Source organism: Aegilops tauschii, chromosome 6 (genome assembly GCF_002575655.3).
Source record: "Aegilops tauschii subsp. strangulata cultivar AL8/78 chromosome 6, Aet v6.0, whole genome shotgun sequence".
Lineage (NCBI taxonomy): Eukaryota > Viridiplantae > Streptophyta > Magnoliopsida > Poales > Poaceae > Aegilops > Aegilops tauschii.
In genome coordinates, this window is record NC_053040.3 from 194,670,684 (window position 1) to 194,742,772 (window position 72,089).

Below are 72,089 nucleotides of genomic sequence, written 5' to 3' on the forward strand. Positions count from 1 at the left end.
CTCGATAATATCGTAGCGGTTCTTAGGCGAAGCCCTGCGTCGGTAGAACATCATCATTGTCACCACGCCGTCGTGCTGACGAAACTCTCCCTCAACACTTGGCTGGATCGGAGTTCGAGGGACGTCATCGAGCTGAACGTGTGCTGAACTCGGAGGTGCCGTGCGTTCGGTACTTGATCGGTCGGATCGTGAAGACGTACGACTACATCAACCGCGTTGTGTTAACGCTTCCGCTTTCGGTCTACGAGGGTACGTGGACAACACTCTCCCCTCTCGTTGCTATGCATCACCATGTTCTTGCGTGTGCGTAGGAATATTTTTGAAATTACTACGTTCCCCAACAGTGGCATCCGAGCCTGGTTTTATGCGTTGATGTTATATGCACGAGTAGAACACAAGTGAGTTGTGGGCGATATAAGTCATACTGCTTACCAGCATGTCATATTTTGGTTCAGCGGTATTGTGAGATGAAGCGGCCCGGACCGACATTACGCGTACGCTTACGCGAGACTGGTTTCACCGTTGCGAGCACTCGTTGCTTAAAGGTGACTGGCGGGTGTCTGTCTCTCTCACTTTAGTTGAACCGAGTGTGGCTACGCCCGGTCCTTGCGAAGGTTAAAACAGCACCAACTTGACAAACTATCGTTGTGGTTTTGATGCGTAGGTAAGAACGGTTCTTGCTAAGCCCGTAGCAGCCATGTAAAACTTGCAACAACGAAGTAGAGGATGTCTAACTTGTTTTTGCAGGGCATGTTGTGATGTGATATGGTCAAGACATGATGCTATATTTTATTGTATGAGATGATCATGTTTTGTAACCGAGTTATCGGCAACTGGCAGGAGCCATATGGTTGTCGCTTTATTGTATGCAATGCAATCGCCATGTAATTGTTTTACTTTATCACTAAGCGGTAGCGATAGTCATAAAAGCAATAGTTGGCGAGACGACAACGATGCTACGATGGAGATCAAGGTGTCGCGCCGGTGATGATGGTGAACATAACGGTGCTTCGGAGATGGAGATCACAAGCACAAGATGATGATGGCCATATCATATCACTTATATTGATTGTGTGTGATGTTTATCTTTTATGCATCTTATCTTGCTTTGATTGACGGTAGCATTATAAGATGATCTCTCACTAAAATTTCAAGATAAAATTGTTCTCCCTGAGTATGCACCGTTGCCAAAGTTCGTCGTGCCCAGACACCACGTGATGATCGGGTGTGATAAGCTCTACGTCCATCTACAACGGGTGCAAGCCAGTTTTGCACACGCAGAATACTCAGGTTAAACTTTACGAGCCTAGCATATGCAGATATGGCCTCGGAACACTGAGACCGAAAGGTCGAGCGTGAATCATATAGTAGATATGATCAACATAGTGATGTTCACCATTGAAAACTACTCCATTTCACGTGATGATCGGTTATGGTTTAGTTGATTTGGATCACGTGATCACTTAGATGATTAGAGGGATGTCTGTCTAAGTGGGAGTTCTTAAGTAATATGATTAATAGAACTTAAATTTATCATGAACTTAGTACCTGATAGTATCTTGCTTGTCTATGTTAATTGTAGATAGATGGCCCATGCCGTTGTTCCGTTGAATTTTAATGCGTTCCTTGAGAAAGCAAAGTTGAAAGATGATGGTAGCAATTACATGGACTGGGTCCGTAACTTGAGGATTATCCTCATTGCTGCACAGAAGAATTACGTCCTGGAAGCACCGCTGGGTGCCAGGCCTGCTGCAAGAGCAACACCAGAAGTTGTGAACGTCTGGCAGAGCAAAGCTGATGACTACTCGATAGTTCAGTGTGCCATGCTTTACGGCTTAGAACCGGGTCTTCAACGACGTTTTGAACGTCATGGAGCATATGAGATGTTCCAGGAGTTGAAGTTAATATTTCAAGCAAATGCCCGGATTGAGAGATATGAAGTCTCCAATAAGTTCTACAGCTGCAAGATGGAAGAGAATAGTTCTGTCAGTGAGCATATACTCAAAATGTCTGGGTATAGCAATCACTTGATTCAACTGGGAGTTAATCTTCTGGATGATAGCGTCATTGACAGAATTCTTCAATCACTGCCACCAAGCTACAAGAGCTTCGTGATGAACTATAACATGCAAGGGATGAATAAGACAATTCGCGAGCTCTTCGCAATGCTAAAGGCAGCGGAGGTAGAAATCAAAAAGGAGCATCAAGTGTTGATGGTCAATAAGACCACTAGTTTCAAGAAAAAGGGCAAAGGGAAGAAGAAGGGGAACTTCAAGAAGAACAGCAAGCAAGTTGCTGTTCAGGAGAAGAAACCCAAATCTGGACCTAAGCCTGAGACTGAGTGCTTCTACTGCAAGCAGACTGGTCACTGGAAGCGGAACTGCCCCAAGTATTTGGCGGATAAGAAGGATGGCAAGGTGAACAAAGGTATATGTGATATACATGTTATTGATGTGTACCTTACCAGAGCTCGCAGTAGCACCTGGGTATTTGATACTGGTTCTGTTGATAATATTTGCAACTCGAAACAGGGACTACGGATTAAGCGAACACTGGCCAAGGACGAGGTGACGATGCGCGTGGGAAACGGTTCCAAAGTCGATGTGATCGCCGTCGGCACGCTACCTCTACATCTACCTTCGGGATTAGTATTAGACCTAAATAATTGTTATTTGGTGCCAGCGTTGAGCATGAACATTATATCTGGATCTTGTTTAATGCGAGACGGTTATTCATTTAAATCAGAGAATAATGGTTGCTCTATTTATATGAGTAATATCCTTTATGATCATGCACCCTTGAAGAGTGGTCTATTTTTAATGAATCTCGGTAGTAGTGACACACATATTCATAATGTCGAAGCCAAAAGATGCAGAGTTGATAATGATAGTGCAACTTATTTGTGGCACTGCCGTTTAGGTCATATCGGTGTAAAGCACATGAAGAAACTCCATAATGATGGACTTTTGGAATCACTTGGTACTTGCGAACCGTGTCTCATGGGCAGGATGACTAAAACACCGTTCTCCGGAACTATGGAGAGAGCAACTAATTTGTAGGTAATGATACATATAGATATATGTGGTCCGATGAATATTGAGGCTCGTCGCGGATATCGTTATTTTCTCACCTTCACAGATGATTTGAGCAGATATGGGTATATCTACTTAATGAAACATAAGTCTGAAACATTTGAAAAGTTCAAAGAATTTCAGAGCGAAGTTGAAAATCATTGTAACAAGAAAATAAAGTTTCTATGATCAGATCGTGGAGGAGAATATTTGAGTTACGAGTTTGGCCTACATTTGAAACAATGCGGAATAGTTTCACAACTCACGCCACCCGGAACACCACAACGTAATGGTGTGTCCGAACGTCGTAATCGTACTTTACTAGATATGGTGCGATCTATGATGTCTCTTACTGATTTACCGCTATCGTTTTGGGGTTATGCTTTAGAGACGGTTGCATTCACTCTAAATAGGGCACCATCGATATCCGTTGAGACGACGCCATATGAACTATGGTTTGGCAAGAAACCAAAGTTGTCGTTTCTTAAAGTTTGGGGTTGCGATGCTTATGTGAAGAAACTTCAACCTGATAAGCTCGAACCTAAATCGGAGAAATGTGTCTTCATAGGATACCCAAAGGAAACTGTTGAGTACACCTTCTATCACAAATCCAAAGGCAAGACATTCCTTGCTATGAATGGATCCTTTCTAGAGAAGGAGTTTCTCTCGAAAGAAGTGAGTGGGAGGAAAGTAGAACTTGATGAGGTAACTGTACCTGCTCCCTTATTGGAAAGTAGATCATCACAGAAACCAGTTTCTGCGACACCTACACCAATTAGTGAGGAAGTTAATGATAATAATCATGAAACTTCAGATCAAGTTATTACTGAACCTCGTAGGTCAACCAGATTAAGATCCACACCAGAGTGCTACGGTAATCCTGTTCTGGAGGTTATGTTACTAGACCATGACGAACCTACGAACTATGAAGAAGCGATGGTGAGCCCAGATTCCGCAAAATGGCTTGAGGCCATGAAATCCGAGATGGGATCCATGTATGAGAACAAAGTATGGACTTTGGTTGACTTGCCCGATGATCGGCAAGCAATTGAAAATAAATGGATCTTCAAGAAGAAGACTGACGCTGACGGTAATGTTACTATCTATAAAGCTCGACTTGTTGCGAAAGGTTTTCGACAAGTTCAAGGGATTGACTACGATGAGACCTTCTCACCCGTAGCGATGCTTAAGCCTGTCCGAATCATGTTAGCAATTGCCGCATTTTATGATTATGAAATTTGGCAAATGGATGTCAAAACTGCATTCCTGAATGGATTTCTGGAAGAAGAGTTGTATATGATGCAACCGGAAGGTTTTGTCGATCCAAAGGGAGCTAAGAAAGTGTGCAAGCTCCAGCGATCCATTTATGGACTGGTGCAAGCCTCTCGGAGTTGGAATAAACGCTTTGATAGTGTGATCAAAGCATTTGGTTTTATACAGACTTTTGGAGAAGCCTGTATTTACAAGAAAGTGAGTGGGAGCTCAGTAGCATTTCTGATATTATATGTGGATGACATATTGCTAATTGGAAATGATATAGAATTTCTGGATAGCATAAAGGGATACTTGAATAAGAGTTTTTGAATGAAAGACCTCGGTGAAGCTGCATATATATTGGGCATCAAGATCTATAGAGATAGATCAAGACGCTTAATTGGACTTTCACAAAGCACATACCTTGACAAAGTTTTGAAGATGTTCAAAATGGATCAAGCAAAGAAAGGGTTCTTGCCTGTATTACAAGGTGTGAGATTGAGTAAGACTCAATGCCCGACCACTGCAGAAGATAGAGAGAAGATGAAAGATGTTTCCTATGCTTCAGCCATAGGCTCTATCATGTATGCAATGTTGTGTACCAGACTTGATGTGTGCCTTGCTATAAGTTTAGCAGGGATGTACCAAAGTAATCCAGGAGTGGATCACTGGACAGCGGTCAAGAACATCCTGAAATACCTGAAAAGGACTAAGGATATGTTTCTCATTTATGGAGGTGAAAAAGAGCTCATCGTAAATGGTTACGTTGATGCAAGCTTTGACACTGATCCGGACGATTCTAAATCGCAAACCGGATACGTGTTTACATTGAACGGTGGAGCTGTCAGTTGGTGCAGTTCTAAGCAAAGTGTCGTGGCAGGATCTACGTGTGAAGCGGAGTACATAGCTGCTTCGGAAGCAGCAAATGAAGGAGTCTGGATGAAGGAGTTCATATCCGATCTAGGTGTCATACCTAGTGCATCGGGTCCAATGAAAATCTTTTGTGACAATACTGGTGCAATTGCCTTAGCAAAGGAATGCAGATTTCACAAAAGAACCAAGCACATCAAAAGACGCTTAATTCCATCCGGGATTTAGTCCAGGTGGGAGACATAGAAATGTGCAAGATACATACGGATCTGAATGTTGCAGACCCGTTGACTAAGCCTCTTCCACGAGCAAAACATGATCAGCACCAATACTCCATGGGTGTAAGAATCATTATTGTGTAGTCTAGATTATTGACTCTAGTGCAAGTGGGAGACTGAAGGAAATATGCCCTAGAGGAAATAATAAAGTTATTATTTATTTCCTTATATCATGATAAATGTTTATTATTCATGCTAGAATTGTATTAACCGGAAACATAATACTTGTGTGAATACATAGACAAACAGAGTGTCACTAGTGTGCCTCTACTTGACTAGCTCGTTGATCAAAGATGGTTATGTTTCTTAGCCATAGACATGAGTTGTCATTTGATTAACGGGATCACATCATTAGGAGAATGATGTGATTGACTTGACCCATTCCGTTAGCTTAGCACTTGATCGTTTAGTATGTTGCTATTGCTTTCTTCATAACTTATACATGTTCCTATGACTATGAGATTATGCAACTCCCGTTTACCGGAGGAACACTTTGTGTGCTACCAAACGTCACAACGTAACTGGGTGATTATAAAGGTGCTCTACAGGTGTCTCCAAAGGTACTTGTTGGGTTGGCGTATTTCGAGATTAGGATTTGTCACTCCGATTGTCGGAGAGGTATCTCTGGGCCCACTCACTAATACACATCACTATAAGCCTTGCAAGCATTGTAACTAATGAGTTAGTTATGGGATGATGTATTACGGAACAAGTAAAGAGACTTGCCGGTAACGAGATTGAACTAGGTATCGAGATACCGACGATCGAATCTCGGGCAAGTAACATACCGATGACAAAGGGAACAACGTATGTTGTTATGCGGTCTGACCGATAAAGATCTTCGTAGAATATGTGGGAGCCAATATGAGCATCCAGGTTCCGCTATTGGTTATTGACCGGAGAGGTGTCTCGGTCATGTCTACATAGTTCTCGAACCCGTAGGGTCCGCACGCTTAACGTTACGATGAGAGTTATATTATGAGTTTATATGTTTTGATGTACCGAAGGTTGTTCGGAGTCCCGGATGTGATCACGGAGATGACGAGGAGTCTCAAAATAGTTGAGACATAAAGATTGATATATTGGAAGCCTATGTTTGGATATCGGAAGTGTTCCGGGTGAAATCGGGATTTTTCCGGAGTACCCGGAGGTTACCGGAACCCCCCGGTAACTTAATGGGCCTTAGTGGGCCTAGGTGGAAGAGAGGAGAGGAGGCTAGGGCAGGACCGCCCGCCCCTCCCCCCCAGTCTGAATAGGACATGGAGAGGGGGGCGGCGCCGCCCCTTTCCTTCCTCCCCTCCACCTCTTCCCCCTCTCTCTCCTAGTCCAACATGGAAAAGGGGGGGAGTCCTACTCCCGGTAGGAGTAGGACTCCTCCTGGCGCGCCTCTCCCCTTGGCCGGCCGAACCCCCCTTGCTCCTTTATATACAGGGGCAGGGGGGCACCTCTAGACACACAATTGATCATTGATCTCTTAGCCGTGTGCGGTGCCCCCTCCACCATATTACACCTCGATAATATCGTAGCGGTTCTTAGGCGAAGCCCTGCGTCGGTAGAACATCATCATTTTCACCACGCCGTCGTGCTGACGAAACTCTCCCTCAACACTCGGCTGGATCGGAGTTCGAGGGACGTCATCGAGCTGAACGTGTGCTGAACTCGGAGGTGCCGTGCGTTCGGTACTTGATCGGTCGGATCCTGAAGACGTACGACTACATCAACCGCGTTGTGTTAACGCTTCCGCTTTAGGTCTATGAGGGTACGTCGACAACACTCTCCCCTCTCGTTGCTATGCATCACCATGTTCTTGCGTGTGCGTAGGAATATTTTTGAAATTACTACGTTCCCCAACACAGCGGTGCTCCAATGGAGTTCGGCGAGCATAGAGTGGAGACCCACGCGAGGGAGACGGATCTCTCGGTGGTGTACACCATCGACCCGACCGTGGTGGACGACTACATCAATAGTGTTGAGCAGTTGCTTGCTCGAGACAAGTACAAGGTGGTCGGCATCGACCTCTAGTACACCACCGGTCGTCCCGGCATAGATCAGAAGGTTGCCGTCGCCCAGTTGTGCATGCACTATCATGTCCTCATCTACCACTACTGCATGGCCACAGAGCCTTGCGACCATTTCAACAGGTTTGTCAACAGCACCGACTAGAAGTTTGCCACGGTGGAAACCAAAGACGATTTAAATGCGCTCAGTGTTACGGGCTTGGCCTGCAAGAACCTTGTCGAAATCCGTGACCACTACAGGGTCTGGAGCAGCATGAAGAAGGACTCCCTGGTTGAACTCGCGTCGGCCATCATCGACCCCTACTACGAAAAGATGAAACAGGATGCCCAGAGAACAAGTCCTCTATCCTGGCACAGGGCCTGGATACGGCAACTGGATGAACCTCACCTCAGGTTCATGGCCAAGAGCGTGTACACATGCTACGAGATGCACAGGTGGATCGTTGACATGAGGAAGTGCCTCGTTACCCAAATCGACGAGCCCGGATCGAGCCACAAGCAGAGCAAGCGTCACAAGAAGTAGATGATGATCAGATGATCGTTTATGCTAGTAAATCATGCATGTAATATATAGTTTACTTTATTGGTGTGTGGAAATGTCATGTGTGTAGTAGCCACCTATGTAAGTGGATGTTTAATTTTGTTATGAAAGCATGTCCTTATAAGTGTGTGTGTGTGTCTATATATATATATATATATATATATATATATGTTCTTGTTCTATATGCAATCCCATCACACAACACACACGTCTTATTAGCCGCAACCATCTGTGTTATTATCGGTCTTCACACACATTTCAGATTACAGACCTGTTTGCCGCGTATCACACACATCTTTTTAAGTTGAACCATTTCTGTTCTCATGTCTCAATGCAAACAATTCATCCGAGTGAACCGCATGCCGTATATCGCACACACCTTCATCTGGCTGACTGTTTCTTTTTTGTTGCCTAATCACATACAGTTCATCTGAGTGAAGCTATGCTGTATATCACACACACCTCCATCTGGCTGCCCATTTCATTTGTTCCTCCTCATCACAAACAGTTAACTGAACTGAACCGTATGCCCTGCATCGCACATGCAACTAAAATCTGAACCGTGTTTGATGGCTCCGCCATCGCAAACGTTTTGTACCCCTTTTGACGGGTTTTTTACACTACCATTTGCGATTATGGCATCGCACACAGTTTCGTCGAAGGGTCTCTGATCGTAGTGTCGCGTTAGCAGCATCCTGCAGTAGTGGGTGCAGGTGTCTGCATTGTATAATTTTGCGGCAAAAGTATAACCACGCTCGATCCTCAAGTGAACTCTCTTTACCTCCATAGTTTCCATAGGACTGAAACCAATCTTATCCAAGACAAAAAATTCTTGCATGGTAGGGGATACGCTAGTAGAATAGTAAAAACTTAAAATTATAAGTTGAAGAAAAAGAAGCAGAAGTCAGCTTAATTACGAAAAAAGACTTGTCGTTGTGACTTACTATATCCACTTCGAAGGTCTCTTCCAGTTTGATGCTGAAGCGCCTACCATCAACTAGGAAATTTCTGTCACACATGCCATGCTCGTCTTTGCAGTATTCGCACATACCGAAATCCTTTTCGTCGTCAGACATTTCCTATGTTCATAGTTGCAACATTAATTGAAAACAGATCGAAGGCCACTACCAAGAAACTCAACACACAAATCCGGGGCACTTGATATTTCGTACATATTCTAGCACAAGTCATGCTTAAATTCATGGAAAACTACGGCATGACCTTTGCTAAAATAGGACATATCGAGCACCTGAAATTTGCCGGAACGGAAATGAATCAACACTTCGGCAAAACATAGGCCACTCGGATTTTCCCTGCGATACAAAGATGTTCATACACATACAACGATGCTTAATCTTGCAATTCCATCCCGATATGTTGGTGTACAAAAGTAGGGGCCTTCTGTACCCCTTTACTTGTGCACGGGCTGTTGTAGCCACACCTGCGGCCACGCTTGGCGGGGCAGAGGAAGCAAAGATGCAAGACTACTAGGGCAGCACTCAAGCCAGATGCATGAAGAACAAAGGAGCAAGATGGGTCTCCCCCAGCAACACCCTTGCCAGGGCGGCCAGCGTAGCCCCGGCAAGAGCCTTGCCGGGGCAAATTGCCCAACACCAGCAAGGCCGCCACTGTTGAGCCTAAGAGTTCTGACACCATCGACAACATTAGGAACCAAGGCTCGAGTGGCGCCTCCATGGTGGCATGCAGATCTTTGTGAAGACCGAAGGCCTGCAAGACTGGATGAGAACCAGAAGACGAAAGCCCCCCAGCAAGACCCTTGCCTGGGATGCCCACGAGACCCTTGCCGGGGACGCCCACAAGACCCCGACAAGAACCTTGGCGGGGACATCTGCAGGGCCACGACCAGGCCCGCACCTACCAAGGTTTCGCTGCCTCGCACCCGTTCTGACCTGGCGGCTAGCCCGTCAACTAGGCGAGCGCCTACGTGGTAGCATGCAGCTTCTAGGCCAACTAGCCAAGCACTTGCATGGTGGCATGCAGATCTTCGTGAAGACCCTGCCACCGCACCAGCTCCGCAGCCAGCCAGCCAGCATGGCGGACAGGATGAGCTTCTTTACTGTCCCCGATAAAGCAAGAGGGAATGTCGGCAACGCATTAAATGTGTTTGTCCTACAGTGCCACGCGATAGACTTGTACACTGTAGATGCTTTCCACCTCCTGTGTGCCACTGTGGCGACCCCTTTGACGTATAAAAGGAGGCTCGAGGCATACTGGGGAAGGATTCGGACTTTTTGGGCTAGGCATGCACCGCAGCTAGTTCAAGAGCTCAAGAACATGAAATATACACCAAAGCAGGACTAGGGTATTACGCATCGTTTGCGGCCCGAACCTGGATAAAATTCCCCCGCGTTGATCTTCTAGACCCGCTCTTTGCACAGCCCCGCGCCCCGCCAACCGTAGTAGGGATTCTCTGTGATCCCATAGGTGTCGTTCTTCAAACCCGACATTTTTGGTGCGCCATGTAGGGGGCACAAGCTGTGAAAATCCGGTTTCGAAGTTAACTTATCGATCCCGTCATCGCGATGGCTCGAGAGAAGTGAGCGACGTTGATCAGCCACGCTCTGGTGCCATCAGCTAGGCGAGGCGGTGCTGTCCGCAGCCGCAACAACCATCCGCATGGCGACAAAAAAGCTAAGTCATGCGAAACTTTGAGCAATTTTCCTTTTTTATAAGGTTATTTTCCTCGAAAGATCTTGCTCCTTGTATGGAAAACCTGCACGCAATGGAACCCTTCCGCCATCGGCAATGCCATTGTTCTGTTTCGATTCCGCTCAATAGTTCAAGCGGCCGCGCTGAGAACGGCAAGGTGGCTTGCCCCGGCAGCAAGCGCCCCCCCGGCAGGCTACTAAGGATCCATTCCTCAAAGCGCCACAACATGGGTTTACGCACCAGCAAACCTATCCAACTAGGCGTAGGGTGTGTACGTACAAAGAAAGACCAAACAGGAAGATAGCATGCTTCATTTTAAAGTACTACAGAGTTATATTACATTGTCGCGGTTCTAACTTAAGATAAATTGTCTTGGGCATGAACCTGCAGCGGCAAGGAGAAACGGGGTGGCTAGTCCCGGCGCTGGCCCTCCACCCTCTTGACTCCGTCGACAAAGCTGATGATGGGCTCGATACGCTCTTCGAGGCTGTGAGGTCCGTGTCCTCCGGTAGGCTCTCCAGCGCGTCGGCGAAGTCGACGCTGGGGTTCCAGAACGCCACCTTGGTGAGCACCTTGGTCAGAGCGCCCCGAAAGAGCCTCTGGGACTCGTTGGCCAGATAGGTTGCTCGATTGGAGCGGAGCTGCTCCAGGGCGTCGAGGACGCCCTCGAAGAACAAGGTCAGCCTGGCATTAGGGCACACGTTCGGCTCCTGGGAGTACCTAACATCCGGCATGCCCATGACAGCTAGTGGCGCGGTGATCGTCCCCACGACGTCGACGACGCGGCTGATCCAGAAATTGACGCTGACCACATATTCCTTATGAGCAGTGGCGTCATCACTCCGTAGCTGCTTCTCGGTCTCGATGGCCTTGTTCAGGGTCTCCTCCCGGGCCGTGACCTCTGAGAGCGTCCCCTCCAAGCCGTCTAGCTTCAGCTTCAGGTCGTTGATGGAGTCGTTGGCCTCAGAGAGCAGCTTGGCCTTGTCGGAGATGGCTACCTGCGAATCCGCGAGAGCGCGGTTGGCTGTGTCCCTCTCCTCCATCAGCTCCAAGATCTTCTTCTTCAGCTCCTCCCGCTCCAGCTCCAGCTTCTTCACCTCGCCGGTGTGGTCTAGGGCCAGAGCATCAAGTGTGTCCTTATGCCTCTGCTCCAGCTCCTCGGTCTGCTGCGCGAACAATCTTCCCGATCTCCTCATCCTTTCCGCGGAGCGTGGCGGAAAGAGCCTGCTCGCAAGCAACAAGGTCTTCCTCCTGGGTGTGCAGTAGAGCTTGCTACTGTAGCCGGGCTGCTTCATCCTTGGCGGCATGTTCCTTCGCCGCCTCCTGGGCCTTCTCGATGTCGGCAGGCTTCAGGATGAGCTCTCGCTTATGCTCATCCAGCTCACCCTGAGCGGCGCTCAGTTCTTCCCGAGCCTCGCCAAACCAGACTTGCGTTTGAGCGACGCGCTCCTCAAAATCTGCCTCCACCTTGTCCACTGCCGCCATCCTGGATTTCACTTTGTCTTGGCGGGCACGGTTGAGTGCTTGGAGTTGCTGGAAGTTGGCGCTCATGGCTCGGAGGAGCTGCTCTTCTTGGGGACCGCGGCTGCTGGCGCTTGGTTCATTGACAACCTGGAGCCCAGCAGTGGCGAGCGCCTCATCATCGAAGACCTCCCCCTCGGCAGGCGCTCTGGTCTCTGCCGTCCCTGGGAGGCAGACGAACAGATCGTTGCCCACCTTCAGGTACTTGCCCGGCGCGCAGGTTGCAGGGGAGGAAGGTTGGTCATTGGCCACCTCCTCCTCGGCAGGCCCCTTGGCGGCATCCTCGGCAGCGGCCTTGGGAGCCTCTTTGGTAGCAGCCCTGTCGGCCTTCTCGGCGGCAGCCTTGCCAGCCTGCTCGGCAGCGGCCTTGCCTGCCTTCCCTGGCAGGCCCCTTGCTGGCCTCCTCGGCGGCGGACTTGGCGAATTCCCCAGCCACGATCATGGCGGCCTCGGCTTCGTCGTCCTTGGCGACCTCCTCAATGACGGTGTCGATATCCTCTTGGTCCATTGAGGGAGGAACCGGAAACCAGGAAGGAGAATGAAACGAGGCCAAAATCAAGGTCCAGAGCAAGGAAAAGAGAGAACATCACAAAGCAAAGATAACCGGAGACAGAAGGCAAGCAGCTTACCCGTGCCGTGCTGCGGAGAAGTGTTTCCCTCCCCGCCCACATCCATTGACGGGACTTAACCACCGGTGCCCGTGCTTGTCCCCCCTCCTCCTCCATGCGCATGGGGTCGGCGGTGTTCGCCCTTGCCGGGGACACCCCTCCGGGTGGCATGGTCGATGGGGGCGGCATGTCGGGGGCGGCCCTCAGCGGCTCCTCCTACTACCGCTCTCCTCCTGCAAACCCGACAAAGTCACCACCAAAAATCCACGCCCCGACGCCCGTCGATGAGGAGTGGGTAATGAACTTACGCTGGGGGCTGAAGCGGGGGCTGCGTCGAGGGCTGGTATCCGGGCTAATCTCCAGCACCACCGGCGTGCGCAGAGCTCTCGCCGGGGGCTTGACGCCCGTCGAAGCGCTGGCCCCCTTCGCCGCCTCTGGGCCAGCGTCTCCGTGTCCCTACGAAGACGAGATCATGTCAGGGGAGGAAGCACAGGCTAAGGGTCAGAAGTTATGAAGGGCACGGTGCTTACTCCTCCTCCTCCTCTGGCCTCCTCTTCCTCTTCGGGCTGAAGGAACCGAGGTCGAAATCGGCCTCCGGGTCGCTGTCCGAAGGGGGAGGAGAAGGGGATGGGGTCCTGCCCCACTTGGACGAGCAAGAGGCGGCGGCCCTTGTCTTCTTCTTCGCCGCTGTGGCCCTCGTCTGGCGCACGGGCAGCACCTGGGCCTATTGCCTTTGCATGGTCCTGCCAGGCCGGACTGGCTCGCCAGAGCTGGCCCGCTGTAGGATGCGTTTCCTCCCCGAGGCCGAGGAGCCATCCACCTCGGTCTCCTCTTAGGCCGACTCCTCGGCCACGTCTTCGACCAGGGGGGCCCCAGCGCCGGCACCACTGGGCTCCCCGGCAGACCCCGCGCACTCAGCGAGCTCTTTCTCCTCCGTGGCCGTGTCGACCTCGTCCTCCATGGTGCCGATGCTGCAGGCCTCCTTGGCGAGTGCTGCCTCCTCCGCCCTGGCGGTAATGCATGCCAGCTCTTCCCGAGTGGTATCGTGGACGAGCAGTGGCTCGTCACGAACATACCTCTCCGACAGGTTGTCCAAGAAGGCATGCACCCGCTAAGCTTTCTGCTTGGTCCAGCTTGGATCGAGGCCGTGCGTGTTGAAGTCCGGCATCATGGCGATGGTGGCGGTCTGGCGAGAGTTGTTGCTCAATGGGACCACTCCCGCTGGCAACCCAAACAGAGACCCGCATGCCTTGACGGCCTTGCCGGTCCTATCGACCCCGCCCGCCTAGTCGACCTTGAGCTGGAAAAGCCTCTGGCAAAGATGGGCATGCTGCAGCACCGTGAAATTGTGCTTCAAGCCAGGGTGGAGCCTCATGCGTTGGTCGTGTTCCTGAAGTCCGGGCTGGCCTCCCCTTGTTGTGCCGTGGGGCAATTTGGCGGCGGATGAAGTCAGTCCCAATCATCTTGAGGTGAGCCCGACCGTCGTGAGGCGATGGATCCTGGTGGTGACATCACCGCAGTCTTTTTTGCGGACCGGCGGCGCCCGATGTACCCGGCAGAACTCCTGCGGATTTGCCTCCTCGATCCAGCACCACTGGCCCCACCACTCGTCCCACCTCTCCTTCGGGGCACCCTCCGGATACGTGCCCTTGCTCTGGGTCCTCGGGATCCAAGTAACACAGGCGGAGATGGCGCCCCCTGGCTGGATGCGAGGGGTGAAGTAATGCTGGAAGAGCGCCGTGCTGGGGTGCACTCCGGCGAAGCCCTCGCAGAGATGGGCGATGAAGGCCATGCACTCGACGGCATTCGGCGTGAAATCCAGAAGGTGGAAGCCGTAGGTGTGCATGATGTTGTTGAAGAAATCAGAGAAAGGGGGGCAGAGCCCGCAAGAGAAATAATGGACGAAGAAGGGATACCGGTTTGGATCGGACTCGCCGAAGGCGGCGGGAACGATGCGCGTGGCAGGGTGCCCCGACGTCTCCTGTCGGAGTAAATGGCCACGGGTAGCCTAACCGACTGCCCCTGGTTCTTCTGAAAAAATTATCAGGCCTTCGGGCCTCCAAGCACTCCAAGCATTGGGCCGCCTTCCCTGGCCGGCTACCTCTGAAGCGGACACTCGGAAGGCGACCCAGCCTCAGCAACCCCTCCCCGGGACGACTACGGGGTAGCCGACTCCAAGAAGCCGGCCAAGAAGAACGCCGACTCCAAGAAGCCGGCCGAGACCACAACCACCAAAGCTACATCCACATAACGGTGACAAGATGGGGTGTGGCCACAGTGCGGCCCACTACCCCCGAGGCCCGAGGCAGGCATGGCCACAGGAGGCCGTACGGGATGACCGTCTCCTGTTCGGCTTGGCACTGTAGCCATGCCAGCCTCAACGTCATCCACGACCGACTCCTGTACGGCCCGCAGGCGCCGGGCCCCTTCCACCAGAGAGAGGCGCGGAGACGGCCCGGCCTCCCCCAGTCGGCCAAGGGCGTAGCCGGCCCCCAGAAGACGGCTACCCCCTTCCTCGAAGCAGGAGCCCCATTAAGGAGACAAGACGAGGTAAGGCTACAGTGAGAGCCCCCGAGGCGGCCCACTATAGCCACGCTCCCCTCGACAAAGCCCTCGTCATCAGAGGCGAGGCTACAGTAAGCAGCCGCCGACAAGACCCTAGGTGGTGGGGCCGGCCTGTCGACCAAGAAGCCGGCAGCCGGCGGGACCCAACAGCCGGCGGAGAAGCCGGCGAGCGTAGACACTGACGGCTGGGACCAGTGCCCAGCCGGATTACCATTGTACCCCCGGGGGGTAGGCCTATATAAACCCCCCGGAGCACCCATGCAAAGGGTTAGCTTCTGAACACAACACACACACCATAGAGATAGAGAGAAGCAAGAGCTAGCCTTGTTCTTCTTCTCCCTTGAACCCAACAGCTCTAGGAGCGATTGTAGCTACATTTCCTTGATCTAGTGATCATGCGGAGACCCCGCAGAGCAGGACTAGGGGTGTTATCTCCTCGGAGAGCCCCGAACCTGGGTAAGATCCGCCGGCGTGCATGTCTTCGCCTCATCCCATTTCCAGGCATCGGCGATGTCTTATTGGCACCCACAATGATAAGCCATCCGTTGGCATATGTCGCACCAACCACCCGACATTTGGCGCCCACCGTGGGGCCAGGTGCACCGTCGTCCGGAGACCTATTCTGGACGGGAACCCTCTTCCTCCCCCGCGAGCGCAGCCAGCCTGCTGCGCCCGATGGCGTTTACCTCGACGCGCTGCAAGGCGTCGACGACGCCTGCGCAGCGAGCTGCCTCGTCGATCTGCTCGGCGAGACTCGCATCTCCGACGAGCCTGCGTTCGACACAGGCACCGACTACCCCGAGAACCGCCTCGTCAGCCTCCTCGACCAGCTTCACGTCTCCAGCGAGCTTGCTGCAGACATGGAGTCGGTCGGCTCAACCAACCCGATGCGCATCGACTCCGACACAGCATCGCTTGACGCCTACCCCTCCGACGTGGTGGTCTTCGACGACCCCCTCCCTCGAGCTGACAGCGGTAGCAGCGCTGTCACCGAAGTGTTGGTCATCAGCCACGCCGCCAAATCGGCCGAGAATGCCCACGACGCCCTGCAAGCTGCAATGCACGCCCTCTCCGTCCCCATCCCGGCCGATGCCGACGCCGAGACCCTGGAGGCACGCCGCCTTGCCCTCATCGCGTAGGGCCAGAAGATAGCCTCCATGAGACGCCTCACCGAGGCCCACCAGCGCGAAGTCGACCGCGCCGCCTTCGGTACGCCGATGCCTATCGGCCCGAGCCGAGCCGGCTTCATCCAGAAGCGCGGCGCGGCCGTCACCAGTATGCTGGGGGCAGATCGCCCCGTCTACGCCACCCCGCTCGAGAATCTGCGAGCCGCTCAGGCGGCTGCAGAAGAGCTCAATGGACTGGGAGCCGATGAGCTCCCCTACATGGCAAGACGGAACCAGCAGCTGACCGACGCGGCTGCAGAACGGCACGAAGCCGGCGCCCGTGCTGATAGTCATCCCCCGCGCCGGGAACACGCCGCGACGTCCCGCTCGCCGACTGCGAGCGGCGCGCGCCAGAAGAAAGACAAGGAGCCGGCTGCCACCCGCAGCCGGACTCGCATTACCATCGAGCGCGACGCGGAAGGCCGCCCTCGAGCGGTTGAACACCAAGGAAATCTACCTCCTCCCCCGCCTCGAAGAGAAAGACGCCTCACTCCGCCGCCTATCACACACCCGACTCTTGGCGACCGACTCGGCCGCCGAGAAGGAGTCGGCGAGAACGACGCCCGCCACAGAATCGACCGCCTTGCTCGATCGTTGGCGTTAGAAGAAGAAGACGATGTCGGCCCGCCATACTTTGGCCCCCGCATCCGCGACGAGCCCTTCCCCAAAGGGTTCTCGCTCCCCAAAGACACGCCCAAGTACAACGGCTCGGTGAAGCCGGAAGATTGGCTCATCGACTACTCCACGGCCGTCAGCATAGCCAACGGCAATCGGCGCGTCGCCGTGAAGTACGTCCCCCTCATGCTGCAAGGCACGACGCGCACATGGCTCAACAGCCTCAAGACCTACAGCATTAACAGTTGGCTGGACTTCACCGAAGTCTTCGTCCGCAACTTCACCAGCACCTACAAGCAGCCTCCCAAGCTCGCCAGCTCTCCCTCTGCGTCCAAGGGCCCAACGAGTCGACCCGCGACTACCTCACGCGATGGGCCGAGCTCCGCAACTCCTGGAAGGGGTGCACGAGGTCCAGGCCATCGAGTACTTCACCGCCGGGTGCCGAGAGGGCACCCTCCTCAAGCACCGACTCCTCTGCGACGAGCCGGCTACCCTCGATGAGTTGCTGGTCATCGCGGACAAGTACGCCACAGCTGACTCCTCAATGAAGACGGAGCTCCGAGTAGACGCCTCGGGGAAAGTGATTGCTCCGGCTCCTAAGACGCCGGCTGGCGACCCTAATCGGCGCCCCTACCAGAACGACCACAAGCGCAAGGCCCCCATACCGACTTCCTCCAGTCGGCAGGTGGCCACAGTTGAAGACGAGCAGCCCGAAGAACGGCCCGCTCCCAAGAAGAAGGGTGGAAGGCCGGCTTGGCAGCCGTCTTTCTCCTACGAACAAGCTCTCGACGCCCCCTGCAAGTTCCACAGCGGCGCGAAGCCGTCCAACCACACAACTCGGAAATGCCACTGGCTCACCCGCATCACCAAGGGCGAGGGGATGTTGCCGCCTCCGCCTCCCAGCCCGCCGCCTCCAGCCCCTCAGCAGCCGGCGGCTCGGCCGGCAGTCGGCGCCATCCAAGACGAATTTCCCGAAGAGCACGCCGCCTACGTCGTCTTCACCAGTCAAGCCGACGACAAGCACAGCCGACGCCGACAGCATCAAGAAGTGAATGCAGTCGCCACTAGCACTCCCGAGTTCATGCACTGGTCAGAAAAATCAATCAGCTGGAGCCAGGCCGACCACCCAGAGGTAATGCCTTCACCTGGCTCCTATGCAATGGTCTTGGATGTCACCCTCGCGACGGAGAGGCGAGCTGCCAGATTTTCCCGCGTCCTGATAGACGGCGGAAGCAGTATCAACATACTATACCGTGATACCATGGAGAAGCTGAACGTCAAAGCGAAGCAGCTCATGCCGAGCCGTACCGTCTTCCATGGTATCGTCCCTGGCCTGTCTTGCTCCCCAATCGGCAAGATCAAAATGGATGTTCTCTTCGGAGACAAAGATCATTTTCGCCGAGAAGCAATATGGTTCGAGGTAGTGGATTTGGAGAGCCCCTATCATGCACTGCTCGGCCGACCTGCCCTGGCCAAGTTCATGGCTGTGCCCCACTACGCCTACCTGAAGATGAAGATGCCGAGCTCGAAGGGGATCATCACGGTAGCCGGCAACTACAAGAAGTCCATCGAGTGCGCATGGCCAGTAGCCGGCTAGCCGAGTCCCTCGTGGTGGCAGAAGAGAAGAAGATGTTGGAACGGGTTATTGCCATGGCCGGCAAGCAGCCGGCCTTGTCCCCCAACCCCAAGGATTGTGATGCGCAAAGAGACGAAGAAGATACCTCTGGACCCGGAGAACCCGGAGAGGTTCGCTATCATTGGGGCGAACTTGGACAATAAATAGGAAGGCGAGCTCGTCGACTTCCTCCGTGAGAATCGAGACATCTTTGCATGGTCCCCAAAGGACATGCCGGGTGTCCCGAAGGATTTCGCCGAGCACAAATTACATGTCCGAGCTAATGCGAAGCCGGTCAAGCAGCCCCTCCGCCGACTGTCAGAAGAGAAGCGAAGAATTGTGGGAGAAGAGATAGCCCGGCTCCTTGCCGCTGGCTTTATCATGGAAGTGTTCTTTCCAGAGTGGCTTGCCAACCCAGTTCTGGTTCTGAAGAAGAATAACAAGTGGCGTATGTGTATAGACTACACCAGTCTGAAGAAGGCCTGCCCAAAGGATCCGTTTGCTCTGCCACGGATTGACCAAGTGATAGACTCCACAGCCGGATGCGAGCTGTTAAGTTTTTTGGATGCGTACCCAGGGTACCATCAGATCAAGTTGGACCCAGCTGACCGCCTGAAGACTGCCTTCATCACACCCTTTGGAGCTTTCTGCTACCTGACTATGACATTCGGCTTGAGAAATGCCGGTGCCACTTTTCAGCGTTGCATGCAGTAATGCCTCTTGAAACAACTCGGCAGAAATGCCCACGTCTATGTAGACGACATTGTGGTGAAGATAGAGAAGCGCGGTACCTTGCTGGAAGACCTGAAAGAAACATTCGCCAACTTGCGCCGATTCCAAATCAAGCTCAACCCCGAGAAGTGCGTGTTCGGAGTGCCAGCCGGCCAGCTGCTGGGCTTCCTGGTCTCCGAACGCGGCATCGAATGCAACCCTGTCAAGATCAAGGCCATCGAGAGGATGGAGATTCCCACCAAACTGCGAGATGTGCAGAAATTCACTGGCTGCTTAGCCTCCCTGAATCATTTTATCAGCCGACTAGGAGAGAAGGCTCTCCCCCTGTACCGACTCATAAAGAAGTCCACTCACTTCGAGTGGAACGACCAAGCCTTCCATGAGTTGAAGAAAATGCTGACCACTCCGCCTGTCCTAGTGGCGCCGACTGAGAAGGAGCCCATGCTCCTCTACATCGCCGCGACTAGCCGAGTCGTCAGCACTGTTGTTGTGGTCCAGCGCCCGAAGGAAGGCCGAGCCCAGCTAGTCCAGAGGCCGGTGTACTATCTCAGCGAAGTGCTATCCAGCTCAAAGCAAAACTACCCGCACTACCAGAAGATGTGCTATGGGGTGTACTTCGCTGCCAAAAAACTGAAGCCCTACTTCCAAGAGCACCCCATCACGGTCGTATCCACTGCCCCGCTCGCCGAGATCATAGGCAGCCGGGATGCATCCGGCCGGGTGGCAAAATGGGCCATTGCATTGGCGCCCTACACAATCTTCTACCAACCCCACACCGCCATCGAGTCGCAAGCATTGGCCGACTTCCTCGTCGACTGGGCCAAGACCCAGTACCTACCGCCGGCTCCCGACTCTACCCATTGGCGGATGCACTTTGACGGGTCCAAGATGCACACCGGCTTGGGAGCCGGCATCGTCCTCACCTCTCCCAAAGGCGACAAGCTCAAGTACACGCTGCAGATCCACTTCGCCGCCTCCAACAACGTGGCCGAGTATGAGGCGCTCGTACACGGGCTCCGGCTAGCCAAAGAGCTTGGCATACGCCGGATCCTGTGCTACGGCGACTCAGACATGGTGGTCCAGCAATCGTCTGGCGATTGGGACGCCAAGGACGCGAACATGGCGAGTTATCGATTCCTCGTCCAGCAGATCAGCAGATACTTCGAGGGGTGCGAGTTCCTCCACGTGCCAAGGGCCGACAACGACCAAGCAGATGCCCTAGCACGGATCGGCTCCACCCGACAAGCCATACCGACTGGCGTCTCCCTCCAGCGCCTCCTCAAGCCGTCCATCAAGCCGTCTCCAGAGTCGGATTCCATCTTCATACCACCTGCGCCAGATACAGCCGGATCCGACTGGAGAAACCCCGCAGGCGGCACAGGGACTTCAACAACTGGCCCGGGGACTGCCGGAGTCGCACCCGGCCCGGGGACTTCAGATCCCGGCCCGGGGACTGCAGCAGTCGGCCCAGGGACTACAACGACACAAGAAGCAGTGGCCGACTCACCCAACCCACCCACCCGAGTCATGGTGGCTACATTAACAGAAGAAGAAGTCACAGCTCCCTCATGGGCCCAGCCCATCCTCAAGTTCCTAGTCAGCAGAGAGCTGCCGGCTGATGAGATCTCAGCAAGACTAGTGCAACGACGAGCCGCAGCATATACAATAATCAACAGAGAGCTTGTGAAGCGCAGCGTCACTGGAGTCTTCCAGCGTTGTGTCGAGCCAGAAAAAGGAGTGGCAATCCTCAAAGACATCCACCAAGGCGAATGCGGCCACCACGCAGCCTCAAGATCACTTGTGGCCAAGGCTTTCCGCCATGGTTTCTTCTGGCCGACTGCCTTGGAGAATGCTAAAGAAATAGTCAAGAACTGCAGAGGATGCCAAGTTTTTAGTTCCAAGCAACACCTGCTGGCTTCTGCACTCAAGACCATTCCCCTCACCTGGCCTTTTGCCGTCTGGGGACTGGACATGGTGGGCCCTTTCAAGACAGCCCGCGGCGGCTTGACGCATCTACTTGTCGCTGTGGACAAGTTCACAAAGTGGATCGAAGCAAAGCCGATCAAAAAGCTGAATGGGCCGACTGCCGTGACATTCATCACCGACATCACTACTCGGTACGGCGTGCCGCACAGCATCATCACCGACAACGGCACGAACTTCGCCAAAGGAGCACTGGCACGTTTCTGCGCGACGCAGGGCATCCGACTGGACTTAGCGTCCGTTGCCCACCCGCAGTCAAACGGCCAGGTCGAGCGAGCAAATGGACTCATCCTCTCTGGCATCAAACCCCGACTGGTTGTACCACTGGAGCGATCGGCCGGCTGCTGGCTCGAAGAGCTGCCGGCTGTCCTCTGGAGCCTGCGCACTACACCCAATAAGTCAACCGGCTTCACTCCATTTTTCCTCGTGTACAGTGCCGAGGCTGTCATCCCAACAGACATCGAGTTCGACTCGCCTCGGATCACCATGTACACGGAGGAGGAGGCCAAAGAAGCAAGAGAAGACGGCGTGGACCTACTGGAAGAAGACCGGCTGCTAGCACTCAGCCGGTCCGCCATCTACCAGCAAGGGCTGCGCCGCTACTACAACCGCAAGGTCAAGCCAAGATCCTTCCAAGAGGGCGACCTTGTGTTCCGGCTGATCCAGCGAACAGCCGGCCAGCACAAGCTCTCGGCCCCTTGGGAAGGCCCCTTCGTCGTCAGCAAGGCACTTGGCAACGACTCCTACTACTTGATCGACGTGCAAAAACCAAGAGCACGCAAGAGAGACGACTCCGGCAAGGAGTCGGAGCGACCATGGAACGCAAACCTCCTAAGACGATTTCACAGTTGAAAGCAGTATGTATCATGCTACCCTTTTTTGTATTAAGTACAAACCAACAGGCCCCCCGAGCAGTACTCGGGGACTGCCCTTGTTTATCTATGAATGACAAGTGTCATATCCATGAATGTATTATTACATTTTGAATTCTTGTCTGGCACCGGGTTCGACTAGTCGGCCCGGGGACTGGCCGCCTTGAGCTATATTGAAAGTTCTACCTGAAGTCAGAAAAGTAGTGTGCCGGCTCCCGAGTCCCCTCTTGTTGAAAGTCGCAGCTCAAAGAACCGACTGTCCGACTAGCAAGAGGCAAGGCAGAAAGGACGCCCACACGAAAAATGGCTAAGGAACAACGAACCTATATAGCAAAGAGACGGCCTCCAAACATGCCTGCCGGCTGCCAGAACAGCCGGCTGGCCGGCTTCCTAAACACTTAGCTTTAGTCCAGCAAAGCTAAAGTACTCCCCCCCCCCAATTGGCCAAGCACTCCTCCAGCTTCAGATTGCAGAGCAACTGTTGGACTGGGGAGGCGGCAACCAAGGGAGGGCGATAAAGGAAACAGCAGAAGGACAAAAAGCAAAAGTACAAGGAAAGGCCAAATGCATAAGTTATATATACACATAAAGCCCCCAACAGGCTGGCAACAGACATAAGTTTGAATACACCCAGTGGGTGGAATTGTGCAGATTTAACCAAACATTGTTCCAAAAGTAACAAGACAGGAAAACAAAAGATGGCAGACTAGGGCGCGGCACGGAGGCCGAGCTGGTCGGTGGAGACGGCCCCGCCGGCTGAAGGAGTGGCCGCCTAGCGGGTCTCGGCTTGACCACCACCAGCGGCAGGCGACGCACTCGCTCGCGACGTAGTGCTGGAAGTACGGTCAGGCTGAGGCTGGCCGGCTGCCCCACCAGCCGGCTCGGCGTCTTCACCCTCCTCCTCCTCCTCTTCGCCCTCGTCGCTGGAGTCGATCTCCTCCGCCGAGTCCTCACCGTCCGCCGGGTTCAGCCCGAACCACTCCTCCGGCTGGGCGACACCGTTCTCATCTACCTCGGGGGCGAAGACGCTGGTGTCGGTGTAATCGGCGATCGCCGAAGCCCGCTGGATGATAGCCGGCCGCGCCGGCTCCAGCTCTGTGTCGGCCTGCTGCCGCCAGGTAGCCAGCTGATCCAGGCTCAGGCCGGGATACCAGGCCTTGACGAACTCCAGCGCCCACCTGGCGCCGGAGCGAGCCGCCGAGGCCTTCCAAGCCTCGAAGCGGCCGACCGCCACCTCCAGCCAGTCGGCAGTCTGACTGGGGGGTGCGAGGAACCGCTTGGCCGGGCCAGAGGGCAGCCAAGACTTGCGCCCCGGCACGCTGAAGCCGACGGAGCAGTCGGTGAGCCGGCTGGATGCGGGCCTGGATCGCCAGGAGCTGCTCCTCCAGCGAGCGGCCGGCGGTTGGCGAGATCTCAAAGCCAGCCTGCCTTCGCGCTTGGCGACGGGCCTCGATGGTCTGGTTGGCGACAGTAGAATAGCCAGGGAAATATTCTGCGCAAGAAAGAAGAAGAAAAGGAGAAAAGAGCACCAAATCAGAAAAAGAGACAAAGTGGCAGATGGCAAGAAAGGACGAAGAGGTAGGCGGCTTACCGTCAACCAGATCTTCGATCTGGCCATAGCCAGAGACCAGAGTCTGCCTGGCCTCAGCCCAGCCAGCCGCCTCCGTCTCGTACTCGGCCTGGAGGGCGGCTTCGCGGTCCTGCACCACCTTCAGGGCCGCCTTGTGGCCTTCCTCCTAGTCGGCCAGCTTCTTGACCAGGCGGTCGCGCTCCTGCACCAAGGCGGCGAGCTCGGCATCCTTGGCACGAAGGGCAGTCTGAGACTCTCCCAGCTATGCCCTCAGACTGGCGTTGGCCGCTGCAGGGACGGCAGAAAAAGAAAAAATAGTAAGAAGAAGTCGTCAAGGAAGATCCGACCCGACTGCTCAGCAGTCGGCCCGAATCTCGGGGACTACAGCTAGTGGGTGCGCTGACGCGCCCCCACATGAGATAAAGAACAAAGCACGTACCTCAGCTCTCAGTAAGGTCGGCGGTCTTCTGAGTCAGCTCCCGAGCCTGGGAGTTGAAGGCGGCCGCTCGAAGGTTGTGGTAGTCCTGCAAGATGGACAGAAGATCGAAGTAAGAACAAGAATAGCAAAGGCAAATCCACCAAGAAGTTCCAAGCCGCCTGCTCAGCAGCCGACTCGGAACTCGGGGACTACACCCAGTGGGTGCGCTGACGCGCCCCCACGGAAGAAATCAAGATCAAGAAGAAGCAAGATGGGAATACTAACCTGGATGGCCGCCCGCGTCGCGAGGAACTCGTCGGTGAACTGCCTCAGCGCCACAGCTTGGCCCTGGAGCCGGGTCCGGACGTCCTATGCAGACACGTTCAGCACGGCCGTCCCTCCGCCTGGCGTCCACCCCGAGGTAGCGCTGGCCGCCTCCGCATCCCGGGCCGACGAGCTGGAGCTCACGGCCGGCTGCGGCTCCGACGCGGCCTTCCCCGCTCGCCGGCTCGACGGAATCCGGACCGCCATCTCAGCCCTCGCGGCCGGCTCGCCCCCCGCCGACTGTGCAGGCGGCGGATCAGGCCGGCCGCCTTGAGCCGCCCCAGTTGGCGGGGTCGACACCGGCGCCCTCTCCAGGATGATGACGTCGTCGCTTCTCCCCAGCCCTGGCTGGTCGCCGCTGGCTCCCTCTGGCGAGGGCTCCATGTCCCCAGGCGCCATGACGCACAGCGGGGTGACCATCAAAACCTCCCCCGCCGCCACCGCGGCCGCAGCCTCTGCCTGGGCCCTGGCTGCGGCATCGGCGAGTGCCTTCGCCGCCTCCTCCTCCCGTGCCGCCTAGGCGGCGGCCGCCCTCCGTGCCTCCACCTCCCACGCCTCTCGCTCCGCCGCGCCTCGCGCGCGTTCCTTTCTGTCGCCTCCTGAAGGTCGGCACGGGGGTCCACGCGGCGGGTGGTGCTCCCAGAGCCCCTCGGCGACTCAATGACGGAGGCGGCAGCCGCCCGCTCAAACGACAACGGAGCTCTGATCGTTGAAGAAAAAGACAAGGGTTCAGGAACCACCAGAGAAAAGAAAGAGAAAAGAGTATACGAAAGAAAGTGAACTTACGCCGACACGGTCTGTGGTTGCTTCACCGTCTTGCGGAAGCGAGCCGCCTTTGCGGCCGCCTCCTCCCGCCTGGTGGCTGCCGCCCCGCCTCTGGGCTTCTTCGTTCGGCTGCCGAACAAACCCTGGGCGGCGCGACGCTTTTGACCTCCACCCCGAGCAGGCAGCGCGGCGGAGGAACCCGCGCCGCGTCCAGATGCCGGCTGGCGGCGCGGGACCACTTCGGCCTCATCGTCGTCCGGCTAGTCGTCAAAGGTAACTCCGAGCCCGGAGCCGCCTGCTTCGCCGCCGGCTTGGCCACCACCCGGCTCGACGTCGTCGTCCATACCGGCCGCCCCCAAGTCGGGGTCCTCCAGATCGTGTTCGGTCCGGCCGGGGACGAATCGGCGCTCCGAGTCTGACCCGCTGGCCGGCCGAAGCAGAGGGCTCTGTCGAAAAGCAAACCGACTAAGTTAGAATCGGCTAAGAGGAACTCGGCAACAAAGCGAAGAGAGAGAGAAAGAGACAAGGAGAACATACCGTAGGCGGCGGATTGGCTCGGCTATACGGTTCCTTGCCGAACTGCCACTCTTCGGTGAGTTTGCAGTTCGCCAGGTAGTTCACCATATAGGCGACCTCCTCGCGCGGCATCTCCTTGGTACACATTCGATCGGATCGAGCTGGCCGCTCATCTGACAGATCAGATGAGGCCGGCTCTGGAGCGGAAGAACCCGGCGCGCGACGAACGCGGCCAGAAGGTCGGGCCCCGTCAAGCCCTCTGCCTGGGTCAGCTCCCGCACTCGGGCGACGTCGGCGGACCCGGCCGGTGTCAGAGTCACGGCCCGGAAGGACCACTGGGGCCGCCTGCCCTCCGGTGGGCCGGCTACGTAAGCCGGCAGGTTGATGTAGTCGCCCCGCGGGGCGATGTTCCGCACATAGAAGTACGATTTTTGCCACTTCTTCACCGATTGGATCAGCGTGATGACGGGGAAGGGGTTGTCGGCGACCGATCTCCGCGACGCGATGAAGGCGCCAGTCTGAGTCGGCACGCCCCGCATGCGCGTGCCCAGCTTCGACTGGAAGAACTCCCCCCAGAGCTCAAGGGTGGGGAGGACGCCAAGGTAGCCCTCGCACAGGGTGACGAAGGCAGACAGCAGCACCACCGCGTTTGGGGTGAGATGGTGCGGCTGGAGCTGATAGAAGTCGAGCCAGGAGCGGAAGAAGGCGCTCGCTGGCAGGCCGATGCCACGCAAGAAGTGCGAGCGGAAGACCACCCGCTCGCCCTCCCGCGGCTCCGGCGTAATCTCCCTCGCCGGCGCAAGGCAGACCTCCACCTTGTCCGCGGCCGGCAGCCGCCGAGTATTGCGGAGGAACTCGACGTGGTCTTCGTGCACGTTGGAGCCATCCCAATCCCCGCCATACTGCTCCGTGGCGGGAGGCATGGCAAAAACTAGCGCGGCGGCGGAGGAACGTGCGGTGGAAGAGCGTGGCGGCGAGGCGCTGTTGCAAGAAACAGCGAGCGAAGAAGATGGTGGAAGTAGGAGGAGCGTGCGAGGGCCTGCCGCCCTCCACCTCCCCCTACTTATAACTTCGCGAGGCGAGGCCGAAGAGGCCGGACGTGGGGGGGAGACGTGGGATTAACTGCACCCATTCCCCCCCACGCCCCGCGATTATTGCGCCCTAAAGGCGAGCCGAAACTGACGCAAGGAGACGTGCGGGCGGTTTCGGGATACAAAGAATCCGCGCCTGGGCCCGGGCGCGGACGTGGCGGGCCCCCGCCCTACGGCGACGTCCCGTCACACGCGTGGACTGGCAGGCTTTCTGGCCGAGGGAGGCCACGTGGTTCGCAGACGGCAAAGTGGCCGGCACGCGGCCCGGAGCACCCGCTAGCGAGCTCCCGCCCTCCGACTCCGGAATTTTCAACCAAGGCGGCACGCCTAACTAAAGCCGGCTCCCAGCTGCCGACTTGTCAAGATAGGAAGCTGATCGAGCTTCTCAACCCCTACTCCACCTCGAAGCCCAATCAGCTTCGGGGACTACTGTCGGAGTAAATGGCCACGGGTAGCCTAACCGACTGCCCCTGGTTTTTCTGAAAAAATTATCAGGCCTTCGGGCCTCCAAGCACTCCAAGCATTGGGCCGCCTTCCCTGGCCGGCTACCTCTGAAGCCGACTCCCGGAAGGTGACCCAGCCTCAGCAACCCCTCCCCAGGACGACTACGGGGTAGCCGACTCCAAGAAGCCGGCCAAGAAGAACGCCGACTCCAAGAAGCCGGCCGAGACCACAACCACCAAAGCTACATCCACATAACGGTGACAAGACGGGGTGTGGCCACAGTGCGGCCCACTACCCCCGAGGCCCGAGGCAGGCATGGCCACAGGAGGCCGTACGGGATGACCGTCTCCTGTTCGGCTCGGCAATGTAGCCATGCCAGCCTCAACGTCATCCACGACCGACTCCTGTACGGCCCGCAGGCGCCGGGCCCCTTCCGCCAGAGAGAGGCGCGGAGATGGCCCGGCCTCCCCCAGTCGGCCAAGGGCGTAGCCGGCCCCCAGAAGCCGGCTACCCCCTTCCTCGAAGCAGGAGCCCCATTAAGTAGACAAGACGCGGTAAGGCTACAGTAAGAGCCCCCGAGGCGGCCCACTGTAGCCACGCTCCCCTCGACAAAGCCCTCGTCATCAGAGGCGAGGCTACAGTAAGCAGCCGCCGACAAGACCCTAGGCGGTGGGGCCGGCCTGTCGACCAAGAAGCCGGCAGCCGGCAGGACCCACCAGTCGGCGGGACCCAACAGCCGGCGGAGAAGCCGGCGAGCGTAGACACTGACGGCTGGGACCAGTGCCCAGCCGGATTACCATTGTACCCCGGGGGGTAGGCCTATATAAACCCCCCGGAGCACCCATGCAAAGGGTTAGCTTCTGAACACAACACACACACCATAGAGATAGAGAGAAGCAAGAGCTAGCCTTGTTCTTCTTCTCCCTTGAACCCAACAGCTCTAGGAGCGATTGTAGCTACCTTTCCTTGATCTAGTGATCATGCGGAGACCCCGCAGAGCAGGACTAGGGGTGTTATCTCCTCGGAGAGCCCCGAACCTGGGTAAGATCCGCCGGCGTGCATGTCTTCGCCTCATCCCGTTTCCAGGCACCGGCGATGTCTTATTGGCACCCACAATTATAAGCCATCCGTTGGCATATGTCGCACCAACCACCCGACATCTCCCTTCCCCACAGGGGCCTGAACATGTCCCTGAGGGTGAGTGCATCGACCGTCGAGGTGAAGAGGGCGCGCTACGTCCGCATCTCCACCAGCTCGCTCTCCGGCGCCTCCTTCCCCCCGGCATCGTTGGCCGCTCCCTTGCCCTTGCTCATCTTGGGGGCCATGGCGCTTGAAAGGGGGTGAGGGATCGAAGGCAATGGGGGCGCGGCGGCGGCGAGCAGGGGCAAGAGCTTCGACTTGCGTTTGGAGAAGAAGAGGGGAACGACAATTCCAAGATTGGAAAGGGCGCAGAGGGTAAATGAGCAGCGCCCTGCATTTTCCCCTTTTAATGGGGAAGAAGCGGGACGCCTCTTTACTATTCACCATGATGTGACGCAAGCGTGCTGCAACCGCTCCAGGCACGACCCCCACGTCACGCACTCAATGCGGGTCATGGGTAAGCGCAACTGGCGAAAGGATTACTGCGGTTAATACTATGCCAGGCGTGCCCGCGCACCGTTCTGGGCCAGGCCCAACAACGCTCCACGCTTATATGTGGCCCAGGCTTGGGGGCTCCTGTCAGTGTACAACCGTAGGGGCCTTCTGTACCCCTTTACTTGTGCACGGGCGGTTCTAGCCGCACCTACGGCCATGCTTGGCGGGGCAGAGGAAGCAAAGATACAAGACTACCAGGGCAGCACTCAAGCCAGAGGCATGAAGAACAAAGGAGCAGGATGGGTCTCCCCCAGCAACACCCTTGCCGGGGCGGCCAGCGTAGCCCCCGCAAGAGCCTTGCCGGGGCAACTTGCCCAACACCAGCAAGGCCGCCACCCTTCAACCTAAGAGTTCTGACACCATCGACAACATTAGGAACCAAGGCTCGGGAGCGCATGGTGGCATGCAGATCTTTGTGAAGACCTATGGCCTGCAAGACTGGATGAGAACCACAAGACGAAAGCCCCCCACAAGACCCTTTCTGGGGACGCCCACGAGTTCCCCGACAAGATCCTTGCCGGGGACGCCCACAAGACCACGGCAAGACCCTTGCCGGGGACATCTGCAGGGCCGCGGCCAGGCCCACACCTAACAAGGTTTCGCTGCCTCACACCCGTTCTGACGTGGCGGCCAGCCCGCCAACTAGGCGAGCGCATGCGTGGCAGCATGCAGCTTCTAGGCCAACTAGCCAAGCACCTGCATGGTGGCATGGAGATCTTTGTGAAGACCCTGCCACTGTACCAGCTCCGCAGCCAGCCAGCCAGCGTGGCGCTGCATGCCTCGTCAGCTTGGACGCGCGTCGAAGCGAGGCGAGGCGGTGATGGATGGGACGAGCTTCTTTGCCTTCCCCAATAAACCAAGACGGCACGTCGGCAGCGCATTAAATGTGTTTGTCCTACGGTGCCAGGCGATAGACTTGTACATTGTAGATGCTTTCCACCTCCTGTGTGCCACTGTGGCGACCCCTTTGACGTATAAAAGGAGGCCCGTGGCGTACTGAGGAAGGATTTGGACTTTTTGGGCTAGGCATGTATCGCAGCTAGTTCAAGAGCTCAAGAACACCAAATATACACCAAAGCAGGACTAGGGTATTACGCATCGTTTGCGGCCCGAACCTGTATAAAATTCCCCCGCGTTGATCTTCTAGACCCGCTCTTTGCACAACCCCGTGCCCCGCCAACCGTAGTAGGGATTCCCTGTAATCCCATAGGTGTCGTTGTTGAACCCCGACAGGATGAATTATCATAAGCATTCGCACATGAGCTCACCAACTAAATACCCTAGTTCTACTCTATTCAACACACCGAGGAGTGGAGAAGGAGGAGGTGGACTTTTAGCTCACCGACTCGGGTGTAGAGGAAGTAGAGGTAGCTCAGATGATGATCACTCCAAGGAGACACGACTCTACAAAGCCTGCATATTCCACTGAGTAAAATTTTAGATCATCCAAACTCATATAGCATTCTTTGATGACAAAGTGATAATGACACAAAAATAATTAAATTTTCCATACCTAAATTTTCTTACTAAAAATGAACTAGTTCAACTAAGCACTTACTATAAATAAAATTATTTAATTTTCTTACTAATTGAACTAGTTCAACTAAGCACTTCCTATAAATAAGAATAATTAATTTTCTTATTAATTCACCTAATTCTATTAAGCACTTAATGTAAATAAACTAGTTCTATTAACCATTTAAATTCTATGTACATTCTACAAAATTCTACCTATCTATACTATTAAAAAACCTACATTATACCTATCTATTCTATCAACTAAATCTATGGAGGGAGTAGGGGCTGTGGAGGGAGGAGGGGCTATGGAGGGAGGAGGTGCTGTTGATGGAGGGGTAGCTAGAGGAGGGAGGACCAGTGGGAGGGACGAGGGGAGGAGGAGTGGGGCGGAGGAGGGAGGAGGAAGAGGAGAAGGAGGAGGTTTACCGAGGCCGGAGGATGGGGGCTACGCTGGTTGTGGCAATGCGCAACGGCGGCGGCCATGCGGCAATGGGGGCGATGGATTCGGAGGAGGACGACGACCGTGACACACTGAGATAGGAGATCGAGTGAGGAAACGGGCAGACGCGTGGGGGATAAGGCTGGATTAGCAGTAGCACGCTTTAGGAGAAAACGCTACTGCTAAACTAGCTAGGAGTAGCGCGTTTCATAGGAAAGCGCTACAACTAAACTTAGCCTGGCAGCAACGGTGGGGTAATTTTAGCAGTAGCGCTCTTTGCCCTGGCAGCGCTACTGCTATGTTCGTAGCAGTAGCGCCTTCCTTTGCCCTGCGCTACTGCTAAATAGTAGCAGCGCCCCATTTTATCCAGCGCAACTGCTAAAGTTCTGTGTGTAAGGTTTCCGTAGTAGTGTACGTGCATGCTACGGGAATCACAAACCTTAACACAAGTATTTCTCTCAAATTCACAACTACTCACTAGCTTGACTCTAATATCACCATATTTATATCTCAAAACAATCATAAGGAATCAAACTTCTCATAGTATTCAATGCACTTGGATGCCTATCATATTAGGACTAAATTTATAACCAAAGCAAATTACCATGCTATTTAACGACTCTCAAAATAATATAAGTGAAGCATGAGAGTTCAACAATTTCTATAAAATAAAACCACCGCCGTGCTCTCAAAAGATATAAGTGAAGCACTAGAGCAAAATTGCTTAGCTCAAAAGATATAAGTGAAGCACATAGAGTATTCTAATAAATCATGATTCATGTGTGTCCCTCTCAAAAGGTGTTTACAACAAGGATGATTGTGGCAAACTAAAAAGCAAAGACTCAAATCATACAAGACGCTCCAAGCAAAACACATATCCTGTGGTGAATAAAAATATAGCCTCAAGTAAAGTTACAAATAGACGAAGATGACACTACTAGGGAGAACCCTAGCAGTAGCGCGGGTATTTTGCTACTGATAAGGCGCTACAGCTAACATGTAGCAGTAGCGCGTGTCATCCAACGCTACTGCTATACATGGCTAGCAGTAGCGAGGTTTATTGCATAGCGCTGCTGCTAATATCTGCAGCGCTTTTTATCAGGAAGCGCTACTAGTATGGGAGCGCTACTGCTAACTTTATTCCCCTCACTACTGCTAGTTTTATTAGTTTCTGGTTTTTTCTGCATATTCTTTTGTATTGGAACAGGCTTTATACAATAATCTTTAGCATATCATACACATACAAATGTAATCATAGCATATACATACAAATAGTCTCATCAAATCATGTCATCATCATAATCATCATCCAACACAAAGTGGTCTCTCGTCGTCATGTCGAAAATAGCGATACAAGTCTCGATTACTTGCAACTACATTGTCATCCATCTAAACAATGATATACATGAGAAGAGCTTTCACTTTGAGTGAGAGAGGAACTATGGAGTAGATGAGTTCGTATCCCTCTCTCGCATTAGCGTGAACCTAAACTAACTACTGGTTGTCGCTCGGAAACCGGAAATTGGTACACCTGGGCCCGACATTCCGGCCACTCGTTGTATACTACTGGCGTAGCACTTCTTCGCCATCGATGATCTATACACCTGCATCGTCACATGAGTCGATGATATGCAACATATATAGTTGAGCAACAGAAAGAGACAGACTTGGCAAAAATATAAGCAACATAACATAAGCATAAATAACAAAGTTCATCGTACCCAAATTGCCGTAACTAGAGTGATCTTCGCTAGTCGTGCATAACTCAAAGTTTCGTCATACAGAAAGTATGGACTAAACGGACACATTGTCATATATTGACAATCACTCCAACATGTCGTGCCATCCATCCAAGTCAGGGAGATAGTCCCCGAGCTTAGTGAAAGGCTACAGCTCGAGACGCTGAGCGGCTACGCGTGTTCCGACGTCTTCCCGTGACATTTGTCCTTCTTCGTAGAACATCCCTGTTTTTTCGACGACCTCCTTCATGATGATTTGGGCAAGTTCGCGCTGGATGTGATAGAACTAAGCTCGAAGTCGATGATCCTCGATATCTCCTAAGTTCTTTTTCCATTGCTGAATATGGGCATTGCCAGATCTAGGTGACATGCGAAGGTTCTGGTGATCCCGTCTATACTCCAGCATGTGGTGTAGGACACAGAATCCATCATTAAGAGAATCACTCGGTTGCTAGATGCAGCAGAAGTCGGTCTTATGGCTAAAGGCGGGCCTGCCGTCCCTTTTCTTCTTGTCCTTGACCTCTCCACCCTGTGCGCCGTAGTAAAACATAGCATTGTCGAGAACAGACTTGATGTGGGTGTAATCCTTTTTGTTAATGTTCTTCGACAAGTCCAAGTAAAGAGCGTGGGAGTCTCGGGGGTAGAGGATGATGAGGACGGCACGCCCCCCGTTGTGCAAAATAAGTACACCTCAAATTAATTAGCCTCCACCATGCAAATGAATGATTGAAATCAATGGAAGAATATTCGCGCGAATGACTTACAGGGGATGATAAGGCACGAGAATCACCTCCTTGTCCTTATTGGTGAGCATGAAATTGGCGATGTATTCCCTCGCGTATTCATGGTGCTCTGCGCAGACTCCCAAGAAGCCCTCCTGCATGAAGTACGGATCAGCGACACAGATATGAGGTATCTGCTCAACCCCGACGAGGTAGTTCATGTGCAAGGCATAAAGGCGGACAAATGTAAAATCCAGCTTCTTCAAGTGAAACATGTCAAAGATGTAATCGAATCGAAGGAAGAACTTCTCCGCGGGGAATGTATCGACGTACGACAATTGCCGCGGCACGTTAACCACGTAGAGTGGGTATCCTGGATTTTTTGAGGCGATTAGGCCTTTCTCTATCCGCAGCACATCGTCAGGAAGTCTCCTTAGATCGCCGAATCTAGCCCCTAGCGCTTCTTTAGGTAGGATTGGCTGACCGGGGATATGCCATTTTGCCGCACCAGGGATTGGCCTCAATAAGCAGCTTGGTTGCCTTTCCTCGCTCTCTTCCTAGGCTTCTTTGCTACCGAAAGGTCATCTATAATACGTTCAGACTCCGGAGGTGGCAATTCAGGCACCGACTCATGACGCTCAAATCGTGAGTAGGCGCCAGTATTGAGGTACTGCTGAGTGTCATCCTCATCCTCATCCTCATCTATGGCGACATCACCAGCGACTAATGGAGCCACTTCCTCACCCCGTCCGCTATCACCCAGCATGACAGCCGACGCTAATTGGGTAGGTTGGGTGTTGATGTTCGTACCTAACTGCGTGCTCGTGGGTGTGCTCCCGGTCAGAGATGGTTTTGGGGCACTTTAGTGAACCAAAATTATTTTGATTGATATGAAACTTTGCAAGATCATCACATTATGCATATGTGACTTGCTAGAATTTTCCTGGATTTATTTGAAAATATTTCTTGTACAAATATTTCAAATACTTGAAATGGACATAAATGGTTTTGGAGGGTTTTGCCCAATATTTTGAACATGACCATGTGTTGAAACTCTTATATATGGAAAATATATGTCCACTGAGTTTCCCTGATTTTTCCCAAATATTTTTGAAGCTCTTATATAATTTTAACCTATTAAAGACCATTTCTGGCCTAAAGAAAAAGCCTTTAAATAAAATAGGAAAATAACTTTGAAAATTATATTTTTGTGGTTTATGGGAATCCTATACCTAATAGGAGTCAAATATACTTTTTAAAAGATTTTTCATACCCCAAATCAAGTACTTGTAGTGCAAACCTCAATTAAGGGGTTTTTGGAAAACTAATTTTTGAAAATACTATTTGGCCAAAATATTTTTGTAAGAAAATACTATATTGCTCTATACACATGGCATCATCATTGGGTAGAAGTTTGGGGCAAGGAGATGAAGTATAGAAGGTGGAGTTGTGTTGACTTTTAAAGAGCACTTGAAAATCACAGAGAGAAAACCAACTCAAAGAAAAAGCCAAATAATGCAAAAGTTTTTGTCAAACCACACTTTATCATGATTTATTAGCTTAAGTGTTGTCGGATGAAAATCAGGGTGTGACAACAGTGCTGGTGCTCATGTCTCTCCAGCTCGGTCGTCCTCGCGATGCCTGGGGGAGAATCCTCGGGAGGAGTCAGCTCCCGTGGCCCCGCTGGCACCGGAAGCACCGGTGTCTGGCTCGGCTGCTGAGGTCTCCAAGGCTCAGGAGCCCCCAGTCTCCCAGGCTATGGTGACGGTACCTTCTCATCCTCCTCCCGTTCCACCGCTGATTCTAGGCCCTTCGGCCTCCCTTGACGTCTTGGAGCGCGCTCTTATTGAGATGTCCCGGCTGCGAGAAGATCTTCAGGGCGCCGCCCCCCTCCTGGTGGCTGGGCGCCTCGAGCTAGTCTCTGGATGGATCCATTCCGACGTGTCTGTTCGGGCGGCGCAGAGCCAGACCACGGCGGCCTCCGAGAAGGAGAAGCAGGCCGCCGCCCAAGCAGCGGCTGCTTGCGAGGCGGCGCTAAAGGACGTCAAGGCCACCCAGGATCGCTGCCGGGTGCTAGAGGCCGGGCTGAAGACCCTGCGCAACGAGCGTGCAGAAGAATCCCGTAACCGCAAGGCGGAGGAGGAGAAGATGAAGGCTCGGGAAGACGCCGTCAAAGGTCACGACGCCGAGCTGGAGCAGTCGGCGAAGGCGAAGGCACAGGCTGCTGAGCGCGTCTGGCTGGAGGAGCTGGAGCGGAAGGTGGAGGCGGAGAAGGCCGAACTTGACGCCAAGGCGAAGGTTTTGGCCGAGGACCACGCGGCCTTCGTGCTCCTCGAGGAGGGGTCTCGTGTGGCACTGAAGACGCTCTATGAGAAGGGCTTGGAGAAGCCGCTGAACACCGACGAGGACGGCCCCACCTAGCTGCTTCCCTACTTGGTCGAGGTGCTTGAGGAAGTCGTGAGCGGCATCGGCCCCATGGCAGAGGAAGAGGCTCGCATCCTTTCCTCAGCTGCGCTGACGCGCGTCTTCAGCAACCTCAATATTCGTGACCCTACTGCCCGGCTTGATGAGCTGCTGGAGCCTGTGGACGACGAGCACTGCGCAGCCGCCGCCACAGCCGTGAAGGGTCAGGTGGAGGCCCTGCTGAAGAAGTTCCACACCTTCGCTCCCGTGCCTTCGACCGGCGGTGCTACCGATCCTGCAGCTCCGGCCGGTGGTACGGGTGAAGGTGACACCACCAAGGAGGGAGCACCCCTTGCGGGCGACGACGACGTCCAGGGATGACGTGCTCGCGGCTGCTTTCCTGTTTTACTCCTTCAACATGCATCATGCCTCGTGGAGGCGTTTAAGCTTGCGTTCGGTATTGTGAGAACAATATGTCTTGTAATATTTTCTTTCAGATTTTGCGATTTCCTTCCCATTTTCTTTATGTTCTACATCGTCAGAGCCCGACCCCGCGCATACCTCAGCCGCCGTTGGGTCATCTGGATCACCAGGACGAGTCCAAGGAGTGAGGGGCTATGTGGCCAGTTAGGCTCCTGAGTCGCGATGCTCAGGAGTCCCCCTTGACGTGCAAATAGCTTATGGAAAGGAGATGCAAGGGTAGGTCTAGTGTTCTATGTCGGTAGGGCCCAGCCGCGCGCATACCTCAGCCACCGTTGGGTCGTCCGGAGACCAGGATGAGACCAAGTGGTGAGGGGCTATGTGACCAGTTAGGCTCCTGAGTCGCGATGCTCAGGAGTCCCCCTTGACGCTCAAACAACCTCCATACCTTTGTCCTTGCCGAGGCTCGGCTCAGGAGGGGCGCGCGACGACCAGGTCCGGTGGACCTGGCTGGGAGGCATACGCTTGGGCGTGACTCGAGCGCATCCCCTGTGTCCAGCCCCCTCTTCCGACTCTCCCATGGGGAGGTGTTGCGATGAGGCCGGACACTGAGCTCAAGGGCTCCTTGAGGTTGAGACGGCTGTGGGGCCGCCCTTAGTTGTTATCACCAGCGCGGAGCATAGCGCTTCCGCACTTGCACGGGCATAGCCGCTCCTCGGCAGTGTCGACGGCCAGCGCGGAGCATGGTGCTTCCACTGGTACGTGGGAGGGGACTCCCTACTGCGGAGAGCCCCCGGGGCGTGTACAGCCCCGCCCTGTTACGTGGCTTGCACGGCAGGGCTAGACGAGGTGTGTCTGGGCACTCGTGAGCCAGCGCGGGACTCACAAGGCCCTACCTCATGGCGGGTTGAGCCTGGTCTTGATTCTTGATAGCTGTGGTGACCCTGCGAGATGGTTAGACAACCTGCACCGAACGAACCTCCTGAGGTTATCGCGTGAGAAGGCCAAGCACCAACAACCCCAGGAGGTGACGTGAACGGGACCGGCCCACCAGACAGAGCTCAGCCGTTGGATTTATCGATGCTGCAGGGACGGGCCCGAGCACAGATGTCGTGCCTTGCCTTCTTATGCGAAGGGCCCTGAAGAAAGACGACCGGCGCGTGGCTCCCATGGTGGGTGACAGTCAAGCAGGTGATAACCACAGATAGGCTAAGCATGAAAAGCGGACTGTCTTAGGTAAATGCAAGAATGATACATGCCACTGGGCTGGACCCGAGCGACTTGGGGATGATGCAGCCCGAGGGGTGCCCCCAGCAAAGTAAGCCAAAGATGTATAGGGATACATGCCACAGGGACGGACCCACGCGGCCTGGGAATGATGCAGCCCGAGGGGCGCTCCCAGCTAAATAAACTTGGAAAATGTCACCTGGTTCTGCTGTTGAAGGAATGTTGAGGCAGCTGAAGATGCATGACGAAGGGGTCTCTCCTCACAAGCCACTGGGACCCTGAGCCTCGGGAGGCTCTGGGGGCCCAGGCGGTTCCTTGAGGACCGTCTCCATATCCGCCAGGACGGCATGGTGCCTGGCCTCCTGAGTCGCCAGGATGCTCTGCAGGCTGCGCTGGAAGGCGGACGCCACGCCCGGCAGGCAAAAAGGCATGCGAATGTAGCTGTGAGGCAGACCCTCGCAATGTCCCACACGTGAAGGCCAGAAAAGCTCCTGAGACGCGGCCCTGTTGAGCTCTGGGATGTCGACGCAGACGCACAACCCGCCATCCTCGCCTGGATGGGAAGCTGCGCCAGGTGAGCAGCGGTCGCCGCACATGGCTCTTGCATCCTGCAGTTCCTGAGTGGTCTTGGTAATGAACTCCTGAGCAATGGGCGCTCCTCGCTCGGTGTCCTCCTGAGGGAAACGTGCTGCGAAGCACGCTTCCACGTGGTGCCCGAGCGCCTCCCTCGTGATGTTGGCAAGGTCTGACGCCCTCTAGAAGAGAGCCCCCGAGCCCTGCCCAAGGAGGGCGCGGGGCGCGCCTTCCTATACGAGGGAGGGAGGCACCCCAGGCGCGGGCGCTGATCCTGATGTGGCTCCACTTGCAGCGCCGTTCTCCTGAGGCCCAGTGCGGAGTAGCTGCTTCTTTTTCTTGGGGACAACCTCAGGAGGGTACTGTGCTGCATTGCTGTCAGGGTCTTCGATGGACGCTGCTTGGAAGGCGCGCTCGAGGGAGCACACCGCATCTCTTTCTTCGCAGGGGACTGTGATGATCCCGCCGCTTCCTGGCATCTTGAGGACGTTGTAGCCGTGGTGCGTCACTCCCATGAACTTGGCCAGGGCCAGATACCCGAGCATGGCATTGTATGGCAAATGGATATGGGCGACGTCAAAGTTGATGAGCTCGGTGGGGTAGTTGTCGCGCTGTCTGAAGGTGACAGGGAGGCGGACCTACCCTATCAGCATGGTGGAACCGTCAGTCACTCCTAAGAAGGGCTTGGTAGGCTGAAGCTGATCGTAGGGCACTTGAAGGCTGTCGAACGTCTCGACGGACAGGACATTGAGCCCTGCGCCGCCGTCGATGAGTGTATTGGTAACTTGCACATTGCTGATGACGGGTGAGCAAAGCATTGGGAGAGCGGCAGCGGTGGCCGCGCACTTGAGCTGATCTGCCGAACTGAAAGTGATGGCGCACTTGGACCACCTAAGTGGGCGTGTGGCCTCGAGCCTAGGGAGGACTGCGTTCACCTCACGAGCAAACTGCTTGAAGATTCGCTGAGAGGCTGGAGCTTGAGCTCCGCCCAGGATGCAACCGATAGCCCGCGGCTCCTGGAAGCCCCCAGCCCCCTTGTCCTGATGGTGGTTATCGTTCCTTCTTGGTGGTGGAAGCAGTGGAGGAAGCCCAGCATTGCCCTGAGGACGGTCCTCGCGAGGCTGATCCCTCCAGGCACCCTCACGAGGCTGATCCTGCCAGCGGTCCTCACGAGGCCGGTCACGCCACTCCTGGCGAGGGCCACGGTCGTCCCAGCGTCCTCGGCCACATCCTCCTCCTCGGCCATAGCCCCGGTCGTTGCGCTCGGGGCATCGACCGAGGTGTCCATCTCGAATGGCCCTGAGCTCTTGACAGTCGTTAGTGTTGTGGCTCTGAATGTTGTGGAAGGCGCAGAATGGCCGACTGCTCTTGGATGACTCGGGCTGGTCGCGGCCGCGCTTCTTGTCTGGCTCCGCCGCAAGTACGGCCACTCCCTTGCGCTTCACGTCCTTAGCCTTGGCTTTCTTCTCCTCCAAGTCGACAGCTGGGAGCTCGAGAAGGGAAAGGCGCCCTTCCTCTGCCCTTGCGCACTTGGTCGCCAGGTTGAACAAATCCAAGGACGTGCACAGCTCCTTGTGGATGGCGAGCTCCTCCTTCATCTTGACGTCGCGGACGCCATCGGAAAACGCAGAGATGATGGCCTCGTCGGTCACCTTGGGGATCCTGAGGTGAACGTTGTTGAAGCGCTGGATGTACTTCTGGAGGGTCTCCCCTGGTTGCTGCTTGACACGACGCAGGTCACCCGCGGCCGGAGGGCGGTCGCGAGTGCCCTGGAAGTTGGCGACGAAGCGGTCGCGCATCTTGTTCCAGGAGGAGATGGAGCCTGGAGTCAGGTTCAGGAGCCACGAGCGGGCGCCATCCTTGAGAGCCATGGGGAACCAGTTCGCCATGACTTTTTCCTCGCCGTTGGCCGCCTTGATGCTCAGCTCGTAGAGCTGTAGGAACTCCGCGGGGTCAGGGGTGCCGTCGTAGCGAGGAGGCAGGTCTGGCTTGAACTTGCCCGGCCAAGCGACGCTACACAGCTCAGGAGTGAAGGCGCGGCAGCCCGCGGTGGCCACTAGGACCCTTTGCTGACGTGGAGCGTGCCCTTGATGTCCGCGCACTGCCACCGCAGGCGGCGCACGGTCTTGTCGTAGTGGTGCTGGGAGCGCGGGAGTGTTTTGTTGCGGACGAGGAACTTCTTGGCAGCTTCCTTCTTCGCGCATGGGCGCCCGACGCGGCGGGTCACGCCGAGGGGCCGCACGCCTTGGTACCAGGACACCGTCTTGGTGGGGAAGTGGTGGCGGTGGTGCTCCATGGGCCACGTCACCCGCAGTTGGCAGATGGCGAGGCAGCAAGAGGGACAGCGCGAGGGATCCCCCTGCGGCGCTGACGAGCTCAGCGATGTGGTCCAGCCAGTCCTCGTACAGGTCGTTGATGGGGCGGTAGCGCAAAAGTTCGCGTGCCATCCACAGCGCGGCCTGCGCGTCCGTGGGAGCGCGACGAGCGTGAGAAGATGAGCCGGCCGGGGTCAGCAACGGAGTGGCGGTGCGGCCGTCTCGCCGCACCGAGGGGTGTAGCGAGGACGCTTGCTGCTTGTTCCCCGCCGAGCCGGTGACGGCGTTGGTGGCAGGCGACGGAGAACGACGGGGAGGCCCGCCGACGGGAGCCGTCTCAACGGCGCGGGCAGCGAGGGCGGCCCGGCGCTCAGCGCGAGCTCGGCAAGCGTCTGCCATGGAGATGACGAAGCGATGGGACGCGGATCGATGGAGGGAAAGCTTCGGTGCACCCCTACCTGGCGCGCCAAATGTAGGATTTCGGGTTTTGGCAAAACCCTTGAGGTTCGAACACTCGGGTGCGCACGAAGATCTCCCCCTACCTAATCATGCCCTCAAAGCCTCGCCACAATCTCGAAGGCTAGCTCGACGAACCCGCAACACAAGAGACACAAGATTTATACTGGTTTAGGCCACCGTTGTGGTGTAATACCCTACTCCAGTGTGGTATGGTGGATTGCCTCTTGGGCTGAGGATGAACAGTACAAGGGGAAGAACAGCCTCCCGAGGAGAGGTGTTCTTGTGCTTGGTGAAATTGTGTGGGTGAGGGTGGATCTGAATCCGTTCGGGATGAGTTTCCTCCTACTCTGGTGGCTAGTCCTATTTATAGAGGCCCTGGTCCTCTCCCCAAATATTGAGCGGGAAAGGATCCAACAACAACCAATTTGAAAGGTGAGAACTAGTACAAGCTATCCTGACTAAAGGTGGTCTTCACCTGCGAAAGGCTCTGGTGGTGTCGCCGGGCTCCACGGTGACCTCCGTCCTGCCGTCCTACTGGTCTTGGTCTCGTTGCACCGAAACGAAACCTTTGCCTGATGCCACGGTACTCATCGCCTGCGCTTGCCTCCTTAGCACCAAAGAGGAAGCAACGACACTATGCGCGCTGGTGCCCGCCTGGCACCCGCCTGGCCTTGGTCGTCATGGCTGACGTCGGAGGAACCTCGCGAGGTTCGCCTTGCCTTGATCTCTCCGCCCCTCCCGAGGAGGTCTTGTGTCGTCTGCCTCGCATGGCTTGGCCCCTCGCTAGGGTCTTGAGCGCTTGTTGGTGAAGACGGGCCATACTGGGCCACGAGTGGAGCCACGCCGTGGGCCGCAGGCAGGCAAGTCTGGGGAACCCCGTTCCCAGAACGCCGACAGCCGTGGAACAATGGTTCTTTCGGCTTCATTATCGTCGCCTTTCCCACGTCCACCTTCTGGTTGCCGATGTTGTACAATATGGTACACGGGGTTACGTCGGCCTGCAAAGACATGTCTGTGACCTGAGACATCCGAAAGGCAACGGACACGGGAGAATATACATTTATTGAAGAGGGCCGGTGTGACAGTTACCGTGAGGACGTCGAGCTCAGCCAAAGACGAAGCACCGCCGAGCACTTCCGGTGCCAGAGCCGGTGCCGGAGCAGGTGCGGGAGTCGGTGCGGGAGCAAGTGCGGGTGCAGGTGCTGGTGCAACGCTAGTCGAGCTGCTCCCAAAGAAGTCAACAAGGGGAAAGTCCGCTGCATTTTTTTCTGGATTTTGCCTGCTCCAATTGAAAACGCCCGGAACCAAGACAGTAGACATATCTGCAAGCACTTTTTTTGCGGCAGCTACCGCTGTTGCGGCTGTCTTAGATGATTTCTTCTCAACAGCAATCTCAACCTTCTTGTCGATGTTTTCTTCAGTTAACCTCCGTCTTTCCTTTCTCTCCTCCGTGGTCTCACGGTAGTACTTCTTCCATGTGGCGCCGTCTCTGACACCGTGCACACGTCCATACGACAGCCGAGTCTCCACCGGGAGTCCTTTCAATATGTTCAACGCCCGATTGAATGGAGTGTCCCACTTGGGCCTCACCAACGCATCAGACGGGGAGTCGCTTTCGGCCGCAATCCTGTGCTGGTCTCTCTGCAAACGGAACAAGGATCGTTTACAAATATGACTAATGTGCAGTCAAATTGATCAGAAACTAAAATTACCAGCAGTCTCATAAACTCCATCATGACCGGCTCCATCTCGAAAACCTTCTTAACCGAGTCCCAATGGTGTCGTGCCCTGAGGATGTCATGCTCCTGCGGGACGGTGAAGTCCGCCAAGGGGTCTGGGATACCCAGACTCTCACGTTTCGCGTCCTCCTTGGCCCATATGGACCTCTTCCCGCCGTAACCACGGCTTCTGAGGTGGTGGCACCCCATGTTCCTCTGTTGAAGCCCCTTCTTGTACTTTGACTTTTTTTGGCAGCTTAGGCCTCGCAAGCCACCTTGAATATTTCAAAGTGATCTTCCGTGGTTGTCGGATTATCCTTTACAATCTCAGAGTAGGGTTCCTTTTTGTTGATGATCCGATGTTTCACCCTTGCTTTCCAGGCGGCCAACGCGTCGCTAAGCTTGGTCATGGCGTGTTTGTTTATCTTCTTCATTGTCGGGTCCTTATCTGGATCTTTATAATCCTTTTCATTCCGGCCCGGGAACAAGAATATCTGGTGCAGCTTCTTCAGGAGGGAGGGCCTCATATTATCTATCTTCTATAGTTTCTCATCGTTGATGGTGCCGGTTGTCCGTACAATGCAACCTATTTGATTTCCGTAGAGCGACCGCGCTTCCTCGGGCGCTTGGCTCAAAAATGTCGTCGTCCATCTCCGTGACCACCAGTCTAGTAGTCATGAGCTGGTTTGGGCGTCGTGGCCTCTTTGCTTTCGGTTCTAGAGCGGCTCCGCTAGTCTCGGCGCTAGTTTCGGCGCCGGTCTCAGTCTCATTGCCGATCTGCATGTCGGTATCAGTCCCCGATGCGATAGGTGGGCCCAGCAACAACATCCGTTGATCACCGGCTTCCCTCAAAAATTCGTCTGCCGCCAGGTAGACGTCGTCACAATCAACAGAACCCTGTCCTTCATCATTGCTAGCCATGTTTCCTAAGATTAAATCTTGTCAATTAATTCTAGACCTAATAAAATGAATAATGACATAAAAAAGGCCTACGTTTTGCAGGAACGTTGTCTCCTACCCGGTGCGGCAAATCCCGGGCACTCGATATGTCCTAGTTTGAAACACAAGTCATGCCGAAATTCACGGAAATTTTTTGGCATGACCTTTGCTAAAAGTGGAAAAATCGAGCACCTGAAATTTGCCGGAATGGAAATGAATCAACATTCCAGGAAAACATAGGCCACTCAGCTTTATTCCCTGGAAACAGTGTTCAAATATCCATCTTCGACACCGCAACACATGTCCAAATATACATGAGCAACCACATGTCCAAATATACATGTCCAAATTTCACAAGCTAATTCAAAAACTAAGAGTAGAAGAAAATTCATTTAACTACTAATAGTACAAAATTGAGTTAAGTTTAGTGCTCTATAATGATGAAAGGAAAAAAATTTAGTTAACTACTAATTTCATTCATTTAGGTTATTCATTTAACTTCACCTAATTAACCTACTGTACCACTACTACTAGCAGCACTACTAACCTAATTAACCTAGCAAAACCCTACTGCCCTAACTAAAAAACATCTAATTAACATCTACTAGTACCAATACCGCCCTAACCTAATTAACATCTACTAGTACCACTATATACTACAAGCAGCATTGCTACAACATTTTCTTCATTTTTTTATTTTAAAAAACATCTATGAAAACAAAAACCCTAATTAAACCCTACTGCCCTAACTAACTTCTGCTGTAAACCAATTTTTTTGCTCTAAACTAATTTTTGCTCTAACATCTACTACTTAACATCTTTTGCCCGAAACTAAATTTTCTGCTATAAACTAACTTTTGCTGTACTAATTTTTGCTCTAAAATGCAGAGAGTGAGGAGTGGTGGGGGGAGGGGTGGGGGGCTTACAGAGAGGGGAGAGACGATGGCTGGGAGGTGCTCAATGACGGAGGCAGGGGCGGGAAGGGCGGGCTCGGGCAGCGGCGGTCCTGGGCGGGCTTGGGCCGCGATGAGGTCGAGGGCCGCCGTGGGGAGGTCGAGGGCGGCGATGGTGAGGTCGAGGGCAGCCTCGGGCGGCGGCGGTGAGGATGAGGGCGGCCTCGGGGGGAGACAGTGAGGTTGCGGGCGTCCATGCCGGTAGGAGACAGTGGCGAAGTGGGGCGAGGGATTTGGGGGAGAAGTGGTGGCCGGGGTGAGGGAAACCGCTGGTTAAGTGAAACATAACGGTAGCACGTTTCTAAAAACGCGCTATAGCTAAGTAAGCTACAACGCGTTTTCAGAAACGCGCTACTCCTATGCCTTTCTCCTATTTTCCCTTTTTTCATTTATTTTTCTTTACATTTTAATTTTTTCCTTTCTCCTTTTTCTATTTCTTTAATTTTCATTTACTTTTCTACTTGTTTTTCATTTTATTTTATTTTCGTTAGCAGTAGCGCCTTACACCTAAATGCGCTGCTATAACAATATTAGCGGTAGCGCTATTTCTAAAAGACCGCTACTACTATGTGTAGCCTATCGGCTTAGTGGTGGGAATTTTAGTAGTAGCGCTTTTACCAAGGGATGCACTACTGCCATATATGTATCTGCAGCATGGTTATTCTGCACGCGCTACTGTTGTATAGTAGTAGTGCACGTTTTTAACAAGCACTACTGCTAAAGTTCTGTGTATAAGGTTTTCCCTAGTAGTCTTGGTTACTCTTGTGAACTCATTAGTTATTTATATTGGTTACAGTTGTGAGGCCGTTCCCGAGGAGGTCTTGTGTCGTCTGCCTCGCGAGGCTTGGCCCCTCGCGAGGGTCTTGAGCGCTTGTTGGTGAAGATGGGCCATACTGGGCCACGAGTGGAGCCACGCCGTGGGCCGCAGGCAGGCAAGTCTGGGGACCCCCGTTCCCAGAACGCCGACAGCCGTGGAACAATGGTTCTTTCGGCTTCATTATCGTTGCCTTCCCCACGTCCACCTTCTGGTTGTCGATGGTGTACAATATGGTACACGGGGTTACGTCGGCCTGCAAAGACATGTCTGTGACCTGAGACATCCGAAAGGCAACGGACACGGGAGATTATACATTTATTGAAGAGGGCCGGTGTGACAGATACCGTGAGGACGTCGAGCTCAGCCAAAGACGAAGCACCGCCGAGCACTTCCGGTGCCGGAGCCGGTGCCGGAGCAGGTGCGGGAGTCGGTGCGGGAGCAAGTGCGGGTGCAGGTGCTGGTGCAACGCTAGTCGAGCTGCTCCCAAAGAAGTCAACAAGGGGAAAGTCCGCTGCATTTTTTTCTGGATTTTGCCTGCTCCAATTGAAAACGGCTGGAACCAAGACAGTAGACATATCTGCAAGCACTTTTTTTGTGGCAGCTACCGCTGTTGCGGCTGTCTTAGATGATTTCTTCTCAACAGCAATCTCAACCTTCTTGTCGATGTTTTCTTCAGTTAACCTCCGTCTTTCCTTTCTCTCCTCCGTGGTCTCACGGTAGTACTTCTTCCATGTGGCGCCGTCTCCGACACCGTGCACACGTCCATACGACAGCCGAGTCTCCACCGGGAGTCCTTTCAATATGTTCAACGCCCGATTGAATGGAGTGTCCCACTTGGGCCTCACCAACGCCTCAGACGGCTAGTCGCTTTCGGCCGCAATCCTGTGCTGGTCTCTCTGCAAAAGGAACAAGGATCGTTTACAAATATGAATAATGTGCAGTCAAATTGATCAGAAACTAAAATTACCAGCAGTCTCATAAACTCCATCATGACCGGGTCCGTCTCGAAAACCTTCTTGACCGAGTCCCAATCGTGCCGTGCCCTGAGGATGTCATGCTCCTGCGGGACGGTGAAGTCCGCCAAGGGGTCTGGGATGCCCAGACTCTCACGTTTCGCGTCCTCCTTGGCCCATATGGACCTCTTCCCGCCGTAACCACGGCTTCCGAGGTGGTGGCACCCCATGTTCCTCTGTTGAAGCCCCTTCTTGTACTTCGACTTTTTTTGGCAGCTTCGGCCTCGCAAGCCACCTTGAATATTTCAAAGTGATCTTCCGTGGTTGTCGGATTATCCTTTACAATCTCGGAGTAGGGTTCCTTTTTGTTGATGATCCGATGTTTCACCCTTGCTTTCCAGGCGGCCAACGCGTCGCTAAGCTTGGTCATGGCGTGTTTTTTATCTTCTTCATTGTCGGGTCCTTATCTGGATCTTTATAATCCTTTTCATTCCGGCCCGGGAACAAGAATATCTGGTGCAGCTTCTTCAGGAGGGAGGGCCTCATATTATCTATCTTCTATAGTTTCTCATCGTTGATGGTGCCGGTTGTCCGTACAATGCAACCTATTTGATTGCCGTAGCGCGATCGCGCTTCCTCGGTCGCTTGGCTCAAAAATGCCGTCGTCCATCTCCGTAACCACCAGTCTAGTAGTCATGAGCTGGTTTGGGCGTCGTGGCCTCTTTGCTTTCGGTTCTAGACCGGCTCCGCTAGTCTCGGCGCCAGTTTCGGCGCCGGTCTCAGTCTCATTGCCGGTCTGCATGTCGGTATCAGTCCTCGATGCGACAGGTGGGCCCAGCAACAACATCCGTTGATCGTCGGCTTCCCTCAAAAATTCGTCTGCCGCCAGGTAGACATCGTCACAATCAACAAAACCTTGTCCTTCATCATTGCTAGCCATGTTTCCTACGATTAAATCTAGTCAATTAATTCTAGACCTAATAAAATGAATAATGACATAAAAAAGGCCTACGTTTTGCAGGAACGTTGACTCCTTCCCGGTGCGGCAAATCCCGGGCACTCGATATGTCCTAGTTTGAAACACAAGTCATGCCGAAATTCACGGAAAATTTCGGCATGACCTTTGCTAAAAGTGGACAAATCGAGCACCTGAAATTTGCTGGAATGGAAATGAATCAACATTCCAGGAAAACATAGGCCACTCAGCTTTATTCCCTGGAAACAGTGTTCAAATATCCATCTTCGACACCGCAACACATGTCCAAATATACATGAGCAACCACATGTCCAAATATACATGTCCAAATTTCACAAGCTAGTTCAAAAACTAAGAGTAGAATAAAATTCATTTAACTACTAATAGAACAAAATTGAGTTAAGTTTAGTGCTCTATAATGATGAAAGGAAAAAAATTAGTTAACTACTAATTTCATTCATTTAGGTTATTCATTTAACTTCACCTAATTAACCTACTGTACCACTACTACTAGCAGCACTACTAACCTAATTAACCTAGCAAAACCCTACTGCCCTAACTAAAAAACATCTAATTAACATCTACTAGTACCAATACCGCCCTAACCTAATTAACATCTACTAGTACCACTATATACTACAAGCAGCATTGCTACAACATTTTCTTCATTTTTTTATTTTAAAAAACATCTATGAAAACAAAAACCCTAATTAAACCCTACTGCCCTAACTAACTTCTGCTGTAAACCAATTTTTTTGCTCTAAACTAATTTTTGCTCTAACATCTACTACTTAACATCTTTTGCCCGAAACTAAATTTTCTGCTATAAACTAACTTTTGCTGTACTAATTTTTGCTCTAAAATGCAGAGAGTGAGGAGTGGTGGGGGGAGGGGTGGGGGGCTTACAGAGAGGGGAGAGACGATGGCTGGGAGGTGCTCAATGACGGAGGCAGGGGCGGGGAGGGCGGGCTCGGGCAGCGGCGGTCCTGGGCTGGCTCGGGAGGCGATGAGGTCGCGGGCCGCCGTGGTGAGGTCGAGGGCGGCGATGGTGAGGTCGAGGGCAGCCTCGGGTGGCGGCGGTGAGGATGAGGGCGGCCTCGGGGGGAGACAGTGAGGTTGCGGGCGTCCATGCCGGTAGGAGACAGTGGCGAAGTGGGGCGAGGGATTTGGGGGAGAAGTGGTGGCCGGGGTGAGGGAAACCGCTGGTTAAGTGAAAGATAACGGTAGCACGTTTCTAAAACCACGCTATAGCTAAGTTAGCTACAACGCGTTTTCAGAAACGCGCTACTCCTATGCCTTTCTCCTATTTTCCCTTTTTTCATTTATTTTTCTTTACATTTTATTTTTTTCCTTTCTCCTTTTTCTATTTCTTTAATTTTCATTTACTTTTCTACTTGTTTTTCATTTTATTTTATTTTCGTTAGCAGTAGCGCCTTACACCTAAACGCGCTACTATAACAATATTAGCGGTAGCGCTATTTCTAAAAGACCGCTACTACTATGTGTAGCCTATCGGCTTACTGGTGGGAATTTTAGTAGTAGCGCTTTTACCAAGGGATGCGCTACTGCCATATATGTATCTGCAACACGGTTATTCTGCACGCGCTACTGCTGTATAGTAGTAGCGCACGTTTTTAACAAGCACTACTGCTAAAGTTTTGTGTATAAGGTTTTCCCTAGTAGTCTTGGTTACTCTTGTGAACTCATTAGTTATTTATATTGGTTACAGTTGTGAAGTCATTAGTTATTTATATTGGTGTAATATCTACTGTATTCCAACTTTTCCATGGTTCGTACCCCCAATACTACCCATATATTCATCAAAATAAGCAAACAACACATATAAAACAGAATCTATCAAAAATAAAACAGTCTGTGGTAATCTGTAACTCTCGAATACTTCGGTAACTCCAAAAATTCTGAAACATTAGGAAAACCTGAGACTTTTTATTAATCTTCTGCAAAAAGAATCAGTATTTTATCATGCTTCTGTTAAAAACGAGAATTGTTTTCCTGAGCGCAAAAGTTCCTATTTTTCAGCAGATCGAATCAACTATCACCGTAAGCCATCCTAAAGGTCTTACTTGGCACAAACACTAATTAAAACACAAAACCACATCTAACTAGAGGCTAGATGGATTATTTATTGCAAAACAGAACCAAAAAGCAAAGAACAAAAATAATATTAGGTTGCCTCCCAAAAAGCGCTATTATTTAACGCCCTTAGCTAGGCATAAAAACACAAATATATCTAGGTACTGTCATCTGTGGTATGCAATCCATAGGTAGCTCTCATAATAGATTCATATGGCAATTTAATTTTCTTTCCTGGAAAGTGTTACATGCTCTTCCTTATCAGAAATTGAAATCAATGGTTCCTTCTTTCATATCAATAATTGCACCAATCGTTCTAAGGAAAGGACTAGCAAGAATAATAGGACATGTAGGATTGCAATCTATATCAAGAACAATGAAATCTATGGGCACATAACTCCTATTTGGTACAATAAGAACATCATTAATCCTTCCCATAGGATTCTTAATAGTGGGTTCCGCAAGATGCAAATTTAAAGAACAATCATCAAATTCACGGAAACCTATCACATCACATAAAGCTTTTGGAATCGTGGAATCGCTAGCACCGAAATCACACAAAGCATGGCACTCATAATCTTTAATCTTAATCTAAATAGTGGGTTCCCACTCATCATAAAGTTTTCTAGGGATAGAAACTTCCAATTCAAACTTTTCTTCAAAAGATTGCATCATAGCATCAACGATATGTTTATTAAAAGCTTTCTTTTGAATATAAGCATGAGGTGAGCGCCTACTTAGGAATCTACGGTTCTCAGGAGGCCGCCTGGGAGGTCGCTCCCTTCGGAGGTCTTGGCGTCGTCCGCCTCGCGAGGCTTGGCCCCTCGCGAGGGTCTTGTCTTGTCAATGCTGAAGATGGGCCGTACCAGGCCGTCGATGGAGCCACAACATGGGCCGCAGGCAGGCAAGTCGGGGTACCCTAGTTCCCAGAACGCCGACAGATATGGCCAATATGGGAAATGCACAAACTAAGATAGCAATTGTGTATATGCGGGAACAATATTGTGACACAGGAGATGATATGATGATACCAAGATGATATGGTATGTATGCAATGGGAGGTGTATCGATGATCACTAAGGCACAAGAACCGTTGCGGGCAGTACTCAATGGCTAGTCTCGAAAGGCAAGTGATGCAAAATGGGCTAGGGGTTATTAATGCAATGGCAAGGGGAATATACAATGATGGGATACCACGATACCAAGATGATATAGAGGTTTTCGTTCATGGTTTGTCGAGTGTAAGCAAGAACGGATGATGATATGGTCGTTGGCGATGTCATGACCATGGCGGTGATGAGAGGTGGTACTCTTGATGTTGAATCATTCCTAATTAGCCAAAACACCTTAGGAAATGGAAAAACAGCAAACTCAAAATCTCAAAGGAAAATGTCAAATGGTGGTAGCGGAATGTGGGTGTGGTTTTGCAGAATCTCAATGGGATTGTGGAAGTGCAATGATGGGTCATGCAAGTTGGAGTTGAAGTCACTGTCCCTAAGTAGCCGAAACACCTAAGGAGACACAACCCACAACTCAAACAACCTCAAACAAAATTGGTTTAGGTTGGGGTGCTGGAAGTGTATTGTGGGCAAGGTTATGTGGAAGTTATGTTGGTGGTTGATGAAGAAGTAACCGTCCCTAAGTAGTCGAAACGGCTTAGGAGACTCAATTCACTACTCAAGCAACCACTAATGCTATGGGGGAACAAAATGGGTTAGGTTGCGAAAGGCTATGGTGGTAATGCGGTTGATGTGGTGAAGGCCCTAGGCAAAGATGCCAAAGTTCCACTCGAGATCCGAGACCCGTGGCGTGATTTTGGGCGGAAATTGATGATTTTTGGGGTAAAAATTGATGAGATTTCGTGGATGGAAAGTGGGGAAACTTGTGGAGAAGCTAGATCCACTCAAAACACAGCAAATCCATGGATCAAATCCAACAAAACATCATCAAACCAACATATCACAAAAAAATTGGGGTTGTTTTTTCAGGGGATTTTTGAATTTAGGATAAAATCAAAAAAATTAGGCTAGAAAGTGGGGTTAGGGACTCCAAAAACATGATCAACGTGGCTCATGATACCAAGATGATGTAGGGTGACCCTAACCCTAGGGTCCTATCTTTCACAATTTGGAGCGGGATTCCCGAAGAACACAAAGAACACACGAAGAACACATGGGAGAAAACAAGAGGAAACACTCAAATTGACTTGATCCAATCACACATGTGCTAGATCAACATACACACGGAGAGATACACGGTCCAAATTCAACAAAGAAAGATACACGGTAGCTAGTTCATCCCAATCCGTGAGGACTTGAGGTCTTGAATCCAAGATGGATCTTCCCTATATGGGGTCTTGAATCCACTAGGGATCTTCTCACATGGAGGTCTTGAACTCCATGAGAGTGGTCTCTTTCACTCAAGAGTAGAGGTAGGTAGAAGCAAAGCTCACATACAGATGAGCTATCATATTTGCTATCCCTTGAAATGAGGAGGGGGTGATTTATTTATAGTCTAAGCCACGAAGGGGTAAGTGGGAGAGTGGTACAAGGCCAAAGGCCCGGCTGCACGCTGGCAGGCGTCGGACGTCTGAGGGGCGTCGGTCGTCCGGTGGCTCGCGGGGCTCCGAACGTCAGGAGGCGTCGGACTTCCGATGTTTCTTCTCTGGATAGGCGTTGTCGGATTTTCGAGCGTCATCAATCGTCCGGTCGCTGGTACTTGTCAGACGTCCGGTGGTCACCGGTCATCCCACCGTTGTAGCACTCGTTGGCTGTAGTTCTTATGGCCGTCTGGTCCGGTGGCTATAGCTTGTTGCAGCTCTGTTTCTTCCATCTTCGCTTCCACGCTTCCCTCACGAATGGCGTAGTTGTACACTTGCGCTCGCCCTCCTCCTTGTTGCCCATGGCGTTCCGACAATACCTATGTATGCACACGAGTGGAGTGTCAAGTAGTATACCATCCTCGAAGGGGTCAGGTGAACACGTGTAAAGGAGATTATTCACCTTTATGTATGTGAAGTAGAGGTTGCGTGTGTCACATGACAGACGGATTCTTGACATGGTGATGTCCGTAGGATGCTCCGCATCATCCAGTGTTGCTAAATATCCCTTAGAAACCATCTGCAACCTGAGACTCCTGAACTATTCATATAACTCCGGTGGCATATCATCGATATTGATTGCATTAACATGGCTCGTACGACTCAATGCATCAGCAACAACATTAGCTTTACAAGGATGATACTACACATTCAAATCATAATCCTTAATAAGCTCCAACCATCTCCTCTACCTTAGGTTCAATTCCTTCTGAGTAAAAATATATATCAAGCTTTTATGATCAGTAAATACTTCACAATGATTACCAATGAGATAATGCCTCCATATTTTCAATGCATGCACAACTAAGGCTAAGTCCAAATTATGTGTAGGATAATTATGCTCACGACTCTTAAGACGACCTTAAGCATAACACTACAAAAAAATACACTTCCGTGATGATACGTGTTTGTCACAGTAGGTCGCGTTTTTTGTCATGCATGTACATCCATGAAAAATTTATGACAGAATCAAGATAGTCATACCTGTGCTGTCATAGAAGTGTTCCATGACATTACCAAAATTATCATCACGGAAGTGTCCACTTCCATGACGATAAATCGCGCGTCACAGAACTGCTTTCGTCAAGGGTGACCGACACGTGGCATCCACCGTAACGGAACGCCGTTAAGCTATCGGGTCGGGTTTTGGATCCGATAACCCGTTAACAGCCGCGACCAATGGGGATTTTCCATGTGTAAAATCATCATTGGCTGGAGGAAACACGTGTCGGCTCATCATTGGGACAGATGTCATCCACTCATTGGACAGAAGGCACCTATGATACGTCGACACGTGGCATGGCCCATCAAGTTTAAATGGGCCGGCCCAACTAAAGGCCCACAAGATTTTGCGGACCATAATGGGCCGGCCCAGCTAAAGGCCCACAAGATTTTGCGGACCATAATGGGCCGGCCCAGGTAAAGGCGCACAAGATTTTTGTGTGCCATAATGGGCCGGCCCAGGTAAAGGCCCACAAAATTCTTGCGGATCATAATGGGCCGGCCCGACTAAAGGCCCACGAGATTTAGCCGACACTAATGGGCCGGCCTAGCTGTAGGCCCACAAGATTTTGAGGACCCTAGTAGGCCGGCCCATTAACTGGCTGCCATGTTTTGGGCCAAATGCCGGCCCATATTTGATCCGGTCCATTAATGGCCTGCCACGTTCCGGGCCTAATAATGGCCCATATGAGATCCGGCCCGTTAAAAACCTCCCATGTTCTGGGCCAAATCACGGCCTAGATCGGGTCCGGCCCTTTAAGAGGCTTTGGCCTCAATTATGGCCCATATCAGATTGGGCCCGTTAACTGGACGCTATGCTTTTGGGCCCACTTGCTAAAGGCCCATTTTATAATTCGGCCTGATATTAGTTTCGGCCTGTTAAGGGCCCGTTTAACATTTCGGCCCTATATTAATTTCAGCCTGTTAAAAGCCCGTCATATAGTTGGGCCTAACTACGGCCCGGTTTGCATCCGGCCTGCTCGCAGCCGATATCTGATTGGGCCAAACAAGGACCGAGACAATTTTGGCCTGTTAAAAGCCCGTGATTTGATTCGCACAATCATGGGCCGAGGTCCATTTCGGGCTACTGCCGGCCCGTGAGCTGTTCGGCACGTTTCAGGCCCAACCTACTTCTCAGCCTCCTAAAAGCCCATTGAGTTTTCTTGCGAAAAGAGGGCTGGGGGTTACTCGGCCTCTTAAAGGCCCGAATCTACTAGTGGGCCAGTTTGACGAGGCCCATGATGCGGATCATACATCGTGATTATGTACCATAATTTTACGGTTTGGCCAGTTTACTGCGAAGACAGGATATATATATACAGTAAAATAACTGCAGCATCGTGAATAAGAAAAAACCTAGACTATACAATAAAGAAATTACGGCATATTACATCCACTGGGCATCAAAGTTTGCCACTATGATAATAAAGCACAAGCAGACAGCAGATTACATACACTGGGCATCAAAGATCGCCACCAGTGCAAATAAACACGCCGAAAAAATAATATACAAAACCGACAACACTTCAATAGAGTTCAAGAAAGTTAGCCCTGCTGGCGAGCTGCAGCGCAACCACCTGAGCAAGATTATGAGACTGCGCTTGTTCAACACTTATATCTTCCTCACTCTGAAAGATAAACAAGCAGACAGATGACAGGTTTTGCACATAAAAGTATCAGTGCTGACAATTCATCACATTTCTTACTGACGAATAAAGTGACACAGTTTAAAATTGCATTAACAGAATATGGTATTGTTCAGGTCAAGACATGGCAGGAAATGACATTGTGAAGGAGTTGGCAGCTTCACGACACCACTGGATTACAGATCAAGAACTCATAAGTATCAATGGTTAGTGTGCTGTCAATTTATCCCATTTCAGATTGGCAAATAAAGAGACGGTTTAAATAATAGTAGAATGATATGACATTGTTTATAGTTAAGACATTACAGAATATGACATTGTGTTGTAGTGGGTAGGTTCACCACACCACTGGATTACGGATGAAGAACAGAAGCATACATGCAGTGCAAAAGAAGATCACTTGCTATGTATAGTTTAATTTACATGGTATGAAGAAGGAACTTGGTTGTACAACTGAAAACTTAAATTGAGAAGGACAAACTTTTGTTTATGAACTACATAATAAACTTTAAATATGCAATTTGATGCAAACACCAAAAATAAACAGCTGTTGCTGTCATGCCTAACCAAATATACACAACAAATTTTGAAGGCTTGAGAAGGACAAACTTACATTACTAGTGAAGACAGGCTCTATAAAGCACTTGTCCATGCTGATGGGGGGGCAATTCAAGAAGTTTACCACAGAATCTTCTTCATAAGCAATGCCTTTATTCTACATTTTGTTAAGAGTAAATATAGATGTGATAATATATGAAAAAATGGAGAATATTTAAGATAAGATGAAGAGTGGTGCTACATAACCAAGTAGATATAAATGTATGTGCAGCGATACAGGCAAAAGGCACAGCCAAGAGCAATGCACAGCTAAACTTCTTCAGTACCAACCTTATGGTAAGAGTAAATATAGATCTGATGTGTAGAAAATGGAGGGCAAAGGAAAATAAGCTGCAGAGTGATGGTACATGAACAACTAGCTGTAAATATAAGTACATTGATAAAGGACAACATGTACTTACAAGAACAATGTAGAGCTAAAAAAATCATTGGCATTGGATATATTCTACACTAATGTAACCATTCATACAGATCAGATAATTTGGAGCGAACAATTGATAAGCAAGCTATCATGCATACTACTCTCACATAATGAACAAGGTATGTATGCAAATACAGTGATACAGGACAACAGGTACTAACAAGAGCAAAGCAGCGGGCAACATATTTGCGATATCCTGTCGTTCTTTTCAAACCGGAATTCTTCTTCGAGCAGATTTCCTGCAAAAAAGATCCATAAGGCACATGCAGGAAAGTAGAAGTTCAAATTGTCATTTGATTTCATAGACAGTACCTCATCCTGGGAATGAGACCAGTGCATAACAAGGTTTTGCCATTCAATGTCTTCTAAATTTAGCACAAGAGACTTCACCGGAAATTCGTTTATAGACTTGCCATCAAAGTGTGAATTCCTCAGGTAACAATGATACTGCTGCAATGCTTCCTTGAAAAGCACAAGCAATCTTTGCTCGTCATGACTATCCAGATTGACCCTCGCCTAGTTACAACAATGTAATGTAAATCATTGATGTGTTCGATCAGCAGAAAACAGGAAAATAATAACCATGAATAATAGCACTTACACGTGAGTTTGACAGGAAGATGTGAAAATGGTGTGTGTCTTCAGTATAATCTTCCCATGATGGGAATATATGCACGTAGTCCCTAACAACATTGAAAGCATTGTCTTTTAAATTGGGAATAAATGGAATGGGGTTCCAATCTGCAGGAATTGGCCGTCTCTGCAGTTGGGATAGGTCTTCGGCCGGTGGACTTGCTGTACTTTTTGCTGGAGTGGGATTTTTCTGTGGTACAGCTGGTGCTATGGCAAATGAAATCGGTACACCTTTTGCTGGAGTGCAGGTCCTGTGTGGTGGGGCTAGTGGTGTGGCCAGTGAAGTATGGGTATAGTCTGCTGGAGTCGGTCCTACGTTTAGTGTCACTGGTTGTATAGCCAATATAAGTGGGGCGCTGTCTAATTTCTCCGGCACCACCATGTTTTTCAAGGACTTTGCTGGTGCTCCTTCAGGTTCGGCAATCACCCTCTTCCTTTTTGATGTCTGATGCACAAGAATAGCATTTGAGTGAAAAAACATGGTATGATGACAGATGGAATATGTATTGATAATGGATGGGCATGGCATCTCGAGTTATATGATGAGTAAACTAAGCAGATGGCGGTGCAACAAAGTAGAAGAAATGCAAGACAACATATGCAAGATACGCGCAATCAATAAAACCTTGACAAATTAGAACAGGCACCTTGATGGGTGAACAGGACAGGCCATCTGCCTTTGACTCCTTGAGGTTAGAATAGTCATTAGGATGATATTCTGAACAAGAATCAACAGGTGGGGAGCGCATGAGTTTCATTGCTTCCAGAATGGCACTCAATGCCTTGGTGCTAATTGTGTAAGTCATTGCAGTGTTCCACAATATTCTTCTGATGCGCGGATTCTGATATTCACTGTAATTGCGTATAATATCTGAGAACCATGAAAACATAAATAGTTGTGAGATTATCTTTGTAATGCAGATGATATTCTAATATAGGGGCGCCCCTGTAAACACTTGTGTCCTATCACTGGATTCTGATGAGAGAGCTCATGTGTGCTATAATATGGTGCGTGCATTTATATAATCTGGCACAAGTACAAAAAAAATAGGCTCCAGAAGTAAGGATAGCTGGCAGATGATAGGTTCATAATATACTATATAGAGAGTTTATTGCCAAACCATAATAACAAGAGCACACAACAACTAGGCAGATCATAGTGTACATAACATGGGTACACCATAACCACGATATATAAATCGGGAAAGTGGAACTGGCTTGAAAATACGGTGTTGTATTGCCGCTAGTAATTGAAAGCCTATCGATCACGTACAGGCAGCTCTATCAGCTGTTGACTGCAGATGTCCCTGCGCCCCTTCCTGACAAGGAACATACTGTACATACAAAATACAGAATAAACAAAGAGGAACATGTTAAAGAATAGAAGAGGAAGCATATTCTTGAGGTTCCGCTTCATTGCATACAATGTTGGTTGCCCACTCATGATGAATCACAGCGCCCAAAGAAATGCAATTCCATGCTGTCTCTCTATATGTGGAAATTTTGAACAAGAGTCATTAGGATCATATTCTGAACAAGAATCAACAGGTGGGGAGCGTATGAGTTTCATTGCATCTAGAATGGCACTCAATGCCTTGGTGCCAATTTTGTAAGTCATTGCAATGTTTAGCTTCAAGAGTGGACTGCTGCTAGTGCAACACAAAGCAGCTACACAGATCATAGTGTAGATATAACGGGGAAAACCGTAAGCATCAGAGTAAAATCAGCAAAGTGGAACTTGCTGGAATATATGTGCTAGTATTGCCGGTACGTCTAGAAAGGCTTCGGATGCCAGCTCTCTTCAAGTGAAGGTGCGGTACTGTTAATATCAGTGTTACTCTCAATGGCGACACAGCTCCCCGCATTTCCTTGCTATTCTTATAGGATTCAAGTGGGCAGGTGACTACAAATCCTATTCCTATGTTTACAAGATCCTACGAATCAAAGAGGCTCAAAGTGTCCATCACAACCGACCGTATAGACCTCTACACTGCAAAAGTCCCTGCTCATCTTTAGTAAAAGGAACATACTGTACCACTATCATACTCCCTCCGTTCCAAAATATAAGTCTTTGTAGAGATTTCCACTATGGATCACTTACAGATGTATCCAGATACATTTTAGAGTATAGATTCACTCATTTTGCTCCGTATGTAGTCCATGGTGGAATCTATACAAAGACTTGTATTTAGGAACGGAGATAGTACATATTAAAGAAGAACAGAAGAGGAACATGGTAAAGAAGAGCAAGCAGATTTTGGGTAATAAAATGTTGGTTGCGCGGTGCCCACACATGATGAACCAGAGTGCATTAAGAATGCAACTCCCAGCTGTCTCTCGACCATTTCAGGCGATTGGATGAAGATCCTACGTCTCCTAACCCATCTTCTTCCTCGTCTCTGATTCTTCCCATACAGAACACCGCACGGGCTGCCGGCCGGGCCACCGGCCCCCGCCGCGTGTGTTCCTCCGCCACCCCCACCCCACCCCCGCCCGCATCGAGTTTTCTTCGTTCGGCGAGGCCGGACAACCACCCGAGCCCCTTCATTCGCATCGGCGAACTCCGACGAGCTCTGAAAAATCGACTGGCCTAATTTTGGAATTTAGTCTATTGTGATTTAACTAGTGTGGAATATAAAAGGGGAAAACCATAAGCGTTGGGAGTATAGTGTTGAGCGTGCCATGGCGGATCTGAAGGTGCAAACCGGACAAAGGCAACTTCGCAACCAAGACAAGAAATCAGAGTAAAGCAGTGGCGATCTATTTTCTTGCTGCGATAAATAAGTTGAGCAGATACGAAAGAGTACCGCCTCTGGTGCGGCGTCGTGTACGCATCTGCTAAGAATTTGACGGTGCTGCGGTAGCGATGGCTGTCGGCGGCGTGGAAGCAGATCTAGGAGGGTAGACGGTGGCGGCGGGGCACGGTGGACGAGACGGTCGTAGGAGCGCGCCGGCAAGGTGGACGATGGCGGGGATGAAGCGAGAGGACGGGATGCAAGGATCCCGGTCCGAAGCTGTGGATGAGAGAGGTCGATCTCTTGTAATGGACGGCGGTGTCGGGGTATCAGCTCCGGCATGGTGGAGGAGGATGGCAGTGGATGGGGTGGCGGACGGCGGCGGACGGAGGAGGGTGGCGCGGAGAGGTTGTTTTGGCGCCCACGGAGTACGAATGGGGAAAAGGGAGGTAGAGAGGAAGGGGGAACCATGTATTCAGGGCGCGCTTGTCTCAAATGCGAGGAAATTTACAAACTTAGCCCCCGTTTCAAATTTCTACTACATCACAGCAACATTAGTCGGTTGGGGATAGGACGGTAATCTCACATACACCGAATATTTGCCGACGAGAGTTTGTTTTTGGCGCCCACCGTGTATGAATATGAATCGGGGAGTCGATTTCGGCCGAGGACACACTGTGTTTTGGCGCCCACCGTGTATGAATCCGGGTGAGAGGCAGTTACGTCACGTTTGGGTGAAATTACAAACCTACCCATATCGAAACCTATAGAAATCCAGCAGATAGGCTTTGCGTGGCAGGGATAGGCAGTAGTGATTTCCATCTCGCAGATTTTGGTTTCGGGCGGTTACTGCGACTTTCCCCGCTTCGTTCAAATTTTGCAGAGTGCACGTTTACCGTGCCAACTCAATTCGAATCCCGTTTGTATTCTATTTTTTTCGGGCGGGATCCATTTTCAATTGGAATTACATTGTATATACAACATTTTTTTATATATACTTTCAAAAGCACAACACCATTTATACATAAATATGGTTTACAACTGGCATGATCTCAGATTCATAAGGTTGTATCCATCAATTTGGATTTTCAAATATTTGAAACCACTTTATGTTGAAATCCAATGTATGCATTCCTCGCTAACTGTCTCCAATTAATGTGTGTTTCATGCGGTTTTTTTTACTTCTCAAACATGTATAATGTGTTTCACACACGCAACATATAGTGTAATCCCGTTTAGACATTAATTGCATATAAACCATGCATTGTTTGTAATTGAAGAATCTATGGATCACCAATATTGATAAACTATATAACATTACACGTGTGCCCAAATTCAAATGAATATGCATGTTTGATACACCAATTTGCGTTATGATATTATCAATGTCGTGATCTCCAGTTTAAATATTTGAATCCCCTTTAATCCAGATATTCGTCTCATATAGCTATCACTCATGCTTATATAGGACTATCTCTCTGGACCTATACGCGTTCATCGTCTCTCAGGTATCTCTCGTGCTACCTGTATCTCGACAATGATCTTTTATCTTCGTAACACACTGACGGTACTCTCTCCCTCGACCTTCATCACTCTATCTCTCTCTAAGTATATCTCGCTCCCTGCTATGTGTCTCTAACTATGATTCTCCATGTGGAATCTCTTTCTCTCACACAAACACACAACTTTGTCTCCCGGGGTCTCATTTCTCTCTACTATTCCCATGTGTGCCACTCGCACACCCCTCATACAGAGATGTCTTTCGCTCCTTAGATATGAGAACCTACGGCTCTTCCTCTTCAATGTCTCTTTCTCACACACAAACACAAACTCTGTCTCCCAGGGTCTCATATTTCTCCATTGTTCTCTTGTATGTCGCTCACACACACCCTCTCTCCCTTGAGATATCTTGCGTTCCCTCGTATGTCTCTCTAGCTATCACTCTCATTGTGAAATATCTTTCTCTCTCGCAGACACAAAACTCCGTCTCTATGGATCTCATTTCTCTCTGATATCTGTTTGTATGTGACTCACATGCACCCTCTCTCTATCTCTCTCACACCCACACACATAACCCACCCTTCTGATCCACTCGACTCCTATCTCTAACGCACACTAGCTAGCACCTTTATCTTTCTATTTATCTGTTTCTCCATCAACCTTCTTTCTCGCCCTCGCCCTTGATTCCTATCACGCACACTACATATGTTTCTCTCTACATGCAGTCAAGTGCCCTCTCACACACATATGTAACTTCACCCTTTGAACCACCCGACGGTCATCTCCAACACCCAAACTAGCGGATGTCCCTCTAGCTAGCATCTCCATCTCTGTATCTATCTGTAGTTTCTCTGTCAACATTTCTTTCTCGCACGAAGTCTTGCTTCCTAGCACCCACACTATATATGTCTCTCCATACATATGCATTTATAGGTTGGTCTCTTTCGCACAATCGTTGCGCCTCACTCCCTCTGCTCGCCATAGATGCATGCTCCAGCCCACGCCACTATCTCTTAAAGACAAAAACACATGCTCAATTGTCGGGCCTTCTTCCCTGCATTCTCACATGCATGCATATTGTCATACCGACCCGTCTCTCCCATGTCGTTGATCTTATGACTCATGTCTTCTTTCTTTTATCTCGATCATGCGCGCGCACACACACACATCCCACGTAGACATGTATACCTCTCACACATGCATGTTCAAGGTCTCTATGTCTCCATACGTAGTTAATTACCCTCAATCCTAACGCCACATCGAATCGTTCTCCTCTTTTGTGCACATAACTTCCGCCTGGATGGGTAAAACACACACTCACACTTAACAATCTCCTTCTAGCTACCCCCCCCCCCCCCCGCCTCTCACTCTTCCCCTATATCCCCGAAACCAATAAGACCATCCCTTTGTTTAATTCCCGCCTACATGCACCATCGATATATAGTAGTCTTCCTCGGTGTCTCTCGAACAAACACGTTCTCTCGATGTCGACTCCTCTCATGCGCACACACCTTCGCTTCCCTCTCTACGGGCATTTTCTCTCTCGCACCCCATCGTTGGTGGCCTCTGCCATACACATCACCTCTCTATGATGAAGCCATGCACACTTAAATTACATCCGCCACAGAGGATCCCGCGACACACACACACACACACGCACACACACACACACGCACGCACCCCCCCCCACACACACTAAGACTCCATCTCTCTCTCTCTCACACACACACACACACAAACACACACACACGGGCACGCACGCACACTCCCCTCCCACACACACACTAAGACTCCATCTCTCTCTCTCTCTCACACACACACACAAACTAAGACTCCATCTCTCTCTCTCCTCACACACACACACACACTAAGACTCCATCTCTCACACACATGCTCTAGGCGGAGCATTTGTTCCTACCACCCTTCATCCAACCTTACCCATATGATAAACAGTCACCTTTATTTACTTGCATAACATGGACAAATTCTACTTTAATTTAGTAGTCAGCAAACTTATCATCTGTACCCTTATAAAAAACGAGTTGGCGGTGATGGTGGGCCTGCCATCTTGTAATACAGACCGTATGATCTATATCAGAGGATAGAAAGAAAACTATGATAATTTTACAAAAGATACCTGCACCTCTCTCCACATCATTATCTCCCGCAACGTCATTGCTCAGCAATTAAAAAAGGAATAAGTCTCTGGAACAATCTAGCATGCATGGTGGCCGCTGCCGCCTGCCGGCACCGTCCATCCCCATGCCTCTGCCCATTCCGACCACCAGTCACCACCATGCTCCACTCCTCCTCGCCTTATCTCTCATCTTTCATTTTTTTGATGACATTCTCGAGATACCAGTTTTTCGATAAAATTCTCGAGATATCATTAGTTTTTACACATGGGATTACTCCTGCATGGGTCAATCACAACAGGTGTTCTGTAAAAAAATGCATATTGATGTTCCGTGCAATGCACGAGAATCTTGCTTGTAATTATATAACGCAAATCACGAGCAGGAAGTGACATTTTTTGACACAACCACATTAACATGGTCACGTAAATCACTAGCTAAAGTAAATACCATTATACTTATATCCCGATGCAAAAGGTTGAGTACATGTCCGAAGAGTAGAGTCGCACACACGCACTCTGTCTCTCAGAATCTCTCTCTCACACACACCAGTTACGTGACGCCCACTTAAGTAGACATGTATGTTACAATTTGTGCACCCGCGGGTACACGTGATGTTGCGCATTTATTTAAGCCGGAAGGCGAACCCAAACAATAGCTTCATTCATTCCCCTCCCGCCGCCTCTTCTCTGGTCGCCGTCGCCCGGTAGCCATGGGTCGGCCGAAGGCAACAACATACGCCATACTCCCGCCGGAGCGGCGCTTTAATATGGAAATTTTAGTGGTCATGAATGCATCTTTTTGTGCTAGCACTCCTATATAAGGGTTGACCGGTCGCTTCCCGCGAACATGTGCGGGCGGTGGAAGAGGAAGGAGAAGGGAAGCGGGCTGTGGAGTAACGTTTTTTACCACAATTTCTTAGGAAACTGAGTGCAATAATTGAGTAGTTTTGCAAACTACCAGTACTACACCTGAAACGGTTCAAAACCTATACTCCCATGCCAGCGCGCGCTTCCCGTGTGAAACGGTCAGCGTCGCCCTGGAGCTTCAGTGCCGCATTAATGCCCGGCCAGAGCGGAGGCGACCTCTCACTAGCGTCAGCTTTGAAGTGGCGCGACGGCCGAGAGAGCGCCGCTTCCCGGTGCACGCGACTGCTCCGCGTCAAGACTGGCCATAGGCTCTGTTTGGATCCATGGGTTAGAGTTAGTTTGAGCTAGTTGGGGCTCTAATAGGCCTAAAGTATCCAAGCATGAGGATTTAAATTGGAGCAAGTTGCACCGAACCCACCAAAAAAAATATCCCACCCAAGAGGTGCTAACTAGAGATAGTTCTCATTGGGACCACTGAAAAATCACTTTTCTCTCTCCATGAAGTGCATTTATTGTCAATCTAACCCCGTCACCCGAACACCTCTTTGGCTACAGTTAGTTCAGGGTTAGTCATGAGTTAGTCTAACCTCTAGCTAAGTTAGAGTATCAAACAGGAGCAGTATAGGACATGCAAGTTGCTCAAAGCATACAGGCAAATTCGTACGTGAAAGGATTTTTTTCTTTTTGAAAACGGGACGTGAAAGGAATTTTTTTAGAATGCTCTTGGCATGTCGCTAACATGTGATAGTTAACCAACCTCAATAGACGGCAGAAATGCCAGCCCGCCGCACTTTGATAGAGACGAGGAGGGAGAAGCGATACAGGCTGCTGGATTACTAGAGATAGGTTTCGCACGGAAGCCAAGATATATGGTGATAGCGTGGGTTAGCCATGTACTAGTATGATGTAACTACACTGGGCTGCCGTGTTTCGTACTCTTCCAGTCCACTGTGGAGATGATTGGTTAATTTTATATCGCTGAATAATATTAAATATTATGAGTGCAGACGCTCCACCACGAGGTTCCTTGCTCCTTCTCGGTCGTCTGGAATCTATGTTCTTCCACTCTATTTTTTTACGTGAGCTTTGTTCATCCTTTTGCCAACACGCGAGACATCTAGCATCAAGGTGCACGTGTTATGCAAGGATCGTTCCATCTATATGAAGAACATGTGGGACTGGAACTACGAGACGGACATGTACCCAGGAGTGGACGTACGAACCTGAGTAATGTAGCGCAGTAAGTGAAGTAGAAAGGCACAAATGGTATGAACATGCGTGGCATATAGGATGTGTTTGGTTGCGTTCTCGTCTCAGCATAGTTGTTCCCTCTTCATGCATGCTCAACTCAACACCCCTCTTCATGCATGCTCTCTTCATGCATGCTTCTAGTGTATTTGTGCTAAACTAGTGTGGACTCATGCACCCTCCATACACTCTACCAAACACCCAAAAGTAGGTCGAGAAGGGAACTCTTGGGCGGCATTTGTCTCTTACTACATACTACCACTAAATGTTCTACATGCAATGCACGGTGATGTTATGGAGTACGTGCCTAAGTACTCTACTGCTACTATATTAGTTGGAGGCACATATTAACTTTTATATTTGTTTACGTGTATGCCCCGAGACCTTCCAACTAGACGTGTCTTTCTCTCCAGGTCGCACTTTGTATCGTTCATACCACTAAGTACTACTACGTGTGGTCTCCGACCCAGAAGTGGAAGAAGTGGAGACGCTTTACCATGTTGTTTTTTACGCTGGGCTCTACCACGCTGTTCATGTCCCACTCCTTTCGCTGACGTGTGGGACATCCAGCACGTGCCGTGTTTGGCACCCTTCATCGTAAAAGTTGAAACGCTAGCATTCATCAGAAATAAAAAATAATTATAAATCGGCAGTGATACTATTTTTTTGTGAACCAATCAGCAGTGATACTATACCACGCGGTTTCCTTGCTCCTCGATATCGGAAAGAATACTTCCGTTCGCCAACATGTGGGACGTCGACCATCCTGGTCCACTTGCCATGCACGCAGAACTCCAAGGGAGAGTCACCCAGGTCGTCGTGCCGCAGTAACAATGACTAACAGGCCCACTTCCCACTTTGAAGTTGCTCGGACGAAGGAACCATCATGACTTCGTTGAATTCCGCTTCTTGAAGAAAACTACTATACCAGCAGTACTGCTAGCTACAGTAGTTACTCCAACAGAGGCCTCCTTCCATTCATAGGATAGGAATATGAAAATCATAGGAAGTGAGATGACATGCATCTCAATTCCTATAGAGAAAGAGATGCCATTTGATGCTTAGAATAGGAATTTTTCCATTTAGTCTAGGCTAATGTACTGGTAATTTTCTCTAAAAACTACAGTAGTAACTAGTAGTATTGGTACATGCTCGTACTCAGACACAGACACACACACTAACTACTAGTACTACTACTTCTCACATGCTGGCCAGACGCCGTCGTTCGCCTTCCCGGATTTTTCGGCGACACCCCACCGTGCTTGGATCTCCGCCGACCTCTCCGCAGCAGCGCGTGCATCCTTTTCTTTCTTGCGGCGGCGGGCCTCTCTTTTCTTGAGTGCTTTCTGACTTTTCCGCTCCCTCTATGCGGCTTTGGCCGCCTCTTGCTCTACCGCCCATTCGGCCTTGGCATCTTCAAATTCCTCCCACATAGTTGTGAGGTCGCGAGCGGCGATGAACTCGGCACGGCGGGATGCCATCGCTTCGCTACCATTTTGTGTGCGGTCGTGGGCGGCGAGGAATTCGGCGCGGCGGGATGCCATCGCTGCCTTACCAGTTAGTGTGCGGCGCGGTCGCATGAACGACGCTTGGTGAGAGCTCTGGGGTGGAGTGGCCGGACAACCATATAGTGCATTGGTTTGTCAAGAGCTCAAGGACAGAAGACGAAGCAAATTTGGATTCCCCTTCAATCCTGGTCATTTATTACCGAGTAAAATGCATTGGCGGTCATCGAACTTGTCTTGATAGCTCACTTTGATCATTGTATATGAGATATGGTGATTATACGGTCACTGGCTCAGTGTATAGCTCCGTATTTGTCTGGTTGACCAGGCAAACAGTCCGAATGCGCCTCATCAGCTCGTGTTCCTTATCTATCTACGCGGGCCTACTTGTCAATGGAGAAAGAAATACTGTAAAAACCAAAATTATGTGTATGTGGGGAATCAAACCACGGACTCGTCGCTGCAACGCACCCTCGTCAGCCAAATGAAAATGAAATACTTCGCGTCAGACACTCACGCTCACGCTGTCAAAGCATGCTAATGCATGCACGTCGCCCTCTAAATCAAAGTCCTGCTCATCGCGCAACGCAAACGGCGAGCCCATCACCTGCGCGCCCCGGCGGTGCCTGACATTCTGTTTAGACGTTTGATGGAGGCCTACGCGAACGCCGAGCATGTATTCACCTGGCTCAACAACAATGGTCATACTCGGACCACCTTGCTCATGTATATCGTCCATCACAACGACAATCTATAAAACAGCCTAAGCTAGAGAGGGTACTATGGTAGTATGGTACAGAGTATGTACTATCGTGAGCGACGATCTTAGTGCCACTGCACACCGAAACCCTTTCCATCCCTAGCGCGCGCTTCCCGCCTGAAACGGTCACCATCTCTCCAGAATGTCAATGCCGCAGTCACCGGACTTAACTGCAGGTGCAATTGGTGTGTCACTGACATGCGGGCCAGATGCCCGTTGGGCCCACATGTCAGTAACCCAAACGCATCTGCAGTTAAGTCACTGAAGCAGCGTCCGCATTCACGCCCGACGAACCTACTCCGGCGCTAGCTGTCCATCCGTCTGCCGCGGCTCATTGCCATTCGCCCACTATATTAACTTGAGCCCCAGCTCCCAGCCATAGCCAAAGACCCACACTTATTCTCCTCCGGTCCCTTCCTTCTGTCGGCACCACTTCAACCATGGCCTCCTGGCGCTCCGAAGCTCTCTTGGATGTACTGTCGCAGGAGCAGACAAGGGACATCGGCGGCTCCGCTCCGGGCGCGCTCCAAAGCTCTCTTCGACGTACTGTCGCAGGAGCAAACGAAGGAGATCGCCAGCACCCCCCCGACCGCCCTCCGCCGCCACGACCATGAAGCCGGCGTGTGTGCGCGGGCGCAGCCGGCAGCGAGGAAGAGTAGTACACGGTAGGTCGCCGCCGCTCTAGAGGAGGAGGTTATCGAGGCGGATGAGGAGGAGGCAAAGGCAATGGCCGGTTTTCTCGGGTTCATGGCCGGACATGGTGGTCGGGCGCCGGCGATCGTTTATATTAGGTTTACAGTAGGTTTTAGTACGGTTTGTGCGAAATATGTAATGAATTTCGTCTAGTTTGTAGGAATAGTTTTCGAAATGTAATGAATTTCATCCGGTTAATTTGAAATTTGCTTTGTTTGCACGAATTTCATCCGGTTAGTTCATATAGTTGTCGAAAGGTATGCGGGCAGCATCAGATGGCATCCATAAGTCTCCTCGGACAGATGCCGGTGTAAATTTGTGGGCCAGCGCTGGAGATGCCCTAACTATCATGCTATAATCGCTAACAATCCTCCATTATTTGGCAGGGAACAGTTATCCCTCGATCAAAATCAGATCCTTGGTGTTTCGCACTCCTCCCGCGTAAGAGTGTAAACTCTTGCTTACATAAAAATGGAGCAAGTGGACGACACTGTAACACGTCATATCACTCGAACTAGCCCGCCTAACGAGCGGGAAAGCACCGCCCTCGTCATTTTGTTCTGGATTTCTATCGATCGATCGCACGAAAATGTTACGCTTCGCATGTTCTAAAGGAAAAGGCGGCACACTTACGACTCGTACGCGTCCCAACCCCGACAGTCCGGCTCGCACGCCGCTCACCAGAGGGGACACGCGTTGTCTTGCAATTTCACTGACATGTGGGACCGTAATTGAATAAACCGTCGATAGCCGAAATCTAATCGCTCGGCGGGCATCGGCTGAGAAGAGAGAAACGGGGGAGGGAGAAGAGATCGCCCGCCCGCCGCGCACGGACTCCAAGAAATATATGGTGATAATGTGAGGTGGGCCATGCTGGAGTCCGGACCGCTTCCGGAGCCCGCTCTCACCGCCCTGGCCCCTCAAGACGCCAGCTGCCCGCCGCATGCATGCATAGCAAGTAGTACTCCTTATGTGGACGAGAGAGAGGCATTGACAAAGTCAAGGAGTGGGCTCTGCAAGAGCCCGTCTCTACACGTGCTCCTAGGTATAAAAATAATAATTCTAAAAAAAGGCATAAAAAACAATTGTGTCTTAAAAAAGAAAGGTAAAAATATTTGAGAGGAAATAGATAGAGAGAAAGTGAGAAAAAGCTGTAACCTAGGCATTACATGAGGAAGGAGGGAGTGGTGCACATGCCAAGTTCACTGGGCTGCCGTGTTTCACACTCCTCCGTCGTAACAGTGGAGACAATAGCTTTCATCAAAAATAAACAATGAATACTCGTTGCTTGTCCTCTATATCGGAAAGAATACTTTCATTCGCCGACATGTGGGACGTCGACCATCCTGGTCCACCTGCCATGCACAAAATTATCCTGGTCTACCCCGGTCGTCTCGCAGGCCCAACCTTTCCCCCTTTAAGTTGTTCGGATGAAGGAATCATCATGACTTCGTTGAATTCCGCTTCTTCAAGAAAACTTACTGTACCCGCAATACTGCTACCACACGCGAAGACTGGACGGCACTGTACCACGTCATATCACTGAAATCCAGTAGGGAAAACTAGCCCGCCTAGGTCATCTATTTTGGAACGGAGGGAGTACGTCTCTGCACTGCTATGATTTTGTGTTGCACGTTCTCTGTACTTTTGCTACAATTTTCCTACCCTATGAACCATATGAGGCCTGAATGTATGTCGACTATTGTCTGATCGATCGCTAAGCCTACAATTTTAGGAGCTAGGGCTATTGGTCGATCGACGAGGGATAAGTATAAGCGTACCACGAGCTCATCAGCCCCAACGTTTCTCTTCGGTGAGTGTTTTGCAAGTACTATAGCTCGCACAGTAGCTAGCCTACTAACACCAAGAATCATCAAACAAGCCTTGGTAATATGATAAACAGTTCAAACTTACATCTAAGCATGCCATACATTACATCAAAAGCTGGTGAGGATACATCTGTTTCCATAACTCGGAGAGGGTTCACATGATTCATCGCATGATTCACTATCAAACAAAAGTAGCAAGATCCGCCCACACAAGACAGTGCACTAGCCCTAAGATGGTTTGATAACACGCATCATTCTGGTAATTAAACATAGGGCAATGCAAACTACCCTTAAGCATTAGCGCGACCAACTATTTCTTGTCATCGATCTCTCGGGCAATGACCACAGCACGGACAGCGGCATGGGAATCGATTTCTGGGGCGATGTCCACAGGACTGACCGCGACATCATAATCGATCTCTGGGCGATGTCCACAGGATGGACAGCGGCATCGGAATTGATCTCCGGGGCGATGCCAATAGGACGGGCCACGACATCGGAATCATCAAGGACGTCCACCGGCACCTGCACAACCCTAACATATTAGCAAGCAAATTGCAAATAATCAAAAACCACAACTATGGTAATAAGCCATTATTTTTTACCTTGTGCAGCTCACCGGGGGATCTCATCCCTCCGGGGGCGATCTCCTCGTCCTCAATGGGGGCCATCACCTTGCCAGGGGAATACTGCTTCTCAACGACGACTATCTCCTCAAACTCGGTCTTGAGCCTCACATAGGTGGCAATCAGAGTTCCTGGGGTAGGCACGGTGGGGCCCTTGCTGTTCTTCCAACTTTCTTTGAGGAGTTCGTCCGCCAACGTCCTCAACTCTTTGGCCTGTGCTTGTTTCTTGGAGTTCTTCGTCTCCATGGGTTGGCCCGCCAACATGGTCAACTCGTTGGTCGGTGCTCGCTTCCTGGAGATCGCTGTCTCCAGTGGGTTGTCCGCCGGCAACTCTTTGCCTAGTGCTCCAGGATCCATCAATGAACTGACAAACAAAAAGCAATCGAAAGCAAACCACAATCGCAATGAAAACAGGAAAAGAATAGGATGTGAGAATCGGTCGGTGCTTCGCAAAAAGAAGATTCTTGGAATGAAAATATAGCAGCATAACTGATTCGCCCACCTTTCCTTCGTCGGTACAGAAGAAAAATGGCAGAAGTGAGTAGCCTGGAGTGAGGTTTTCTTCAAGAAAGGGAAGAAAGGGCTTGAACGAGCGTTCCAGCGAAATGATGGTTGCTTTGTCCAGTCCAACTTGGAGGCCACCTTACCACTGATGGTAAAGGTGTGGGTTTTGTGATATGACGGGTCATGACGGCCACACCGGGGTGACAGGTGAGTCTCGACTGTAGCACCTCGCCGTGATTTGGTGGATGGCACGCGGGCCCAGATGCTTTGAAATGTCCCGCATGTAGATAGAGCGGCTAGTCATATAGGAGTGCTCAATATTGTGCACCGCGACCAAGGCGGAGAGGAAAACGAGAGAACTACGTAATTACTGCATGAGTTTAATTAGGGTAGTTTTGTAAAGTATGAGATACATTGCTCCAATCGCAAAATGCCTTGGTTCATGAGATTTGAGATTTGAGCCCTATAAACCGGAAGGGAGGGAGTACTGCACATGGTGTAGTCTAGTCACTTGTTGAAATCTCTAGAAAGGCAAATACTCCTTTCCAGTTTACAGGGTATACTACTCCCTCCGTCTAGGTGTGTAAGTCATCTTACGAAAACCAAATAGTCCCAAAACACTTAGGCGCGGTGCATTAACTTCTACCTTGTTTCTTGTTTCTTGACATATCAACCAATAAAAGATGAGAGGTGTGCATGCTTTTAATGACTTGCAATGGCTAGTGCATTGCATGCAATGCTATTAATTAGCAAATAAACATTGGTGACCCCGGGAGGAAACGGTGCTAAGCGCGTGGACCTATGCATAATGAGTATCAACCAATGGATAATGGAGTTTAATTGTTAAACAATAGCAATTTTGTCTCATGCAAGAGCCTGGCTAGTACTCCAAGGAACCGCACCACGCAAGCGTTCGCAACTGCCACGTTCGGGTTGCGCTTGGCTCTTCGCCTCTTCGAGAAGACGAACAATGATGTTACTCCTACTTCTACAGTATCGAATCCACTGATGCATGTGCGTCCACCTCGTGCGGGAGGGATAGCGTTTAGCAAAAGCTTCTACTTACTGCTCCGGCCTTTGCGTCTATGACAGGTGGGGCCAACAGGTGGTTGGCCCTCCTGTCATGCAGCCAAAGGCAGGTGCAGTTAAGGCACCGGAGCTCAGTCCGCGAGGGAGAGGGCGTTGTAGTAATCAAATTTCTCGGTCTTGTACGAGTTGACGCGACACATCAAAGCACTGCACTCAATATAAGTATTTTTACACATTTAAAATGGGCTACTTCGTATGTAGGAGTAGACATATTCTGCTTCGTATGTAGTCACTTGTTGCAATCTCTAAAAAGACTTATATTTGGAAACG